Here is a 68,286-nt window from a genome sequence, read left to right on the forward strand (position 1 = left end):
GTGTTGGGCTGCTGATGTCACCAGGTTTTACTGTATTATATACAAATAAGTATATACAACCATGACCCGAACCAATCATGGGCAATGATAAAACTGTCACAGACCTACAATTCTGTCTAGCTGAGACACAGGGGAATGGGTGGGCAACAACAGAGAGTGGTCAGGGCAGGCCATCTCCGGAGTTAGTGTGAACTGAGGCTAGAATGAGATGGACCAGCCATGTGGGGATGGGGGTGAAGAATTTTCTAGGCTGAAGAGACAGCGTCTATAAAGGCCCTGAGGTTGGTCCAAGCCTTCTGTGTTTGAGGAATATTCAGGAGACCAGTACTTGAAATTCTAATATCTATATCCCATTTAATCTGTAAAATAACCATATGAGGAAGAAACTGCTTTTTTCTATTTTAAGGGCAAGCAAAAGGAGGCACTGAGATATGAATACAGGAATACTGACTCCATCGAGCATTGAACGGTCCAGGCTACTGTTGTGAAGGTTTAAACTCGGGGATCGTCAGACCTCAGCTTCCAATAAAAGGCCGGAAGAACAGTTTGGTTGGGAGTAGAGCCTTTTCCTTCCGAGTGCCCTGTGCCTTTAAGAGTCGCCCCCTCCCGCCACCGAAGCTCCAGTTTCCCTCCCGGGCACCCAGAGCATCACCCCGCCCCCAGCATCTGCGGAGCCGCACCCCGACCCTTCCTCCCCACCCGACTTTCCGGCTACGCTCTCAGCCCCCGCCCGCCCAGGGGTGGGTGAGGTCTACAGCCTGAGACAGGCACCTTCCAGCCTGGACACTGCCCACTTTGCCCCCAGCAAAATGCTACCCTACAGACCCTCACCCCGACCCCTCCCAGCTCCCGACTCCGTGGAGCGACGCTTCCGCGCCCCATCCCATCGCCGGGCCCACGTGCGCGCGGTGAAGGTGACCTCCCCCAGGGGCAGCACACGCCCCGCAGTGCCGGAGCTGGCTCACACGTGGTGAGATGGGAGCGCGCAGCCCCTCCCCGCCACGCGCCTCGAGCGTGCGCCTCGTACACGCCCCTTGGCCGGGCTCCGCCCCCGTGCCCGCGCACGCTTTTCCAGACTCGGGAGGGGCAATCGCGCCCCAGTCTGGCACCGGGCTGGCCGCGATGTGGGTGTGGGACCTGAGAATGGGGCACCCACGTATCTTGAAACCTCGCCTAAGAACTGTGAAAAGCGGGAAGTTCGCCCTACTCAGGACCCTCGGTTGGTAGGACCCTCGGTTGGTAGGCGAGGTGTCCCGGCCCCTTCGTGCGCTGAGCAGGGAAGAGAGAGCTGGGACCGCGAGCCTAGGATGAGTCCTAATCTGCAGATCTTTGGTGTTTCGTACCTGGAAAGTGGGCGGCATGTGCCCTTCCTTCTTTCTCAGGACTCGCGTGGTGCCTCAAAGGAGGAGAAAAATGTGAAGAGGTTTGGTTCATCGGACCCAAAACATTTGTTGAGCCCCTATGTGGCTGGATACTAGGCAAGGGTTACATCAATGACAAGATGAGGTTGTCGCCTTAAAGAGCTTTCCTGAGCCTACGTCTCCTCACCTGTTCTGGGACGGTTCAAAAAGACGCCCCCTAAAAAGGAGGGAGCCGAGGTCCTACCTGGCGGCAGGTGTCACTGAGTAAGCTAAAATTTCAAAGGCAACGCGGGGCGGGGACTGACTTTGGGAGCCAGATGGGAAGCCTGCTCGGCGTCCCCTCACCCTCCCGCTAGTCCCCAGCCTAAGAAAAGAAACCGACTTCATCCGACACCCCCAATCCCAGCCACCAGACCGCCCAGCCTGGCAGCTCGAGCCCCGCCCCGCTTCGGCAGCCAGCGATTGGGAGATGCAAATACCAGGTTCTCTGCCCAGCAACGGGTGACGCGCCGCCCGAGCGCGAGGCGTGGCCCGGCCGCAGCCCGAGCGGGCACCTCGGTGTTTACACGGGGCGGCCCCGCGCGCGCCGCAGCGGCCCGCAGACGGCGAGGGGGAGGGGTGGCGCGCGCGCCGGCGGGGCCGCGCGGGGAGAAAGACACTGGAAGGCGGCAGGGTGGGGAGCGGCGCGCGCGGGCCGCAGCCGAGCAGGAGGCTGCAAGGAGAGCCCGCCGGGGCCTGAGGGGTGCCGTTCCTCCGCCCCCCGCAAAACAATGTGTGGCGTGCTGCGGGGCACAACTTGCCGGAGGCGGCGGGGGCGCGCTGAGCCCGCCTGAGACCGCGCCGCTGACCTTCTCCCCCTCGCCGTCCGTTGGGCCGGAGCGCCCAGCTCCTCGCTCCCTAGCTCGCGGGGGCCGGGCTGAGCTGCGGGGCGGGGCCGCCCCTCCGTCGCTGCTGCCTCCTCCCCCACCCCCAGCCGCGGAGGATGCGGACGGCCCCCGGCGGCGTCTAGCGGCCCCGGGCCCAGGCGCGATGGTGCAGCAGCGGGGCGCGAGGGCCAAGCGGGACGGCGGGCCACCGCCCCCGGGGCCCGGGCCGGCCGAGGAGGGGGCGCGTGAGCCCGGCTGGTGCAAGACCCCGAGCGGCCACATTAAGAGACCGATGAACGCGTTCATGGTGTGGTCGCAGCACGAACGGCGGAAGATCATGGACCAGTGGCCCGACATGCACAACGCCGAGATCTCCAAGCGCCTGGGCCGCCGCTGGCAGCTGCTGCAGGACTCGGAGAAGATCCCGTTCGTGCGGGAGGCGGAGCGGCTGCGCCTCAAGCACATGGCGGACTACCCGGACTACAAGTACCGGCCGCGCAAAAAGAGCAAGGGGGCGCCCGCCAAGGCGCGGCCCCGCCCCCCCGGCGGCGGCGGCGGCGGTAGCAGGCTCAAGCCCGGGCCGCAACTGCCTGGCCGCGGGGGCCGCCGAGCGGCGGGAGGGCCTTTAGGGGGAGGCGCGGCGGCGCCCGAGGACGACGACGACGACGACGACGAGGAGCTGCTGGAAGTGCGCCTGGTGGAGACCCCCGGACGCGAGCTGTGGAGGATGGTCCCGGCGGGGCGGGCCGCCAGAGGACCAGCAGAGCGTGCCCAAGGGCCGTCGGGCGAGGGGGCGGCTGTCACCGCCGCCTCCCCAACTCCGTCGGAGGACGAGGAGCCGGAGGAAGAGGAGGAGGAGGCGGCGGCGGCCGAGGAAGGCGAAGAGGAGAAGGTGGCGTCGGGGGAGGAGCCGTTGGGCTTTCTGTCCAGAGGGCCCCCCGGCCCCGCGGGCCTGGACTGCAGCGCCCTGGACCGCGATCCGGACCTGCCGCCCCCCTCGGGCACGTCGCACTTCGAGTTCCCGGACTACTGCACCCCCGAGGTTACCGAGATGATCGCAGGGGACTGGCGCCCGTCTAGCATCGCCGACCTGGTTTTCACCTACTGAGCCCATCGTCAGCGGGGCGCGCACGCCCCCAAACCAGCTGTTTACATACAGGAATCAGGTATTGGGGCCCCTCGGAGGCCGAGGCTGGCACCCCATCTCCCGCACAGCCTCCCCCCTCCTAGACGTGCCCATCCCCCTTCAAATCCAGACAAGCCCTTCCCCCGCAGACACACCCCAAGACAGCCCAACCCCCACCCTTTCTCCGACATCCGAGCCTTTCCCCATCTTGCCCCCCTCCCGCGAGCCACCAGCAGCCAGCCCCCCCCCATACACCTCCCATCCTCTCCGAAAGACCTGTACCCCTCCCCCATTTTGCACACGCCCCTCCTCTTGGCCGGAGGACACGCCCCTGCCCTTGGCTCTAGACTCCCTCCGCCTGCTCCCAGCCCGCCTTCTGTCTCGTTTAGGGGGGCGCTGCAGCTGGGCGGCCCTGCGCCCTCCTCCCTTGCCCTTCCCTCCCGGGGAGGGGGAGGGGCACGCTCCTTTTCCCCCGGGAGCACTGGGACCCCCGCCCCCTTCTTGCGCATGCCTAATGCTTCTTGGGAGGAGGGGGCTGGTCCCTGCTGAACCACTAGCCTCGGTCAGCCGCTCCGGGAAGAAGGGGGGCGGATATAGAGCGATCCTGAGAAATCGTTTGATCCAGGAGCCACGGCTTCCGTTCAACCCGACGGGGCGTCACTGCCTTAAATGGGAGGAGCAGTCGGAAGGGGGAGAAAGACTAGCCAGCCCGGAAGGGTTGGTGTGGAGCTTGGAACTCCCAAGTGGCATAGCCCCTTTCCCCTTACGGGGTCGCCCAGCCCATATGCACCCCCGCAACCCCCCACCCCCCCACCGACTGCTTGACTGCCTCAACAGCCTGTCTTGGTTCCAAGAAGCCAACCTTTCTTTCCCCCACCTGGGAATTGGCGGGCAGGGTTTTTCTCTGGAAATCCTTCAGGAGAGAAAAAGAAAACTCAGAATCAAGACATGTAGTCGTTTGTGTGGGGACAGGGTCATTTTGTCCGCCCCACCCCCTCCCCAAGTGCCCTCATCACCTCAAGGCACACTCCCAGCCTGGACTCCCTCCTAAGCCCACCGCCTCTTCCTGTCATCCAGATCCCTTTGCCTGCAGTGACAGTATTCAGTGGGAGAAACAAACACGTCGGTAACTCAACTAGGGGGTTGAGACTGAGGCCTGATAGCAGATGAAGAGGCAAGAAGAGACCCCCCCCTTTTGAGCAGCTGGCTTGAGAGACCATGACCTGGGCCAGTGAGACTGGAGGGAGGTTCAGAGTAGTGGTGTGCTGCTGGCGCCCAGCGCTACTATGTCCAGTTTGGGGTGCCCTTGGGAAACGCTGCCCCTGATGCTGTTACCCTCTCCCTCCAACTCCCAGCTCAAGCTCCGCCCCTCCGGCCTCCCCATGCCCCCTTTACCCTCACTACCTGTATCTCACCGGCGTGTGTTCACCCTCCCAGGTGTGCACACACTCTCATTCACACACACAAATCTCAGGAACAAACGGTCCCAGAGTCCTCAGGGACCCCTGCCCAGGGTCTCTGCAGGGCTCTGCCCCACGCGTTCCCGTCGCTGACAAAGCCACCAGCTGCCTCCTTTAAGCTTGGTGCTCCGGCTCTGGGCCTTTTTGCGCGCGCTCTTTCTCTCTCTTTCTCTCTCTCTCTCTCTCTTTTTTTTTTTAAAGAAAAATAACAAAAAAAAAGACAATGAAAAATCCCAGAAAACGTCATGTGAGTGAAGAGATGTCACTGTCTGTGGTCTTGGAGAACTAGTCTCGTAGCTGAGGGGAGGGGTCCCTCTGATCTGGGGCACTGGCACCCACAGCAGGACTTACGCCAGGACTGAATAAAGTGTATTTGCCCCATCTCGCCCTGTGGTTCTACATGTCTTTGCCTTTTCAACCCTCCCCAAACAGTCTGACAGATTCAAGTCCCTGTGACTTAGCACCATGCAGGAAGAGCTCGAGGTTCCAGGCAAGGAGGCACCTGGCCCCTCTAGGCCTCTCTGCTCCCCCTGTCTCAGGACTCCTGGTCTTCATTAAGGATGGCAGACTTGTCCCTGCAGAGGCCAGGCAGGTGACATGAATGAATGAGAGTCAGGGCAGACACTGGCTTCATGACCCACTTCAAGGGGAGCAATTGCTCACCTCCTGCCAGTTGTGACCCTGTGGGAGTGCAGCCCACTGTGCCCAGGGGGCTAAATTTTTCAAGAGAAGATGTAAATCTGGATGTTTCTGTGAACATCTCGATTTCAAAATGAAAGCTGGTTCAAATATTTTTTTTAAATCCTTAGGGACCAAGTGAAACACGTGTGTAGGCACACCTGGTTTCAAGGGCATCAATTTGACCCTGACCTTAATGAAGATTAAGAATCAGGGTTGACCATGGCTGACTCATGTTGATGTTTGTTAGAAACCAACACAATACTGTAAAAGCAATTATCTTTGAATTAAAAATTAAAAAAAAAGAATCACGGTTGAGCCACAATGTCTGGGCCCAAAGCCTGATACCACTGCTGAGCACCTGTGTGCCCCTGAGCACATTAACTTTACCCTGACTCTTTTTTTCCATTTATGTGACATGGGGATGATAATAGCACCTGCTTCAGAGTAAAGTTTGAGGTGAGAGGCATTTAAAATGGTGCTCCATAAATTGTATTACTCCACTGTCCAGAGGAGGGGTATTAGGGCAGAGGTGCAGAAGCAACTTGTAAAGGGCCTTCAAACAGCCTGGGTCAGAGACAGGGCCCTAAATTTTGGTTTCTGTCTCCTAGTGAAGTGCTATTTTAGCGTGCTGCCTCTCCCAGCTTGAATCTGCAGATGGTGTTAGGCTGGTAGCTCGGGGTCTGGAGCTGTGGGGCTGGTCCTCACGCCTAGCATGTAACTGGCCCCTCGTGTAGATGTACTGAATGATTGAAGAAGAGCAGCAGAAGTCGCGATGATTCCAGCCCTTGAGATTCTTACCAGTGTGTTTTGGGAACTGAGACCAAGGCTTTTCAAAACTTTTGTCCCACTGACCCCTGTCCCCCTTATTCTTCCTCTACCAGATCCAGTGAATTCCTTAGGTTGGACAAAGTGTGTTTGCCCAGTAAGAACCAAGGCCAAGTGTTCAGACCTCATTTAGAGAGGGTGTTTGGGACTGGAATACCATAGATGTTTTAAAAGAGGACTAGAGCAGGTTTGGGAGGTCTGGGCATCTACAGAAGGGGTCTGGGAGTTATAGGCATTATAGTGAATGCTTCCTCATAGACTCTGTGATTGGAAACAAGATGGCCACAAACCAAAACAAAACCTTTAAGAAAGAAAAGGTGAGGAAGAGAACTGATTCACCCCAGGGCAGCCTGCATCTGGTGTCTGAATGTATGCAAGTATAAATCCCTGCCACTTAAGTTCCAACCTTCAGGTGGGACAGACACAGTATCTGCCCTGCCCTGCACCCCTGGGTACTCATCCTAGGGCCCCTTCAGGGTGGCTTGGGCTTGTCCACGCTGGCAGCACAGTTTGACCTCCTGTACCCAATCCTGCCTCCACCCTCTTCTTTTCACAGGTCTTTATCCCTAATAAATATCTTGCACCTGAAACTTGGTCTCAGTGTCTGCTTCTGGAAAACCCTGTCTGCAACAGAGGGTGGAAGGGACAGGACAAAGGGAATAGGGTCACTGGCCCAGCAACTGCAGCTGAGCTGGGCACCTTTGATGCCCACCCCATCAGGAGGAGTTCCAACTGTCTCCCCACCCTGGGGCTGCACACATTCCACTCTTTCCTGTCGGCGTCAATTAGAAACCCCAGCCTCAGCCTACAAGTCTCTCCAGAGTCCTCTGCTGGTGGTGTTCTCATTTGCAGTCCCTCCCCTGGCCTAGGCTGGAGAGAGAGAGACTAACGGTCTGTTTGCCCTTCACAATGCCCTGGGAGGGGGCAGGGCAGGGAGTGTATAAAACCCCAAGCCAGAGATGGTGCTAGAGCACTGCGGGCCTTGGGCCAGCCGCCTCCCCTTCGGAGGCCTTAGCCCTACCCCCACTCTCCCACCCTGCTGCTCCCAGGGCGATGCGGTGGAGAGGGAACTAGGAATAGAAGAGAGATCATTGTTTTTGTTCCTTCCATTTCAGAAGGAAATGGATTCTGACCTGTGAAAAGTGCAGGCAGGCCTGCTTATGTGGACTCTGGGGACACCTAGTGGCTGAAGGGAGTAGGACGCATTGGTGGGGGGGGGGGTTGGCAGGGTGTGTCCCACCCACTCCAATCCTCCATTCACGCTCTCTGATACATCTCTGGGTCAGGTTCCTGGCATAGGCTGTTTGAACCATTTGGTTCCAGGGCTTTAAAAACGCCTATAGGCTGATGTATTGACCATCTGTTCCTATGTAACAAAATGCAACAAAGTTAATGGCTTAAAACAACATGCATTTCTTATTTCATAATCTCCATGGGCCTGGAGTCCTTAGCTGGGTTCTCTGCTCAAGATCTCTCAAGGTTGCAGTCCAGCTGTTGGCTGAGCTGTGTTCTCTTCTGGAGCTCAGTGTCCTCTTCCAAAAATCACGTGGCAGTGGGCAGAACTCAGTTCCTTGTGGTTAAAGGACTGAGGCCCGTTTTCTTCCTGTCAGCTAGTGCCATTCTGGATTCCTAAAAGCCACTCACAGTTTCTTTCCTCACAGGCCCCCTCTCAGCGTGGTGGCTTATTTTGTCAAGGCCAGCAGGAGAATCTCTGCAGCTTCAAGTCCCTTGGCTCAAGGAAGACTTTCTTTTAAAGGGCTCACCCAAGGAAATGGCCCTTTTGACTCACTAAATTTCGACTAATTTAATCACATTTATTTGGATCACATTTATGAAATTCCTTCACTTTTGCCAATAATGTAACTTAATCAAAGTAATGCTGATTAGGACTGGTGCTGAAGCTCCAATCCTTTGGCCACCCGATGGGAAGAACCAACTCTTTGGAAAAGACCCTGATGCTGGGAGAGATTGAGGACAGGAGGAGAAGGGGACGACAGAGGACGAGATGGTTGGGTGGCATCACCGACTCAATGGACATGAGTTTTAGCAAACACCCCAAGATGGTGTAGGACAAGGAAGCCTGGTCTGCAGTCCATGGGGTCACAAAGAGTTGGACTGAACACCTGAACAGCAATCACAATAACAACATCTATCATGCCCCTTGGTCTCACCCACGCTGGGAGGAAGAGTTTGTGTTAGGCACACACAGAGGGGAGAGGGGAATCTTGGGAGCCATCTTAGAATTCTTTTTATCAGAACTGTAGAGTCTCAAGCCTATGTCTCCAGCCCAACACTGTTAGAGTCAGTACGTCTACCAGCTTTTTTGTCATCTCCCCTGGGATACCTAATTGGCATCTGAAACTTGGTATATGTAAAAATGAAGTCTAGTTTCCACAATCTGGCCAAGCCCGCTGCTCCACCCACATCTTCACAACATCTTATATAGCTAATAGGCCAGCAACCTACAGACCATGGGGTTGCACAGAGTCAGACACGACTGAGCAACTAAGCACAACAACCTCTGGGTCATCCTTGACTCTTCTTTTCTTCACAGCTTCCTTATCCCTATAGACCATTGGTTTTATCTTCACAGTGTGTCCTATATCCTATTACCTCTCACCTTGTCCAAGGCCACTCTCCTGGTCCTAACTCCCACCATTTCTTGCCTAGTATTCTGTACCAGCCATTTCACTGAACTTGCTTTGCCCTAATCACAAAGGCTTGTTATCCACAAAGCCATCAAAGAAATCTGTTTCAACTATAGATCGGACTATATACTGTCTCTGCTCAAAACTCTCCACTGGATCCCATCTCATTCAGACTAAAAGCCAAAGAAAATCCTCATCATGGCCTGTGAAACCCTGTGGGATCTCTGGCCTGTGGCCTACCCTGGGACTCATCTCCTGCCACTTTTCCCTTCTCCCACCACACTCCACACTGGCTTCCTTGCTGTTCCTCAAAACTGCCAAGCACACACCCACCAGAGGCCCTTTGCACATGCTGTTCACGCTGCTTGAAATGCTCTTCTCCCAGATATCCACTGGCTTACTCTCTCACTTCCTTTGGTCTCAGCTCCGATGTCACCAACTCAGAGTGGTCTTCCCTGACAGTTCCTATAAAGTATTACCCTCCCCCCAGTGCTAGCTCCTTACTTTGCTTCATTTTTCATAATAGCATTTATAGCTATCTGGCATTTATCACATACAGTTTTTATTTTGTATGTATCTCTCCAACTAGTGTGTAAACGTGATAAGGAAGGAATAGTTTCTGCATTGGGCTCCATGCCTTAGATCACTGAATCACTCGTTTGCTTACCCAAGCAACAAACATTTATTAACATCCTGCTTTGCCACACTCTGCTAGCAGCTGGGTGTACAAAGGTGAAAAAAACAGACGTGATCCATCCTCACTGAACCCTCAGGTCAGAGGCACAGAAAGACCAATAAACACAGGGATGGAAATGCATTGATGGAGATGGACAGTGGGGTTCAGGGGGACACATTAGAGGAGGGCCTTAATCCAGTCATGGAGCAGGGTGTGGTTAGGTCCCCTCTTTGAGGAGATGATGTGTAAGCTGTGACTGAGACCTCCGTGGGTTGTTGTGATTTTAGGACATGGCTACAAGTTCTTTGCCATCCCTCCCACGAATTTCCTTCCCCTTGAATCTGGACTGGTCTTTGTGATCCGCTTGTTACCGCTGGGATGCAGGAATGACACTATAGGTTTCCAAGCTTAGGTCACACTGAACTCCTGTAAGAAGTCCAACAACCCTGAGATTGTCACACGATGAAGAAGCCCCCAAACACACGGAGGGACCACGTGCAGTTGTGCCAGGTGATACAGACACTGTCGAGGCTCCAGAAACACGAACGAAGCAGACTTCAGATGGTTCCAGCCCCTAGTCACTCAAGTCTTCCCAGGCGAGGTTCATAGAGCAGAGAAAAATCACCCCCTCTTATTGTTGTTGTTTAGTTGCTAAGTTGTGCCCAACTTTTTTGTGACCCATGGACTTGAGCTTGCCAGGCTCCTCTGCCCACTGTATTTCCCAGGCAAGAATACTAGAATGGGTTTGCCATTTCCTTCTCCAGGGGAATCTTCTCGGCCCAGGGATCAAACCCGTGTCTCCTGCTTGGCAGGTGGATTCTTTACCCACTGTGTCACCTGGGAAGCCCCCATCCTTTCTTGCACTGTCTGAATTCCTGAACCACAGAGCCCATGAGCAAAATGAAACGGCAGCTATTAATATTTGTACTATTTAATTTTGGGGACAGTTTGTTATGCACCAATTAAAGTCAGAAGAGCAGGATGAGGCAGATGCAGGGCAAGGAAAAAGCTTACTAGACACCAGTGAGTTCAAGAGGGAAGACTTGGCAAGAGAGGCTGATATGGGACTTCCCTGATGGTTCAGTGGTGAAGAATCCACCTGCCAATGCAGGGGGATACGGGTTTGATATCTGATCTTGGAAGATCTCACATGCTGAGGGGCAACTAAGCCCATGCACCACAACTACTGAGCCTGTGCGCAGCAACTAAGGCCAAGCACCCTAGAGCCCACGTTCTGCAACAAGAGAAGCCACCACAATGAGAAGCCTGCACACCGCAACTAGAGAGCAATCTCTGCTCAAAACAACTAGCGAAAGCTCTGGCACAACAACAAAGACCCAGCACAGCTAAAAATAAATAATTTTTTTTTTTTTAAAGAGAGAGGCTGACATGGAAGGAAGTTGGTTGTGGCTAGAGGGAATGGTGGGGAGAAAGGAGATAGACTGGCAAGAGCATCAAGGGCCCTGAAGGCATTTAGACTTTATCCTGGGTCTCCAGATTGCATCCCAAGGATCTTCTGAACACACAAATCTGACCACTGTCTAAAACAGTCGTGACTACCTATCTCCTACAGGATAAAGTCTAGATTTCTTGGCCTGGACTTCAAGGCTGTTTGTGGTTGATGTCTTTACTGATTTATGGACTTTTTCAGCTACCAGCTCTATCCAGTGACAATGCCCTCCCATGCCATTTGTCTTTAGTTTTCTTGAGAAATTGGAGGGACTTTGGGCTAATCACCTTGCCATCTGAGGCCTTAGTTTCCCCATCTGTACAGTTAGGTGGTTGGACTAGACGTCTTTAGGAGAGTATCCAGCCTGGCATTCCAGGAACCTACGAAACCTGCATGTCTAACTTCTTCCAGGTTGCCTAGCAATGGATGCCAACCCTCTCCCCCATCCTCAGAGGTTTCTTAGCAACCCAGTTTCTCACCCTCGGTTGTTTTCAGGGTTTCCTGTTAACTAAATGAATCTCAAGTTCTGCCTTTTCTCCTCAAAAAAAAGAGTCTGAGACCAGGGAATCTCTTTGGAGACCTGGATACAAACTCAGAATGAAAAAAAGCCTTTTTGAGTCAGTGGAAGATTTGCTATGAGAAGTTACACAGCCCCCACATAATTTAACATTTCTCCTGCTGAGTGTCTCCTCTTGAATCTGGCCTCTGTGACCAACAGACTAGAGTCGAAGTGACACTGGGCCACTTTCTAGAATCTAGTCTTGAGGCACTTGCAACTTTCACCTCTTCTTTCCTGGAATTCTCATTTTGGGGATCCAGTCACCAGGCTGTGAGGAAGCTCGAGAAACTGTGGGAAGTTCTGCATGGAGAAGAACTGAGGCCCTTGGCCCTCAGCCCCAGCTGAGCTCCCACTTGAGAGCCTTTACCAACTACTTGCTGGCCATGTTAGCAAGCCATCTTGGAACTGGCTCTTCCCAGCCCCCAGTCAAGCCACCACAGCTGATGCTAAGTTGAGTAGGCTCAAACTTTCCCACTGAGGCCTGCCAGTTGCAGATTTGTGAGCAAAATAACGATCATTGCTGTTTTAAGTTACTAAGTTTTGAGTTGGTTTGTTATATTAATAACAACCAGACAAATGCTTTGGCCCAGAAGTGACACGCATAACTCTGTTTGTAGCTCACTGGCCAGAACAAATCCCATGGCTTTGTCTAACCTCAAGGGTGAAGCACGTGGAAATTTGGTGAGTAGAATATGTCTCTATCACAGTGATCCAATAAAACCTCTTTGATAAGATTACATATGAGCAGAGCTCTGAATAAAGCCAGAAACTAGCTATGCAGATAGCTAGAGAAAATAAAGAAAGAAAGACACAGAAGCAAACAGGTGCAAAGTCTCTGAAGCCTTGAGGTAGGAGTTTGCCCAGGGTGCTGGATTCATTCAAGGAAGAACAAGGAGGCCAGTGTGGCTGGAGCCCAGTGAGTGAGGCAATGGAAGAGATGAGATCAAAGATGGAAGTAAGGTTGGGGTTCAGTTCAGTTGCTCATCTGTGTCCAACTCTTTGCAACCCCATGAACTGCAGCATGCCAGGCTTCCCTGTCCATCACCAACTCCCAGACTCTACCCAAACCCATGTCCATTGAGTCGGTGATGCCATCCAACCATCTCATCCTCTGTCGTCCCCTTCTCCTGCCCTCAATCTTTCCCAGCTTCAGGGTCTTTTCCAATGAGTCAGTTCTTCACATCAGGTAGCCACAGTATTAGAGTTTCAGCTTCAACATCAGTCCTTCCAAAGAATATTCAGGACTGATTTCCTTTAGGATGGACTGGTTGGATCTCCTTGCAGGCCAAAGGACTCTCAAGAGTCTTCTCCAACACCACAGTTTAAAAGCATCAATTCTTCAGCACTCAGCTTTCTTTATAGTCCAACTCTCACATCCACACATGACTACTGGAAAAATTATAGCTTTGACTAGATGGACCTTTGTTGGCAAAGTAATGTCTCTGCTTTTTAATATGCTGTCTAGGTTGGTCATAGCTTTTCTTCCAAGGAGCAAGCATCTTTTAATTTCATGGCTGCAATCACCATCTGCAGTGATTTTGGAGCTCAAAAAAGGTTGGAGGGGCAATTAGAGGCCACAGTAAGGACTGGTTTGCAATATCTACTGCTGCATAAGCAAACTATTGCACAGCTTATACCTGAAAACAGCATTGTTTTGTTATCTTTCAAGATTCTGTGTGTTTTTGGAATTCAGTAGGATGGTTCTTCTGCTCATGTGTTGTCATCTGGGGGCTCAAGTAGGCTGGAACATCCAAAATGACTCACCCACATGATGCTGTCTAATACAGTAGTTGGTGCTAGCTGTAAGCTGGAAGTTTGGCTGGGGCTATCAAATGCAGCATCTACAGGTGGCTTCTTCTTGCAGCTTGGGTTTCTTCTGCATGGGACTGGGATCCAAGAGGGAGAATTTCACAAGTGAGTATTCCACAAGGGGATTGAAAAGGAAGCTGTTCCTCTTGAAAGCCAGGTCCAGAGCATTACCTTCATCCCATTTTATTGGTTAAAGTGGATGCCGGGCCAGCTCAGATGAGGAGGAACAAAGTGACAAAGAGTTTGTGGCCATCTTTAACCCACCAGTCTTTTCCTTTTACCCTGAGTAAGATGAGATGCTCTGGAGGGTTTTGAGCAGGGGAATGAGAGAATCTGACCCACAGTTTAAAGGATCATCATGGCTGCAATGCAGAGAAGAGCCCACTAGGGGTAGAGCAAGAGCACTGGGTGGATGGGGATGGGTGATGGGGGTCTGAGATAGCAGTAGTTGTGCCAGAGGTAAGGCCCTAGCAGCAAGATTTATACCACTGACACTTGGTTGTCCAATATGGTGGCCACTAACCACCTGTGGCTGTTTAAAATTAAATTTAGAGGGAATTCCCTGGCAATCCAGTGGTTAGGACTCTGTACTTCCACTGCAGGAGACCCTGGTTCCATCTGTGGTCAGGGAACCAAGTTTCACAGAGTGGCCTAAAAACAAAAAACAAATTAAATTAAGTTGTTGAGTAACTAAAATTATATAAAATTTGGAATTCACTTCCTTAGTTGCACTAGCCATATTTCATATACTTAATAGCCAAATATGGCCAGTTAGCTCTGGTATAGGCAGCACAGAGATAGAACATTTCTGTCTTTGCAGAAAACTTTACTGGATGGGGCTGACCTGGACCTTCTCATCTCTTATAAGTTTTCACATCTAAACTCTTTGACTACAGGGTCCCACATTCTGACTTGGACTCCCTTCCTTCCCATCCGCTTATTTTTGGACTGCACTGAGCTCTTCAGCCTGGAATACTTGCGTCTTCTCCAGGTCCATCTGCTCCCCTCCTAGGCTGCCTTCTTCATGAAGCCAGGATCTGTCATGAGGTCCATCACGGAATCTGCTCTCTCCCTTTCTCTCTGCGGCCCCCATCACCCTCTCCTTTGCCCCACCCATTCAAGGGAACCCTAACCCAGGAGCTGGGGTGCCAGCAGCCTTCTTTCCTCCCAGCTCTGACATTGCCAAAGAAAGTCACAGCCACGCAGACTGCTGTGTCCACAGATCACCTCAAACCATCAGAGCAAATTCAGATTCTGCCACATTGTGGCAGACTTTGGGCAAGAGACTTACCTTCCCACACCCAGGGTTTACCATCTACAAAATGGGAATTATCATATAGCTCCTATCTCATAAGGTTATTGAAAAGTAAAATTTCCTGGCACATAGTAAACGCTTAATACGTGGTATCCATCACCATCATTATCATCACTGAGTGTCCAAATCTTTCCTGCCATTTAAAAAAAATGGTAAAATATATACAACATGAAATGTATCATTAGCAACATTTGGTATATTCATAATGCTATACAATCATCACCACTATCTAGTTCTGGAATATCTTAATCACCCCAAAAGGAAACCCACCAAGCAGTCACTTCCCATTCCTCCCTTATCCTAGCCCCTAAGAACCATTCATCTGCTCTCTGTCTCTATGGATTTTCTGAGCCTGGGTATTTCATATAGATGGAATCAGAAAATATGTGGCCTTTGTGCCTGCTTTACCACCCTTTGAAATGGTGTTTCAAAGGGAGGGTACTAAAACCTTCCTCTCTCTGCAGTCAGATGCTCCACCCTGGAGCTATAAGCCCTCAGTTTCTTAATTGATAACACCTCTTGTTTTCCTAAAGAACATTCAATTTGTCACGTTTCTTGTCACTCAGCTTCCTTCCCTCCTCACCCGCAAACAATAAAAATGGTAGTAATGACCATAATATACTGAGTTCTTATTCTGTTCCAGGTGCTTTGCTAAGCGTTACCTATACACATTTCATTTTCACTCTTATAACCCTTTTGAGAGGTAATTGTTAATATCGTCTCGATTTTATCTCAGTTAGGGAAACTAAGGCTCAGAGCGTTGAAATCACGTAAGCAGAGAGTGGTAGAACTGGGGATTCAAGACTGGCTCTGTCTGACTCCAGAGTTCAACTCATGAACACCATGTCCCTCTTCTCAGTGGCCTTCATTCTCTCCTTCCCTGGGTCTCAGAAGACACTGACTCCTGCCTATTCTTCTGGCTCAATGCCAAACCGCCTACCTATACATGTGGTCTCTTCCCTTCCCACTGACTCCCCAATCCCATCCATCCACCCCCTCTCTCACATCATCTGGCATTTGCTCACTTGTCTGCTGCTTGAGCGGGGATGACTCACAGACCAAGCTCAGGTGGGATGGTGGTTACTGCAGGCTCTCCATATGATTCCGGCTTTCTCACAGCATGGTAGCCTCAGGGCAGCAGACTTCTTGCATGGAACCTCAGGTCTCCGAAAACTGGAGTTCCAGGGGAAGTGCCTGTCCTTTCATGCCCTGGCCACGGAATTCAGAGCATCACTTCCACCATATTCTGTTGGTTGAAGCAGTCATCGACTCACCCAAGATACAAAGAGAGGGTACCTATATCCCACCTCATTGTAGGAGAAGCACTAAGGAATTTGCAGCCATGTTTTAAAACTGCGGCAGGTTATTTCCAGTCTTTTTTTTTTTTTAAGTTTATTTAGTTAGTTAGTTGATTTTGGTTGCGCTGGGTCTTCATTGCTGCGCCAGGGCTTTCTCTAGTTGTGGTGAGTGGAGGCTTCTCTTGGTTGCGGTGCACAAACGTCTCATTGCAGTGGCTTCTTTTGTGGCAGAGAACAGGCTCTAGGCAACTGGGCTTCAGTAGCTGCAGCATGTAGGTTCAGTAGCTGCAGCTCACAGGCTCTAGAGCAGCGGCTGGGTAGTTCTGGTGCACAGGCTTAGTTGCTCTGTGGCACGTGGCATCTTTCTGGACCAGGGAGCGAACCTGTGTCCCCTGCACTGGCAGGTGGATTACTATCCACTGTACCACCAGGGAAGACCTGTTTCCAATCTTTTGCTATTCCGGCACTTCATTTTACCCCCAACATCTCTGAATCCATTCATTTCTGTGCAAGGAGACATCATCTCTAATGTGGAGTCTCCTTTGTTCTCCTTTGTACACAGAAGAGCTGTACAAAAAAGATCTTCATGACCCAGATAATCACGATGGTGTGATCACTCACCCAGAGCCAGACATCCTGGAATGTGAAGTCAAGCGGGCCTTAGAAAGCATCACTACGAACAAAGCTAGTGGAGGTGATGGAATTCCAGTTGAGCTATTTCAAATCTTGAAAAATGATGCTGTGAAAGTGCTGCACTCAATATGCCAGCAAATTTGGAAAACTCAGCAGTGGCCACAGGACTGGAAAAGGTCAGTTTTCATTCCAATCCCAAAGAAAGGCAAGTCCAAAGAATGCTCAAACTACTGCACAATTGCACTCATCTCACACACTAGTAAAGTAATGCTCAAAATCCTCCAAGCCAGGCTTCAGCAATACATGAATCGTGAACTTCCAGATGTTCAAGCTGGTTTTAGAAAAGGCAGAGGAACCAGAGATCAAATGGCCTACATCCACTGGATCATGGAAAAAGCAAGAGAGTTCCAGAAAAACATCTATTTCTGCTTTATTGATTATGCCAAAGCCTTTGACTGTGTGGATCATAATAAACTGTGGAAAATTCTGACAGAGATGGGAATACCAGACTACCTCTTGGGAAACCTATATGCAGGTCATGAAGCAACAGTTAGAACTGGACATGGAACAACAGACTGGTTCCAAATAGGAAAAGGAGTACATCAAGGTTGTATATTGTCACCCTGCTTATTTAATTTATATGCAGAGTACATCATGAGAAACGCTGGGCTGGAAGAAGCACAAGCTGGAATCAAGATTGCCGGGAGAAATATCAATAACCTCAGATATGCAGATGACACCACCCTTATGGCAGAAAGTGAAGAGGAACTAAACAGCCTCTTAATGAAAGCGAAAGAGGAGAGTGAAAAAGTTGGCTTAAAGCTCAACATTCAGAAAACGAAGATCATGGCATCCGGTTCCATCACTTCATGGGAAATAGATGGGGAAACAGTGGAAACAGTGTCAGACTTTATTTTTGGGGGCTCCAAAATCACTGCAGATGGTGATCGCAGCCATGAAATTAAGACGCTTACCCCTTGGAAGGATAGCTATGACCAACCTAGATAGCATATTAAAAAGCAGAGATATTACTTTGCCAACAAAGGTCCGTCTAGTCAAGGCTATGGTTTTTCCAGTGGTCATGTATGGATGTGAGAGTTGGACTGTGAAGAAGGCTGAGCGCTGAAGAATTGACGCTTTTGAACAGTGGTGTTGGAGAAGACTCTTGAGAGTCCCTTGGACTGCAAGGAGATCCAACCAGTCCATCCTAAACGAGATCAGTACTGAATATTCATTGGAAAGACTTATGCTGACACTGAAACTCCAATACTTTGGCCACCTCATGCAAAGACTCACTGGAAAAGACCATGATGCTGGGAAGGATTGGGGGCAGGAGGAGAAGGGGATGACAGAGGATGAGATGGCTGGATGGCATCACTGACTCGATGGACGTGAGTCTGAGTGAACTCCGGGGGTTGGTGATGGACAGAGAGGCCTGGCGTGCTGCGATTCATGGGGTCCCAAAAAGTCGGACACGACTGAGCGACTGAACTGACTAACTGACTGACTTGTTCCCATGCTTGAGTTTTCTATCCTGTTCTTCCAAGGGATTGCCAGCAGATCTTTTCAGAGTGCAGATCAGAGCACATCCCTTGCCTCTTTACAACCTTTCCATGGCTCCCTACTACTCTTGGGTTGAAAGCCAAATTCCTTACCTTGGCTTGTGAGGCCTTGAAGGATCTCAGGTCTGCCTGTCTCTCCAGCTTCATCTCCTGTCACAGGGGAAGCCTTCAGTCTTGACTTCCAGGAATTCCTCTTCCTCTCTCTCTCTCACACACACATACGCAATTAAAAGTGTGTAAGCAGTGCATACAAAGCACTTAGAGAAGCCCTTTGCACTCCCGGAGCATCGTATATTTGCTACTATTAGTCTGTGTTCAATACGTGTCTACTGAGCTCCCAGTTCAATGCCAAGTGCCATGTGAGGCTCAGGGACACAACAGTGAGTGAAGAGGAAGTGTCTTCACTTTGCAGAGCTCATGCATCCCTGTGTCTCCCACTTCCAACCCAAGGAAAGACAGCCTGGACACTCAGGGCATGAAAGCACATGTGTGCAACGGTGCCTGAAGAAGCCTGGAGAGGCGTGGTGACTGCCAAGACCATACAGTAAATGTGGGACAAAGCCCAGGCTGTGGGTGGACACGTGACAAGGAATGAGGCTGCCTGGCAAGGGCTGGCTCTCCAGGGAGATGGGCGGGGAGACACACACTCCCCAGGACGGAGCTAGGGGTATGCTGGGAGAGAGAGCAAGGGAGGATCCTTCCAGAAGAGAAAGGACTTGTCTCCCCCAACACCTCCTCTCCCACACCAGCTCCCTTCTCAGGCTAAGTGGCGCCCATCCTCAGCAAGGGGTAGGGACTCACAGAGGGAGAGAATGGACAAAAGATGGGGGACTCGGTGAGAGGGTGAGGACTTTAGTCAGACAAGGGGATTCTGATGCAAGCAGGAGGGCACTTCTTAGTAGGAACCCAGGGGGAGAGAGATGGGACTCAACCATGGGTGGGGGCTGGGAGAGAGAGCAGGGAGTCTGTGAAGAGGATGGGGCTGTGGCCAGGAGAGGAGCGAGTGAGGGGTCCCTGAGGGAGATGGAGGCCCAGAGGGAACCGAGGATGCAGTGAGGAAATGTTGGTGTTCAGTTGCTCAGTGGTGTCCAACTCTTTGCAACCCATGGACTGCAGCGTGCCAGGCTTCCCTGTACTTGAGTTTGCTCAAACTCATGTCCATTGAGCTGGTGATACCATCCAACCACCTCATCCTCTCTTGTCCCCTTCTCCTGCCTTCAATCTTTCCAGCATCAGGGTCTTTTCTAGAGTCAGCTCTTCACATCAGGTGGCCAAAGTATTGGAGCTCCAGCTTCAGCATTAGTCCTTCCAATGAATATTCAGGGTTGATTTCCTTTTCTCCAAGTGAGGAAACGAAGGTTCAGCAGAGTCAAGGGTCTTCAGTCAGAGGGCTGAGAGATTGATGGAGCAGTCAGGGGAGGAGTTTGAGGGACTGCCTGAGGGAGTCGGGTCCAGGGAGGTGGTGGGGTCCCCGCGAGGGGTCTGGGGTCTCAGAGGGAGAAGGGACTTCTTGGAAGGGGAGAGGGGCTCACAGCCCTGCAGGGGTCCGCAATCTGCAGAGCCAGCCCTCGGGGCAGGCTGGCACCCCCGCCACCCCCGTGTCACCCCCCGCCCCCCGACTGCGGCGCAGGCGCCAACACAACTCGCTTCTGCTCTGCTTGTGCTCGCGCTCAGCAGAGACCGCGGACCAAGAGGTGAGCTCAGCCCCGCTCCACGCGCGGCCCGACCCCCGCCCCTCCTCCTCTCAAGAACCGGAGAGCCCCCCCATCCCTGCCGCACCCCCAGTTTGGCCGTGTCCCTCCTCGGGCAGAACGGCGGTGCCCCAGCCCTGGTGTGGCTCGGGCTTTGGGAGGTAGGGTCCCAGGGAAGGAGCAGGGGTCAGAGGTCTCACCAGCCACCCCGCACCAGCCCCCACGCTCCGAGACCCTTCAGGGTCGATAGGCTGGGCGGAGGCCTCCAGGACAAGACCCTACCCACCTCTCTGCGGAAAACTCATCCCCACCCCTCTCTGCCTCAGTTTCCCTCTAGGGAAAAGGATGCGCTTAGTCTCGACCAGGGAACCTGTGGTCGGGTCTGAAACAGTGTGAGTTAGGGGGCGGGGGGAGCTGGCCTGCTTTCCTGGGCCTCGGACCACCCCCTCCCCGGCACCTTCTGGCCAGAGAGACATTGGATGCTGGAGTGAGAGGGTCTGGGGGTCTGGGAAGGAGAACTGAGACGCCATTAAGGCGAGAGACTCCATCCATCTTCTGGCCCTTGCGCCTGTCATCGCTCACCTCCTGGCCGCAGCCTCCATCCCCCGAACCCAGGAGCCCCCTCCTCTTCCCAGAGCTCCTCCCGCTTCCTGCCTAAGGACAGCTCCCTGGCGGTTCCTATGGCAACCTAGGTCCGGGGTCCTCAGCATCCTCTCCCTCCCTTCCCCACACCGCCTGTCCGCCTCCTGGCAACCCTAAAAGGAGAGGGAGGGGCCAGGTCGACGAGCGCGGGGGCAGCGTCAAGGTCACCTTCCTGCTCCGACGCCAGTGGGATCAGGTGATCGTGTGTGTTTGGAGAAAAGGGACATTGAGATGCACGGGAGGAGCTAACCCAGGCGTACGAACCCCGCGTCCCTCCCTGCCCCCTCCCCTAGGACCATCCATCAGTGGTTGTTGCCTCCTCCTCCGAGCGGGCCCCGCTCTGGCCAACCCTGCTGTAGAGTCCCGCCTCCGCCCGCCCCCCCCCCCGCCCCCCCGCCCCCCCCGCCCCCGCCCCCGCCCGCCCCCGCCCCCGCGCCTCGGAGGCCGCCGGCTCTATTCACCGACTTGGGTCTGTCTGCTTTCTCCGTCTTTCGCTTTTGGTCTTGCCCTTTCCGCATTGTCTGTCAATTGCGGGAGAGAGGGCAGGGCGATGTCTTTTACTCTTTTTCCGTTCCCCTCATGCGCTTTGGGTGAGAGTTGTGGAGAGCTGCGATTTATGGACGCGTTTTTAAGCCGCCCCTCTGTGCCGGTGTGGATCCATAGGATTACCTCCAATACGCGCTGTGTGTGTGTGTCTGTGTGTATGGGTTTGTGTGGTGTGTCTCTTTGTGCTGCGTGCCTCTACATGGTCTACGTGTGGCTGTCTGTATGTCTCTGTGGTGTTTGTGTGTTTGTGTTGGGGTGTGTGTGTGTGTGCATCTATCTGTGTATGTCTCTGGTGTGTGTGTGTTTGTGTATGTGTGTTACTGTGGTATCTGTTTGTGTGCTGGTGAGTCTCTCAACACAAGGATTTGAGGGCCACAGTTTAGAAATGAGAGGGGGCTAGAAATTTGTCTTACCCTTCAGTGCAAGCACATTACTTCATTTTGTCTGAAGGTGTTCAGAGGGCCTTTGAGCCGTCATGGGGTGGAGGGGAGCCCAGTCCCTCCTAGCATCTCACAGCCCCTTTGCTTTTAGTCCTAAGGATGCGTGGATACACAAATACCCTCCATTCCCTAGGCCTCAGTGTCTCCACTTGTGAGAAGCAAGGTCCTTAGAAAGGTGTCTATAGAAATCTGATCTGGAACCTCAGCCCTGTAGCCTGAGGACCTCTGATTGTCACCTTCTGTGGAGTCAAGATGTCTTGGGACTTAGAGATTTTTGCCTTCTGAAAGGGCAGCCCTGGGGAGGGATTTTTGAGGACCTTGCAGTTCGGGGAGCTCCATCCTGTGGGACAAGTGGCAGCCATGGCAGTTAACCCCCAGAGTACCTTGAAAGGCGAGGAAATTAAGGGGGCAGACATTTGGAGAGGAAATGGAGATGAGGAGCTCTTACTCTAGACATGGGACTCGAGACGTTCAGGATGAAACAACAAAGACATCACAGTGATAATCACAGAAGCTATCATTTCTTGGCACTGGACACAATAACTGTATGAAGCAGGTATATGCTCAGCTCTGTTTTACAGCTGAGGAAACTGAGACTCAGAGAGGTGAAAACACTTGTTGGACGTCACACAGCTAGGACGTGGTGGATCCTGGATTCCAAACTAGCCAGTCAGGCTCCAGAACCCACAGTCCCAGCCTGGGCTACCTCCAGAGTTAACATGTACATTTATTGCCACCAACAAATTGCCGGGCTATGGGCTAAACATGCACGGCCTTGGCTCATTCTCAGTATACTCAGGGGAAGACAGGCCAGAATTCCCGAAGGGCAGGCTCTGCTGAGTGTGAGGTGCCTAAAATGTGTGGAGAGGTAAAAGGAGCATGAAAATTCAGGGGTCCTTGGAGAGTCTCCATGGGCAGCCCTCGCTGACCCCTCCCTCTGTCCACTGCACCTGGCCCACCCCACAGGGACCCAGGATGCCGAGCTGTGACCGTCCCTGCAGCTGCAGCCGAGGCCCTAACGTGGAAGATGGCAAATGGTATGGGGTCCGCTCCTATCTACACCTCTTCTATGAGGACTGTGCAGGTACCACCCTCAGCGATGACCCTGAGGGGCCTCCCGTACTGTGCCCTCACCAGTCTTGGCCCACACTGTGCTGGAAGGTAAGATGGGAAGAGGAGCAACTCGTGATGTCCTGTGGTTTCAGGGAGGAGGTGGGACCAGCGAATGAAAAGGAAAGGGCCTGTGTAGCAAGTTAGAGTCTTGCATGTTCAGGCAACAGGAAAGCCAACTCAAATGAGTTTCAAGAATAAAGGGGAAATGTTACTTATTTTATAGAAGAGACCAGAGGTTGGGTGTCTTCAGGCAAAGTTCAATCCAGCAGTTCAAACCATCACACTGAAGACTCAAGGTTTCCTTCAGCCTCCCCGTGATGCCCTTGCAGTCCCTTAGCATCAGGTGGCCCCAACGTGTTCTCCAAATGGCTGCTTCCATGATGACCCTCAGTCTCTTATTCCACACCATCTGAAGGAAATCAGAATTTCCTCCTGTATTTCCTTCAGAAAAGAAACAATGCTTTTCACTTGCAGAAGTACTGGCAAGTTTTGCATCAGTTCTGATTGGGTCACTTGCCAAGCCCTGAGCTAATGACTATGGCCAGAGTGATGGTATGTGCTGACTGGTAGGAAGAAGGATTCACCTCATTCAGATCTTCCTGTGGCTTCCCAGTGATATGTTGAGGGACTGTTGCCAGGGGAGAGGAAGACATGGGAGAAACAAACAGTCGATGTCCTTAGCAGCCACGGAGAGGGGTCAGTTAGGGAGCACCGTGTGGGTAAAGGTATGGAGGTGGCAGTGAAGCAGGTATTTACAGTGCTTTTTGATAAATACTGTACCAAGTTTGAGACAAAGGGTCCCTCCTCTCTGCTTTCAAAAGGCTTCACTCTAGTGGGAAGGCGAGATACCAACCTGCACAGTGAATGCACAACCTTGGGCCCAGTGTACATAGGATGCCAGGACAGAAAATGCCCTCAGTGCCTGGGGTGATCAGGGAAGACTTCCAGGAGAAAGTATATATTTTAAGTTTTTGAGCACCTCCTTATTGCCAAGCAGTGTGCTAGGTTTTGGGGGACACAGAATTTAAGACGATGTGGCCCCTGTCTTTGAGGAACTCCTAGTTATGGTTATTTAGTCATTCTGCAAACATTCCCTCAGCTACTGCTCTGTATGAGCACCATGTTAGGCACAGAAGCCCCCTCGGGAGCCCAGATGGACTGTCTCTGATGTCATGGCTTTCTCCGCTCTCAGTCTGGTATAGCAGGCAGACACCATATACATAATAACCAAAGTACATGTCCAAGAGTGCACCAAGGTGAGTGCACTGAACAAATGGGTACAGAGTTTGCATGAGTACAGAGCAGGGCACTTGACCCTGTCCAGGGGTATACTAGAAGAGGTGAGGTCTGAGATGCCTGTGATCTGAGGGATGTGTAGACGTTAACCCAACAGAGGGATAGAGGTAGAGGGTAGATGGGACAGAGGGATAAGATGGGACCCAAAGGATGACGGAGGAGGAATCAAGACTGGCAGAAGAAATCCACCGCTGGGTGGGGGCTTCAAAGGAAATTAGTCCGGAGTCCTCAAGATTCCAAATAGAACATGACAGTTTGTGCCTCTTGTCAGATCCTAGTAGGTGTGTCTATGACCCCGTCTCTTAAGGGGTTACCTTAAAGTCCAGTTGGGATCTAAGGTGATCCCTTGGCCTGGGGCCCCAGCTGACTCTGACTACCTCCCAATCTGTCTGCCTCCCTCCAGATCAGCTTATCCTCTGGTGCCCTGCTTCTGCTGCTGGGTATGGCGGCCCTGATCACTGGCTACGCAGTGCCCCCCAAGTTGGAGGGCATCGGAGAGGGTGAGTTCCTGGTGTTGGATCAGCGGGCAGCCGACTACAACCAGGCCCTGGTCACCTGCCGCCTGGCAGGCACAGTGCTCTGTGGGGCAGCTGGGACCCTGCTGGCCATCTGCCTGATCTGGGCCATGACTGGTTGGCTGGGCCAGGACACCAAGGCGGAACCCTTGGACACTGAAGCCGACAGCCACATGGAGGTCTTCGGGGATGAGCTGGAGCAGCAGCTGTCCCCCATCTTCCGTGATGCCAGTGGCCAGTCTTGGTTTCCGCAACCCACCAGCCACTTTGGGCAATCCTCTGTGCAGACCATCCAGCCCAAGCGGGACTTTTGAGTTGCCCATGCAGCCAGAGGAGGAGCCAGACCTGGGGTCTAGAGGCTTCCTCCTCCCCACCACAGCCCACCTTCCCACCATATCCCTAACTTATCCCTTTCAGTGGGGTCCCTTCCATTGAAGCCCCTAGAAGGCCCAACCCCAAGTCAGAAAGTCTGGACCTCACATCTCTGTGTCCCTCCCCAAGGGTGGGGCCCTAACTCATCCAAGATGCCAGCCTTCCCTGAGTCCCCACAAAACTGCCCACCCATCCCTCCTCTACAAGGCCATTCAGAAACAGAAAACATCTCCCTCACCCTATCCACACTCTTTCCTCTATATGACCTTGGGCAAGTCCCTTACCCTTTCAGACCATCGATTCCTGCCTCTGTACTATGAACGATGTGGACCAGATTCTAGAGTTCCATGACTTTCTTTTTCTCCCCAGGATATAAGTATCACCTGCCATAGGCAAAGATGGGGGAGGGGTAGTAGGGTCCTTCTTACCCAATGACCCCTCCCTCTGTCAGCTGCACCAGGATGCCTTGGGATGAGTCAAAGATTCTCACTAGGACCAGAATGGTGTGAAAACATTGACCCCCTACAGTATGCTTTCTATGCATTTTGCTGCCAGAGCCCCTGAGTCCACCCCATCCTGAGCTAGTCCCAGTTTACAGATAAGGTGGTTGAGAGAGGCTGGCAGTCCGCCTGCCTGAGTTTGCAGGAACTTGGACCCACGTCTCTAGACTCTAGATCTTGTTGTACGGCTAGAGCAGGATGCCACACCTTCCTGGCCTGCAGGGGACCCCCCAGGGGTGGCACAGGTTTGACCCAGAGAGACTTGCTGTGGTTGTTCAGTCACTCAGCCGTGTCCAACTCTGCAACTCCAGGGACTGCAGCACACCAGGCTTCCCTGTCCTTCATCATCTCCCAGAGCTGGCTCAAACTTGTATCCATTGAGTCAGTGATGCCATCCAACCTCTCATCCTCGTCCCCTTCTCCTGCCGTCAATCTTTCCCAACATCAGGGTCTAATCTCCCAGAGAGACTGGCTGATGCCTAATGGTCCCAAGTGGCTCAGAAGATACTTTGGACATGCTTTTAAATGGCCTCTAAGAGCTAGAAGACAGGAGAACTGGAATGTCTTTGCCCCTCAGAGCCCACCCACCTAGAAACCATCCTCCACAGGTCTTGACCTCACACTGCAACAAATGTGCCTTCTGAAGGCACTGGTCCATCTCCCCAGCCAGATGCAGCATCTCTGTTCCCAACCACTAGAGGGAGCTCCAGGACAGCTGGAGAAAGAGGCCCAAGGCTCATGCCTCTACCATCCCCCCTCGGTCTCACGGAGTCGGGGTATGGGAGGGTAGGGGGATTTGGGGCAGGCCATCCTGGGAGGGTCCTCAGTCCTCCTCCAGCAGGCAGGCTCTACTGCTTCTCCCCATCTTTCACCCTTCCGCCCCTCCCCCTGCCTTTCAATAAACAGCTGACATGGATACTGACTTTGCTTCTCTTCTCCCTGACCACCAGGGGCTGGGAAGGGAGGAAGGAGACTTTTATGACACCTACTGTGTGCTGGGCAATTAGGTCCATTATTTCTCATGTGCTCCTCACAATAATCTCTTGAGAAAGTGGATGATTATCATCATTTTACAGGTGAGATGGGAAATTTCTCAGCCAACTTGACAAATTTCTGTCCTCATCTCTCAGAAGGATGGGAGGAGAGGGTTCTGAGAGCCAGAGCTGGAGCTAAAAGTGGGATCTTTTCCAGGAAAATAAATACAGTTAGCCTTCTTTGGCACTCACTGGAGGCCAGGCCCTGTTCTCAGGGTCTTCCAGACAGGAGCCCACTGAACCTTCACGACAACCTATGAGGTGCGTCCTAAGTCACTGCAGTCGTGTCCGACTCTGCGACTCGATGGACTGTACCCCGCCAGGCTCCTCTGTCATGGGATTCTCCTGGCAAGAATACTGGAGTGGGTTGCCATGCCTTCCTCCAGGGGATCCTCCCAACCCAGAGATCGAAACTATATCTCTCCCGTCTCCTGCATTGGCCAATGGGCTTTTTACCACTAGCACCTATGAGGTGGGTCCCAAGCTGCAGGCTTGGATTTCCACATGAATTCACCTACATGGCGAATCTCAACTCTGCTACGCCAAACCAATCTCCTTGCCATCCCTCCCACTCCAGACCTGCCCTCCTATGCCGCCCACACCTGAGGAGAGTGGCGGCTCCAGCCATAACCTTGGAGTCATCTTGACTCCTCATAGCCTGAATCCAAGCCACCAGCTAGTCCTGTCAACTCACCCTTGGAGATGCATCGGTACCTTAGTGCTCCCCATCGTCCGCAAGGCCAGTTCCCTGGATGGAGCCACAGGGAACTCTCATCTGGATTATTGCACCTGCCTCTCTGTGGTCTCCCAGCTTCCTGCTTCTGTGTGCCCATACATATGTGCAAGTATGCAACACGCACAGAGTTTGATCTTTACAGGGCACTCACACACATCCTGGATGACAGGCTAGGCAGTGTGCCTTCTCTGCTTGGAATCCTCTCGTGGCCTCCCCTTCATTTGGAGTAAAAGCCAAAATCTTCCCTGTGGCCTGCAAGGCCTGATGCGATTTGCTGATACTCTTCTTGCATCGTCTTCTCCTGCAGCCTCAGCTCCCACCATCCTGTGGGGCTTCAGCTCCCACGTGCTGTCCCCCTCCAGCCAGACCAGCCTCCTGGTTGTTCTTCCAACATCAAGCCCAGCATCTGGCTAAGCCCTTTGCCTAGCTCTTCTTCCCTGCTGGCGTGCTCTTTCTCAGTTTAGCACTCGGTCAGTCCCTTTACCTCCTTCAAGTCTCTATGCAAATGTCACCTTCTCAGTGAGCCTTTAAAAGGTGACCATGCCCCCATTCCCTGTTCCCTGTGTACTTTGGGTGTTTGCTTTCCTATAACATTTATCATTTTTCAAATACCAGATAATTTTACTTACGTGTTCTAGCATCGTTTGTTACCTGTCTACCCTTGCCATGATATGAGATCCACAAGGGCAAGGATCTTTGCTTTGTTTACAGACATATCCCAAGTGCCTACAACAGTGCCTGCCACCTAGTAGATACTCAACAGAAAAGTGTTGAATAGATCCACCCTAATTTTATGAATGAGGACTCTGAGGCTTAGAGACATTAAGCCACTTCTCCAAGGCCACCAAGTAGAGGCAGAGCTAGACTCAAATGCAGGCAACCGGCCTGAGGCCACAGCTTGGGCCCCTGCACTGTGTTGCCTTTTGGTGTGAAGGCTCAGACTTGGGGGCACAACATCAAGTGCTCGCAAGTATATCCAGATGTTTGTTGCTAGGTGGAAATGTGAACAGTGTTCAGAGATTTTTTTTTCCAGAGAAGTTGGGAATCCAAGATTTTATATGAGGTGGCATTCATTTTAAACATCTGCTTCAGAATCTGAGCGCTGCAGGTGACAGATTCCTGGGGCAGCCTCAGACTCTGAGCTGCCATGTGTGACCACTGACCTTCTGGGTTTGCTCTCACAGCTGATTAGGACCAGGGATAGAATTTCACGCGGACAAGATTGTCCAGAAAACGGAGCCACTCCACGCCAACACAGAATATCTATGTCATGTAATCTTTTGTTTCCAGCTGCCACATGGGCAGCCAGCACTTGTCTGTAACCCCAGTAAGTCTCAGGCCTCCCCATAGCCTCATCCCTACAGAGCATCCCATTTCGGGGGAGAATCCAATAACCAGAATTCATTTCCAATAATGCCAACTCTCTCTGGAATCCCTGAAGAATGTTGAAAGAGGTTCACTCTCATACTTTGCTAATGGGGTGTGTTCTGGGTGAAATAGTGTTTCCCCAAAGTTCATATCCGCCTGGAATCTGTGAATGTGACCTTATTTGAACTTAAGGTCTTTGCAGCTATAATAAAGTCAGAATGAGGCCATATTGGATTAGGATGGGCCCAAATTCAATAACATGTGTCCTAAAAAGAAGAGGTAAACTTGGATGTGATGCAGACAGAGGGAAGACAGCCACGTGAAGATGGAAACAGAGTGTGCACTGATGTATCTACAAGCCACGGAACACCTCGGTTTGTTTGTGACAGCCAGAAGCTGGGAGAGGCAAGGAAAGATTCTTTCCTAGAGACTTCAGAGGGGAGCAAGGCTTGCTGACACCTTGACATCAGACTTTTCGCCTCCAGAGCTAGGCAACAATAAATTTTTATTTTAATTTATGGTACTTTTATGCAGCAACCCCAGGAAATTAATGTGGGGTATGAACTGGTGCAGCCTACAAGAGAGGCAGCTTAGCAACATCCAAATAGAAAGTACATTGACCCCTACCTCTTGAGCAGGTAAATCTGAAAGTTCAATTCTACATGTTGGAACTGCAACATTGTAACAGAGAACATTTGGAAATAACCCACCCATGTTTATTGACAGGGACTAGTTCATAAACCATGGTAGCCTTACATATGGGACTCTACATAAAAGAATGAGAAAGCGCTTCATGAACTGATCTGAACTGATCTCCAGGTTAAACTGTTAGGAGAAAAGGCGCCAGGTGCAACACTATCACCACCTCTAAGCCTCTTGCATAAAAAGAAGAACAGGTATGGACATTGCTGGTATATGTGTAAAATCTCTCTTGACTTCGGTTGCCTTTGGGGAGGGCACTGGGGACTGGGTGGCTGGGTGGCTGGATCGGGGTCGGAGGGACCCTAGTACCACATGCTCTTTCATCCATTTTGAATTTTGAACGGTGTGAATATTACATTTAAAAAAATAATTAATCTTAACATTTTAAAAATAATATAACTGAATACACTTAATAAGGGAGAAGGTACAGATCTTTCTTGCAGAAGAATTTTTAATTAATAAATGCAGAAGGATTGAGAGAAATAGGGAAATCACCCTGAGCACACTGCAGGAATCATTGCTGTGGGTGAAACGCACCTATGAATGCTAACATGAGCGGGTGAAACTTGAAAGCTAAACAGTAGATCTCATAGTCTCAAAGTATCTCCTCTCCAAATATTTATTAACTTCCGTAGGTGGGGTGGTAGTGGTAGTTAACATGTGTCCACAGGTCCTTTGATGTTCCACACCCACGACCTCCACCCCGTCCGGCAGTGAAGCTTAGTTCTCCTCCCGCTAGAGTGTGAGCCAGACTCGGCAACTTGTTTTCTGAATGTGGAAAGAGAAAAATGGTGACCTCACAGTGGAGACGTCTGCCAGGCACTACCTTAAGCAAATGATCAACGTTCGTGTCTCCAATAACAAGTTTAGTTGGTTTTATATGGTACCAAGTCCAGCCTTGCTCTGCTTGCCTCACGGCAGGTCAGTAAGTCAGGGGACGGTGTTGAGGTAGGGAATAAAGCCTTTACAAGGAAAGCAGACAAATGGAGAAGATGGCAGACTAATATCTCAAAATAACGCTCTTATCAGAGTCTGAATGCCAGTTTCTTTTATAGAGCAGAGAGGGGTGTTGTAGCCACGCATTCCAGGAAACAAACTCACTCAGAAGGACAGTGCAGATAGTGGAGTGCCGTTTATTACACCGGGGGGCCCAAGGCAGAGTCACCTCTTAGCCAAGGACCCTGACCAGCATTTGTGAAAATCTTTTATACCCCATGTGTACGTGTCTGAACCCACCACTCCAAATTCCTTGAGACTTACATAAACCAAGGAAAATACAATCCCAATAACCCCATCATTCACGTGCTATGTGCTCATGTGCTCAAATAGTCAAAGAATTCACCAACAATCAATAAACCCGAGGTTACACTCTGACAGATACAGAAAAATTTATGGCCTGTCTGGAGGAAGGGGTGATTAGTGTATGTTTTCTCTTAGGCGATGAGTAACCTAGATACCATCTTCAAGGTTCCCCTGTCTGGAGGGGGTCTTATCCTTCTGTTGTTGTTTTCATAGGCACTAAACAGAGAGTTCAGAGTCCATTGGAAAGGTGGCCAAGCATGATAAGCATGAACAGGCCTAAGATGGAGTCCAGGCCCTATGAATTCCTTCTTCAGGGGGAGGAGGTGAGGAAGTCCATAAGTCTTGCAAGTATCTCCTGGAATGGCCAGTCCTGGGAGGGGATGTGTTAATTTCTTCTCTCTGGTAGCCATTCACAGGTGGACAGGGTCAGAATGTTTTCCTGAACAAAGGCACTTTGGCTTAACCTTTAGGCAGAGGGTTAGGGTTCCCCAAAGCAGGCCATTGTATATATACAGTATACTTTTAGTGAACAAAAGCAACACAGGTTAAACAAAGTAAGAGAAACAGATCCAACATATAGTTAGATTTTTGTTCTTTCCTGTAACATATGGACCCCTGAAATGATGCAATGAGAAGCATACTTCACCTGTGTTGGGTTCTTCTCCAAATCCAGAACTTCAGCCTAATTATGGGAAAACCCCAATTGAAGGACATTCTACAAAACATGTGACAAGCGCTCCTCAAAACTGTAAAGGTCACAAAAACAAGGAAAGGCCAAGAAACTGTGAATTTGCAGGAGAGCAAAGAGACATGCTGAAGAGTATGTAGAAGCTCTCCCTACTGAGTTTGCAAGTCTTCTGTAAATCTAAAGTTATTTCAAAAAAAAACTTTAAAAAATAATATAATTGTTCTGGTTAAGATGGAGTAACAGGAATCAGGTTCACCCTTCCCACTGGTTGAACCAAGGAATCCGCCAGGAAAACCAGTGCATGGCAGGAGACCTACAGTCACCCCACTGACCTCCCTGAGAGAGTTTCAAAGCCATGGCATAGATTTCTATTCTCTGTCTCAATATGAACAAGTAGACAATCAGTAAGGATATGGAAGACTTGAACACTATCAACCACCTTGACCTGATTGGCATTTGTAGGGGGTGCCACCCAACAACACTACAATACTCAAGGTTTTGGGCCTCAGTGGCTCCTGGAAAGTGGCTCCAAGGAGCCCATGCTGCTGCTGGTAAGTTGCTTCAGTCGTGTCCGACTTTGTGCGACCCCATAGACGGCAGCCCACCAGGTTCCCCCGTCCCTGGGATTCTCCAGGCAAGAAGACTGGAGTGGGTTGCCATTGCCTTCTCCAACGCATGAAAGTGAAAAGTGAAAGTGAAGTCAGTCAGTCGTGCCCGACTCTTAGCGACCCCATGGACTGTAGCCTACCAGGCTCCTCCGTCCATGGGATTTTCCAGGCAAGAGTACTGGAGTGGGGTGCCAGCGCCTTCTCCATGGGGACACTAAATTAGACTTACAGCTTATAGCTGCCTCAAGGGTGCCCTCTAGTGTTCCTGAAAGGTGATGGCGACTCAGCAGTTTGACAGCTTCCTTGCACCTGAGGGAAGCTGTTTCCACCAGCCTCAGTTCAGTTCAGTAGCTCAGTCGTTGTCCGTTGTCCGACTCTTTGCGACTCCATGGACTGCAGCATGCCAAGCCTCCCTGTCCATCATCAATTCCCGGAGTTTACTCAAACTCAGGTCTATTGAGTCAGTGATGCCAACCAACCATCTCATCCTCTGTCGTGTCCCCTTCTCCTCCCGCCTTCCCCTTCTCCTCCCGCCTTCCCCGTCTCCTCCCACCTTCAATCTTTCCCAGCATCAGTGTCTTTTCCAGTGACTCAGTTCTTCGCTTCAGGTGGCCAAAGTATTGGAGTTTCAGCTTCAACATCAGCCCTTCCAATGAATATTCAGGTCTGATTTCCTTTAGGATGGACTGGTTGGATCTGCTTGCAGTCCAAGGGACTCTCAAGAGTCTTCTCCAACACCACAGCCCAAAAGCATCAATTCTTCAGCACTCAGCTTTCTTCACAGTCCAACTCTCACATCCATATATGATGACTGGAAAACCCATAGCCTTGACTAGACGGACCTTTGTTGGTAAAGTAATGTCTCTGCTTTTTAATATGCTGTCTAGGTTGGTCATAATTTTTCTTCCAAGGAATAAGTGTTTTTTAATTTCATGGCTTCAGTCATCATCTACAGTGATTTTGGAGCCCCCCAAAATAAAGTCTGTCACTGTTTCCACTGTTTCCCCATCTATTTGCCATGAAGCGATGGGACCAGATGCCATGATCTTTGTTTTCTGAATGTTGAGCTTTAAGCCAACTTTTTCACTCTCCTCTTTCACTTTCATCAAGAGACTCTTTAGCTTTTCTTCTCTTTCTGCCATCAGGGTGGTGTCATATGCATATCTGAGGTTATTGATATTTCTCTTGGAAATCTTGATTCCAGCTTGTGCTTCATCCAGCCCAGTGTTTCTTATGATGTACTCTGCATCTAAGTTAAATAAGCAGGGTGACAATATACAGCCTTGACGTACTCCTTTCCCTAGTTGGAACCAGTCTGTTGTTCCATATCCAGTTGTAACTGTTGCTTCCTGACCTGCATACAGATTTCTCAAGAGGCAGGTCAGGTGGTTTGGTATTCCCATCTCTTCCCACCAGCCTACATGCCCTCTTATCTCTGAGGTGGGAAGACCTGGGAGAGGCAGGGAGGCTAATGGGCAGCGTCCAAAGCCCAAACACCAAACACATCATTACCCAGAGGCTGTCCCTCCCTCCTGCGGGCTTGCACCTCCTCCCTTATTCCTTCTGGGGTGGTGGGGGGTATGTGTGTGTTTATTTCTCAAGTCCAGATTCAAGGGAGCTCCTCCACTTCACCCCTTACTGGATCAAAGAAGGGGTGACCTGGAGATACCGTCTGCCTCTGGGGGCGCTGTGCCAGGGCAGGGAGCTGAGATGCCCTAGGGTGTGAGAGAGAAACAAAGGATATTCACATGGGTGGGGAGGTATTAGCAGAGGTGGGGTGAGAGCCTGCTGACGAGTCCAGGAGCCAGGAATTCAGCAACATTCATGCCCCAAACTCTTCATCCCAAATGAGAGCGGGCTGAGAGTGAGGCAGTCTACTGGGGTTCAAGTCTCTATGTGAGCCTGGGCATTTCTTAACCTCTCAGTTTCTTTGTCTCTGAAATAGGAACAACAAGGATACCAATCCCTTGAGATTGTTTGAAGACTTGAGGAGTTTTCAGCCATGCATGACACCCAGAAATGCCTAATATTAAATAAATGCCAGTTATTGTCGAGGAAGAACAGAAATCTGTGGTTCAGAATTAGCTGGCAACGCACAGGTTCTAATTGGAGATAACTCAGGCAAGGTCCTGCCCTCCAGGGCCTCACAATTTAGAAGACAGGACAACCCTGTAGGCAGACAGCAGAGCCACTGCTGTCACTGAAGGACGGGGCAATGTGGCATCACAGAGGACAGACTTGGGGAGACTCAGGGAGGAGCACACACCGCGCTTGTCTGCAGCGGGCTCTGTGCTCACCACTCTCATTACCTAACTCTTCCAGCCCTCAGACATCCATAAGGTGGTTGCCATGATTTCCAACTCCCAAAAAAGAAAACTGGCTCAGAGAGTTGAAGCATCCTGCCCAAGTTCACACAGATGAGATCGGAACCCAAACAGCCCAGCTCTAGAATGTTCCATAACACTGGCATCCATAACTGTAGAAATAACCCAATCAGCACAGATTCTACCAGCTTATTGGCCTGATAAGGGATAGGTTTGTACTCAGAATCCCTCACAGGTCCACACAGACAAAGAGAAACATATATGTCTACCCAAATAAACACCAATTCCTGCCGTGACAGATGCTGAGAAAATCCTCTGGAAAACCACCCCAGGGGTGGTGTGCACTGATAGAAAAAATAACTTCACAGACACATATATCCATATGCATATTGACGGGACCATACACAAGCCTTCCAATAAGCATGTTACATGAGTGGGTGTACACCGATATATATTCACGTGTACTCCAGTGGGGGTATAAGTTATTGTGATGACATTCTGTAGACATACCAACACAGTGTGTATTTGCACTTACGTTACTATTGATTTTTTTCTTTTTTTTTTTTTTGGCTGCCACATGTATTGAGCATTTACAGTGTGTAAGTAAGTAAAGATAAGGCTCAGAGAAGTGAAATGTCCTGCCCAGGGTCACACGGCTACTAAATAGATGATATTGAAACTCCGGTCCTGTGATATTAGGAAGTGGAGTCTCTCTCTTCTATTGTGCAGATGTGTTCATGAGTGAACACTCTGCATGACTGTGTTCATGCTTCCCACACTGCCATCCTCTATGACCTTGAACACATCGCGTGTTTTTCCCGGCCACATCCTCACGTGTCCGTTCACAGGTGTGCTCCGTGGGTGTGTGCGTTGAAGGGACCATTGACTCTGGTTCCGCTCCAAGTCTCAGCTTGGGTTGGCATCAACTGAGGGCTGCAAACTTCCTGTCTCAGCCTCACCAAGCCCCAGAGCACATGATTCAAAGCCAGGCCCTGGGCATCAGGCCATCAGGAGCCTGCTGATGGAATAACTCACAAGGTTTCATAAGTATCTGGCCCAGGACATATGATCAGGGCAGGGACAAGGAGGGAGGAAACCAGGCTGTCCGCTGGGTGTGCATCCGAGGAGTGTCCAGGACCGGATTTGGCAGAAGAGCTGCCAGGACCTGGAATCAAAAGGGCACTTTGAGGATGCAGGCTGTGTGAGGGAGGGAGAGAGAAGCGCAGCCCCATCCTGGAGGCCCTGAGTGAATGGTGAGTGAAGGAAGGGGTAATACGTTAATGATGGAAAGAGGAAGGGAGTGAATTTATCTTCTCCACAAGCCTTGAGCATCTCCCCTGGGCTGGCCCGGGGCTGGGCCTGGGGATGCTCGGTGAACAGGATGGACACAGTCCTGCCTTGCCAAGCTGAGAGCTCCAGGGAGACCAGTCAGGCTGGAGGCCTGGGAGGACCTTTGACCCACAGAGTGGCTCAGCCAGTGTGAGCAATCCTCAGCATGCTACAATGTGTGTGTGTGTGTGTGTGTGTGTGTGCACATGCGCTCACAGCCTGGTATCTGCCAATGCCTGTGAACACCAGTGCAGCCTCCTCCTTCCTCTTCCAGCCCCCACCTGCCCCTGCCCTGCCCTACATCGAAGCTGCTCCTTCCTATCAGCCCACATGCTGGAACCCAGGGCTAAAGACCTCCCAGCAGAGAGGCCCCCGGTGCTCTCAATGCCCACCTCTCCACCAGGAGCCCCAAGAGTTATGAGGAACACATGCAACCCAAAGTCACCTTCCTAGTCCTGTGTGCAAGGGGTGTGCCCAGGCATGTGCCCCACATCCCAAGCACTGGAAACATTCTAGGGAGGCCCAAACCGGTGTGTAAATGGCACTGTGGCCACTGAGTCCCCACTCTGGGCGCAGGCACTGTGCTAAGTGCTTTGGAGATTCCCTGACCAGCCGGGTAAGCTTAGGCATGTCCTTCAGCTTCTAATCTAAAAACTGGATTGATAATAACCACTTCCAATCTTGCTGTTTGAATAACTCAAAGCATCATGATCTCAATACATGATAATTATTTTTCCTCAGTCCTTGTCTTCCCAGCTATATCACCTATTCCTCAACAGCATCCACTGGGTCTCATATCTCTGTTTCTCCCAAGACATAGCATCACACGGGACTCACTGTAAGCACTGCTGAGCAAAGTTGCTTATTTTTCATATATAATCATAATCAATTTTGAGCTTTTATTATATGTCAGGCATGTGCCGAGCACTTTGCATTCATTCATTTAACAGTTATTAATTGGATATGTAGAAGGTGCCCAGCTGTGTTCTAGACACGGAGAGGCAGCACCCCTGCCCTCAGGGTTTCTTCCTTCCAGTTGGGGCAGGAGGGACAGACAACAGCAATTTAATTCACAGAGATCATTTCAAACCTTGACAAGTACTATGAATAAAATAAGATGGAGTTATGGTTTAGAAAGGGCTTCCCAGGTTGCTCAGTGGTAAAGAAACTGCCTGCCAATGCAAGAGACACAGCAGATGGCGGGTCCAATCCCAGGGTTGGGAAGATACCCTGGAGAAGGAAACAGCAATCCACTCCAGTATTTTTGCTTGAGAAATCCCATGGACAGAGAAGCCTGGTGGACTACAGTCCATGGGGTCACAGAGTCAGACACAACTGAGCATGCATGCATGCATGGCTTAGAACAGACCTCAGGGACTGGGGTGGGGCATGGTGCTTCCAGAGTCGTCAAGGAGGGCCTCTCTGAGGAAGTGATATTTGACCTGCAACCTGGAGGAGGAGGATCCTAAAGAAGTTCCAGACAGATGGAACAGCCAAAGCAAAGGCCCTGGGGCAGGAAAAAGTTGGTTTGTTCAAGGAGTAGAGAAAAGGACATATGGTTGGAGTGGAAGGAATGAGGTAGGAGGAGAAGGAGATGACTCAGCAAGCCAAGCAGGGGTCTGAAACTGCTCCTGGGAACTGTGCAGATTCCTGGCTGATTCCAATCGGCTAGGCAGGGCGCTGATTGGAGGCTGAGTAGGGATTCCAGCCCAGGTCTGTCCATGCTGCCTCAGAGACACATCCATATGACTCACACCAACGTATGCACATCAGCACACACTCACTCTGCACTCTGACCCACAATGAGGCGTGTGGGCTTGACCATCGCTAAGTACCCAAATACAGAGTGACTAGCTGAGACAGCCTGAGATTCTAGTGTTTTCCCTATCTTTTTTTTTTTTTTTTTTTTTGCTGCACTGGGTCTTTACTGAAGTTCTCATACTTAGTTGCCCCGAGGCATCTGAGATCCTGGTTCTCTGCCCAGGGATCGAACCCCTGTCCCCTGCATTGCAAGGCAAATTCTTAACCACTGGACCACCAGGGAAATCCTTCCCTGATGTCTTAAGGGACCAGGCAGGAGGGCTGGATGTTACCTTCACCCAGCCTTCCAAAAGCTCTGGGCCAAGGAAAGGTTAAATGGCAGGAAGAGGGGAAGGGCTTCCTGAGGAAGGGGTGTGGGAGATTTGGGGTGACCTATAGGGGTGCAGAGATGAGAGAAGATGATAGAGACAACCCATCTGGGAGGAGGAGGAGGAGAACCAGGATCAGAGGGAGCAGAGGGAGTTGAGCGTTTTCAGAAGCACAGCCCCTGACAGGCTGACCTCTGGGCCTCCTTGCACCTCCCTGGGGTCACTTCCCAAGATGGGTCACTCACTGCCCACTACGGAGACAGCCAGGGCAGGAGAAAATTTGAGGACTTCCTCTTCCACTTCTGCTTCATAGGCAGCTATAAAGTGTGAAAAGATTCACCTGTCAGAGCGAGAGAAACATACAAATCTGCATGAAGTCACTTTCATTTTTTTTTAATCAGATAGATAAAGATCAAAAATTTTGATAACACCCTGTGCTGCCCAAGTTGCGGGGAAATAAGCTCTCACATGCTTAGCATCAGGAGGTAGATTGGCATAATCTTAATGGAGTATCATCCAGAAATTTGCACCAGGAGTGCAAATGGACAAATTTTTTGAAAAAATAATTTTATTTATTTATATTGGGCTTTTTTCTAGCTGTGGCAGGTGGGGGCTGCTCTCTAGTTGTGGTATATTGGCTTCTCATTGTGATGGCTTCTCTTATTGCCTAGCATGGGCTTTAGGGCTCTATGGTTTGTACTAGATGACAGGCAGACAAAGCCCTAGCTCTGAAATTCTGTGTCCTCCTGCTAGACCAAGCACCTAGAGAGCAGACACCGTGTCTTTTTGCTCTTTAATTTGGTCAGTCGCTTAAACTGAGTAGCTACCACCGCCAGACTCTGGGTTCTTCATTTCTTTCCCTCCACCCCACATTCCAGTGCCTGGCATGGGAGTTGGTGCACTGTAGGGATTCAGGACAAACTTCTCGCAAGCTTTGGTAGTTGCGGGTCCTGAGCTCTAGAGCACAGGCTCAATAGTTGTGGCGCATGGCCTTAGTTGCTCCTCGGCATGTGGGATCTTCCAGGATCAGAGATCGAACCTATGTCTCCTGCATTGGCAGGTGGATTCTTTACCAGTGAGCCTCCAGGGAAGCCCTGCACAAACTTTTGATTTAGCTTCTGGGAAATTACCTCTGCCTTTCTCTCTACCCCCACATGGATGAACATCACAGCATTGTTTGTAACAGTGAAAGACTGGAAATAATGACATGTTCAATCACAAGGGATGGTTGCAATAAACCAGTACATCCCCACAAGGAAATATTACAAAGCTGGGAAAAAAAATCAGGGAATGCTTTTCTGAACTGATGTGGAATAATCCACAAGACAAACTCTTAGATAAATAGGAAGAAAAAAGCAACCTGAAGGACTGTACGTATGAGCCCATTTGCATAAAAAGGGGGAAATAGTCATAACTTATGTCCTAAAGGAAACACATGAGATTGATTGCCTCCAAAAAGAGGAATGAAGGGGCTGGAGACAGAAATGAGAGGGAGATTTTTAACCCCCTGTACCTTCTGAGTACCTGAAGATCTATGGATGGAGGTTCATGACGTTGTACAAGAGACAAGGATCAAGACAATCCCCAAGAAAAAGAAATGCAAAAAAGCAAAATGGCTGTCTGAGGAAGCCTTAAAAATGGCTGTGAAAAGAAGAGAAGCAAAAGGCAAAGGAGAAAAGGAAAGATATACCTGTTTGAATGCAGAGTCCAAAGAATAACAAGGAGAGATAAGAAAACCTTCCTCGGTGATCAGTGGAAAGAAATAGAGGAAAACAATAAAATGGGAAAGACTAGAGATCTCTTCAAGAAAACTAGAGATACCAGGGGAACATTTCATGCAAAGATGGGCAAAATAAAGGACAGAAATGGTATGGACCTAACAGAAGCAGAAGATATTAAGAAGAGGTGGCAAGAATACACAGAAGAACTGTACAAAAAAGAGCTTCACAACCCAGATAATCATGATGGTGTGATCACTCACCTAGAGCCAGACATCCTGGAATGTGAAGTCAAGTGGGCCTTAGGAAGCATCACTACGAACAAAGCTAGTGGAGGTGATGGAATTCCAGTTGAGCTATTTCAAATCCTAAAGGATGATGCTGTGAAAGTGCTGCACTCAATATGTCAGCAAATTTGGAAAACTCGGCAGTGGCCACAGGACTGGAAAAGGTCAGTTTTCATTCCAATCCCAAAGAAAGGCAATGCCAAAGAATGCTCAAACTACCACATAATTGCACTCATCTCACACACTAGTAAAGTAATGCTTAAAATTCTCCAAGCCAGGCTTCAACAGTACGTGAACTGTGAACTTTCAGATGTTCAAGCTGGATTTAGAAAAGACAGAGGAACCAGAGACCAAGTTGCCAACATCTGTTGGATCATTGAAAAAGCCAGAGAGTTCCAGAAAAACATCCATTTCTGCTTTATTGACTATGCCAAAGCCTTTGACTGTGTGAATCACAACAGACTGTGGAAAATTCTGAAAGAGATGGGAATACCAGACCTCCTGACCTACCTCTTGAGAAATCTGAATGCAGGTCAGGAAGCAAGAGTTAGAACTGGACATGGAACAACAGACTGGTTCCAAATCAGGAAAGGAGTACGTCAAGGTTGTATATTGTCACCCTGCTTATTTAACTTAGATGCAGAGTACCTCATAAGAAAAGGTGGGCTGTGTGATGCACAAGCTGGAATCAAGATTGCCAGGAGAAATATCAATAACCTCGGATATGTATATGACACCACCGTTATGGCAGAAAGCAAAGAAGAACCAAAGAGTCTCTTGATGAAAGTGAAAGAGAAGAGTGAAAAAGTTGGCTTAAAGCTCAACATTCAGAAAACTAAGATCATGACATCTGGTCCCATCACTTCATGGAAAATAGATGGGGAAACATTGGAAACAGTGGCTGACTTTATTTTTGGGGATTCCAAAATCATTGCAGATGGTGACTGCAGCCATGAAATTAAAAGATGCTTACTCCTTAGAGACTTCCCTGGTGGCTCAGACAGTAAAGCGTCTGCCTACAATGCGGGAGACCTGGGTTCAATCCCTGGGTTGGGAAGATCTCCTGGAGAAGGAAATGGCAACCCATTCCAGTATTCTTGCCTGGAAAATCCCATGGATGGAGGAGCCTGGTAGGCTACAGTTCATGGGGTTGCAAAGAGTCGGACACAACTGAGTGACTTAACTTTCAACTTTTACTCTTTAGAAGAAAAATTATAACCAACCTAGACAGCTTATTAAAAGGCAGAGACGTTACTTTGCCAACAAAGGTCCATCTAGTCAAAGCTATGGTTTTTCCAGTAGTCATGTATGGATGTGAGAGTTGGACTATAAAGGATGCTGAGCGCCGAAGAATTGATGCTTTTGGGCTGTGGTGATGGAGAAGACTCTTGAGAGTCCCTTGGACTGCAAGCAGATCCAACCAGTCCATCCTAAAGGAAATCAGTCTTGAATATTCATTGGAAGGACTGATGCTGACACTGAAACTCCAATACTTTGGCCACCTGATTCAAAGAACTGACTCATTGGAAAAGACCTTGATGCTAGGAAAGATTGAAGGCGGGAGGAGAGGGGGACAACAGAGGATGAGATGGTTGGATGGCATCACTGACTCAATGGACATGAGTTTGAGTAGACTCCGGGAACTGGTGATGGACAAGGAGGCCTAGCGTGCTGTGGTTCATGAGGTGGCAAAGAGTCAGACATGACTGAACTGAACCTTTTGAATTTTGCACCAAAACATAAATAAAAATATTTTCAAATCTGCCCTCTTGAAAATATTGTATTCTCACACATTTCCTGCTCCCAGTTAAGTTCTGTCCCCCTGGACAGAACATCCCGGGAGAGAAAAAATACCTGTCTGCCAGGACAGGTGACCCAGGTGTGAAGCCTGGTTCTTTTGTTGGCCCTTCAGATGACCTCAGGCAAGACATGTTCCTCTCTGGTTTGTACTAGATGACATGCATACAATGCCCCAGCTCTGACATCCTGTGTCCTCTTGCTAGACCAAGGACCTGGAAAGCAGACACCCTGTTTTCTCGCTCTTTTATTCATTCAATTCACTTAAAGTGAGTAGCCACCATCACCAGATTCTGGGTTCTCCATTTCTTTCCCTCCACTCAGCATTGCAGTGCCTGGCATGGGAGTTGGTCTCCTGTAGAGGTTCAGGACAAACTTCTTAGCTTACGAATGAGAAATGGATGTTTGGGCAGATGTGTGGTGAATAGTGGATGGACAGGTTGATGGTAAATGATGGTTGAATGGATTTATCAATAAACAGTAAATGGATCAATCTTTAAGACAACAGGCTTCCCTTGACTACTCAACCTTCCCCACAGCTACCATTCATTTTTGTACTCCATTTTGTAGCAGAAGTCTTTGAAAAGGTTGTTTGTACTCATTGTCTCTGATTCTTAGTCTCTCTTAAATCCATTCTGATCATACTTCTACCTTCCCATTCCATCTTCATTGAAACTGCTCATGTCAGAGTCACTAAGTTGCTAAATTCAATGCTCAATTACAACCTTCATTTTCTTGATTGATCAATAACTTTTGGGACATTTGAACATTCCCTGCTCCTTGAGACACCCTCTCCCTTCCCTTGGCATCCAGATTTCTGCATTCTCCTGGCTGTCAGAAGTACACTCCTCAAGAGTCACTCCTTTGCTTCTCCCAGCCCTTCCTGTTGGACTGGTCAAGACCCAGTCTCTGCTGCTCTCATCCAGTCTCATGCCCATGACTCCAGATCTAAACCTTCAGCGTAGATCTCTTGCTTGAACTCGAGTGTATACATCCAACTGCCTACCTGATGGCTCCTCCACAATGTCTAAGAGACATCTCAAATTCAGCACAACCCAAGATGAACCTCTGGTTTCCCTCGGCCAAACACTGTGCTCTCCTTGTCTGATGGCAGCTCCATACTTGCAGTGTTGAGGCCGAGGAAGCTTGGAGGCATCCTTGACAACCCTCTCCCTTCACGCTCCACATGCAAAATATCAACAAGCCTGTTGGTCCTACCTTTAAAATATACCCAGAGTCAAATCCATCTTATCACCTGCATGACCACTGCCTTGCTCTGAACCACCAGCATTCCTCCACAGAATTACTGCAATATCTGCTCCTCTCTCCCCAGAGTCTGTTCAAAGGCTTCCAAAGCTCCAGAGGGTGTGAACCCCCATTCACCTCTCTGACTCCCTCTATTATCTCCTTCCTTCACTTGTACCACTCCAGCCCCACCAGCCAGGTCTCCCCTTGGAGCTTTTCATAGCCTGTCCTCCTGCCTAAACAATGTGCCCTCCAGTCCCATGCCATCTACTGGACCACCTTCCCCACTGCCTGCCCCCACCCTGTCCTGATTCTCCTCTAATCTTTTTTACTTTTTTCCCCTAGCACCTATCATCCTCTAACATGCCCTATACTTTAAGTATTTCTTGTGTTAATTATTTATTGCATATTTTCTTCCTACTGGGATATAAGCTCTTTTTTGTTATTACATCATCTGTTACATCAGATGTATACATGTTATTTTCCCTGCGTTATTCCCAGCCTTTAGAACAATGACTGGCAAATAGTAAGTACTCAATATGTATTTCTTGAATTAATATGTAAATGGTTTGATTGATGCTGGAAAGATATATAGGTGGTGGTTAGTTGGATGGATGAGGGCTGAATGGCAGGTAGGTGGAAAAATAAAGCTACGGTAGGAGAAAATTGAATGGATGAGCAATGGGGAATGGATTACAGGTGATAAGTAAATGGATGGATGAATGATGAATAAATAGGTGGAGGGATTTAATTCATTCAGCTACTATTCACTGAGTACTTACCTTGTGCCAGGCACTATACCAGGTACTGGAGATATACTGGTGAGCCGAATTAGCAGGTGCCTGCCCTAAGGGAGCTTACAGCTTAGCAGGGGAGACAGATACATGCATAAATAATATATAATAATTATATATAATTAAACTGTACAAAAAAGATCTTCATGACCCAGATAATCACGATGGTGTGATCACTCTTCTAGAGCCAGACATCCTGGAATGTGAAGTCAAGTGGGCCTTAGAAAGCATCACTATGAACAAATTTAGTGGAGGTGATGGAATTCCAGTTGAGCTGTTTCAAATCCTGAAAGATGATGCTGTGAAAGTGCTGCACTCAATATGCCAGCAAATTTGGAAAACTCAGCAGTGGCCACAGGACTGGAAAAGGTCAGTTTTCATTCCAATTCCAAAGAAAGGCAATGCCAAGGAATGCTCAAACTACTGCATAATTGCACTCATCTCACACACTAGTAAAGTAATGCTCAAAATTCTCCAAGCCAGGCTTCAGCAATACGTGAACCGTGAACTTCCTGATGTTCAAGCTGGTTTTAGAAAAGGCAGTGGAACCAGAGATCAAATTGCCAACATCTGCTGGATCATGGAAAAAGCCAGAGAGTTCCAGAAAAACATCTATTTCTGCTTTATCGACTATGCCAAAGCCTTTGACTGTGTGGATCACAATAAACTGTGGAAAATTCTGAAAGAGATGGGAATACCAGACCACCTGACCTGCCTCTTGAGAAATCTGTATGCAGGTCAGGAAGCAACAGTTAGAAATGGACATAGAACAACAGACTGGTTCCAAATAGGAAAAGGAGTATGTCAAGTCTGTATATTGTCACCTTGCTTATTTAACTTCTATGCAGAGTACATCATGAGAAACACTGGACTGGAAGAAACACAAGCTGGAATCAAGATTGCCGGGAGAAATATCAATAACCTCTGATATGCAGATGATACCACCCTTATGGCAGAAAGTGAAGAGGAACTAAAAAGCCTCTTAATGAAAGTGAAAGAGGAGAGTGAAAAAGTTGGCTTAAAGCTCAACATTCAGAAAACTAAGATCATGGCATCCGGTCCCATCACTTCATGGCAAATAGATGGGGAAACAGTGGAAACAGTGGAAACAGTGTCAGACTTTATTTTTTTTGGGCTCCAAAATCACTGCAGATGGTGATTGCAGCCATGAAATTAAAAGACGCTTACTCCTTGGAAGAAAAATTATGACCAACCTAGATAGCATATTCAAAAGCAGAGACATTACTTTGCCGACTAAGGTCCGTCTAGTCAAGGCTATGGTTTTTCCTGTGGTCATGTATGGATGTGAGAGTTGGACTGTGAAGAAGGCTGAGCACGGAAGAATTGATGCTTTTGAACTGTGGTGTTGGAGAAGACTCTTGAGAGTCCCTTGGACTGCAAGGAGATCCAACCAGTCCATTCTGAAGGAGATCAGCCCTGGGATTTCTTTGGAAGGAATGATGCTAAAGCTGAAACTCCAGTACTTTGGCCACCTCATGTGAAGAGTTGACTCACTGGAAAAGACTCTGATGCTGGGAGGGATTGGGGGCAGGAGGAGAAGGGGACGACAGAGGATGAGATGGCTGGATGGCATCACTGACTCGATGGACGTGAGTCTCAGTGAACTCTGGGAGTTGGTGATGGACAGGGAGGCCTGGCGTGCTGTGATTCATGGGGTCGCAAAGAGTCAGACACGACTGAGTGACTGAAATGAACTGAAACACATGTATAATTTCGAATTGTAACATGTGCTATGAAGGGAAAAAACAGGGTGCTCTGAGAGAGAAAAACATGGATGCCGCTGTTGTTGAGTCGTGTCAGACTCTTTGCGACCCCATGAACTGTAGCAGGCCAGGCTTCCCTGTCCTTCACTATCTCCCTTTCCTTGAAAAGTGGCAATAAATGGGAAGATGGAGGTAGATAGGACTTGGGCTGAGCTGCTTAATCGTAATGGTCTCAGCTAGCCACATACACCACCTGTTTCCAGACACAGGGCCCCCCTCGCTGCCACCCGTATCTCTAACCTCAGGGACATCATCCTTTCTCTCCCTGCACTGACTCAGCACCTGCCTCAGTCCCAGGCCCCGTCCCCTGCACCGCTCCCCTCCCACCCACCCCCGCCCCGCAGTGGCCCTGCCTGACTCTCTGTTCAGCCCCCACCCTGCTGAGTCACAGTCCTGGGGTAATCAGAGGACAGCTCCATGGGGCCCCAGCTCAACCCAGCCCCTTGGCCATCCTCATCCTAGGAAGGCATAAGATGCTCAGAAAGGAGGCCAGCAGATGCCAACCTCTCGATGCTTGTGCCTGAGTGCAGTTCCTGATTCTCTGGGCCTGAAATAAAAGTTGGGGCTTAGCTGAGACTGGGGTCAAGGGTAATGGATTAGAGCTAAGTCTGTCTGCAGGACTGTAGCTCTGTCAGGAGCTGGCGTTGGAGTTTAGGTCAGGGGTCAAGATGGGAGAAAGTGGGTGCCCCATCTACTTTCAGCACCCAGCCTGGGACCAGAGTCAGGATCTAGCCATGGCTGGGGACAGTGATCAGAGCTTAGGCCACATCTGAAGGTTTAGGTCAAGATTTAGTCAGAGTCCACAGTCAGGGAATAAGGCTTGGTCTATGACTAGGGCTCAATCCAGGGCACCGGACTAGTCTCCTCTTTCTCCAGGGAGGGGCTGAATGGGTGGGTTGGCCTGGACTGGTTGAGAAGCATCTTCTAGTCCAAGGTTCCAAGCCTCTGCCACCCGCGGACAGATGAACGGCCCGAGCCACAACCCTCCCCTCCATCTCTGGCCCGGGCGAGGTCATGCCCCAGGGTCCAAGCCTGGCTCAGTGTCCCCAACAATACCTAACCATCCCCACTGTTACCCCAGGATATGGGGTAGGGGTAACGTGGGGTGGGGGTAGGGCTGTGGGACAGGGTTCTGGGCCTGACCCAGGAGGGTGCCTTGCGCAAGGCTCTCTGATGCAACAGGCTGCTGGCTGAACACCTCAGCACCCTCCACCCCACACTCTGCAAGCTTTTCTCAGAAAGGGAAGGCCAGGCAGTGGCCTGGATTGAACACTCATAATCCCTTTCCTTCCCTGACCCTGGTGGCTTCAGGACAGGGAGGAGGCAGGTCAGAAGGAAGGCAGGGCAGGGATCAGATGAGTCAGCAACTCAACGGGGCAGGACTCCAGGAGAGTGAGGGGGCGGAGCCGGGGCTTCCTCCGCCCCCAGGGGTTAGGTAAAGGTGGGAGTGGGGATCCCCGGAAGTCCGGACAGCGCCACTTCAACACACACAAAACCGTAATTATGTGGCTGAACCCTGAGCCAAACAAGGTCACCAACTGTCCCAGGCAAGGTCAGAACCAGAAACGAGCTTTTCTCCTGGGTTCCCGGCTCCACCCACTTTCACTTGAAGAGGGCGTGGGACTTCCCCCAGAACTTTCGCTCTCTCTTTTTGAGACTCCTGAATTGGTGGACTGACGTGAGCTTTTTGTTGTTCAGTTGCTCAATCGTGTTCTACTCTTTGCGACCCCATGGACTGTGGCAGGCCAGGCTTCCTGCCCTTCACCATCTCTCGGAGCTTGCTCAAATTCATGTCCATGGAATTGGAGATGTCATCCAACCATCTCGTCCTCTGTCATCCCCTTCTCCTCCTGCTTTCAATCTTTCCCAGCATCAGGGTCTTTTCTAATGAGTCAGCTATTCCCATCAGCCAAAGTATTGGAGCTTCAGCTTCAGCATCAGTCCTTCCAATGAATATTCAGGACTGATTTCCTTTAGGATTGACTGGTTTGATCTCCTTGCAGTCTAAGGGACTCTCAAGAGTCTTCTCCAACACCGCAATTCAAAAGCATTAATTCCTCGACCCTCAGCCTTCTTTATGGTCCAACATGACTACTGGAAAAAACAGAGCTTTTCCAAAGACCTGAGCTTTGGAGCCATACAAATCTGGGTTCAACAGTCCCGCTTTACTGTGTGAACCTGGGCGGGTTACTTCCTCTCTCTGATACTTGGTTTCTCACTTATAATATGGGCATAAATTTACTTTTAACTCACAGGGTTGTAGTCAGGATTCCATGAGAAAGTAGATGGAAGGCACAGCTCAAGCATGCCACAGGGGGATGCTCAGCTCTCAAGGGTTGTCTGTTTGGGAGCAGAGTTAGCAGCCTGGGCTCCATGGAAATAATATTAATCACATATCATCAAGTGCTTACCATGTGCCAGGAACTCTTCTAAGCTCTTTACCTGAATGAACTCACTCATATAACTCTCCATTTAATCCAATAATAGCTCTCCATAATGGTATGCAGTCCAGTAACCCTACCAGGAGGAATCTATCTTCAGTTCGATTTATAGATGAGGGCTCTGGGTCTCGGAGTAGTTAAGTGACTTGCTCAGTGTCATCCAACTGGGACCGGCCAAGGAGGCTGTGCATCCAAAGACTGTCTGGCTCCAAATCCCAGTGCCTAGCCCCTCCCTTAGGCCAGTGATGTCACCTTTCTGAGCCCCGGTTTCCTCACCTGCCTCCAGGGATGAAAATAGCAAGCTGGTGGAGAAGTTTGTGGAGGCAGAGATGATGTAAGGGAGGCACCCACACGGGGCCATGCTGGATCCATGGGCATGAGAATCACATTTCTCGTGAAGAAAACCCAGGCCTGTGGGGTAGAGGTGGATCACCCAGCACAGCCATTGTCACCACAGGGCCCCCACTAGGCTGGTGCTGTGCCCAAGCGCTGGTTTTCCTGCCTTTCCTGGCGCCCAGCCTGAGCCAGATCCTGATGCTGAGGGATTTCTGCTGAGCCCCTGGGAAACCCTAGAGAAGGGGGAGGTGCTCAGTCTCCTAAAAAATGCTCCCCAAGAGGAGCCCAGGCACCGAGTTGTAACTCTTGAATAATCCACAATTTCTCCCAGATTGATTGGCCCAAATCCACTTACCCATCTGTATTATATAGTCTCATAGTGTTGTTCTTTCAGTCAGGTCATTTAAAAAACAAACAAACAAACCCGTAGGTAAAGTTATGTAAAAGGGAAAATTTCAATCACTGACCTCAACTGGAAAACTGCTATCATTTGCCATAAAGAGGAAGTAACTGTATAATTAAATATGAGGAAAGCAAAACAAAATTCTTAAATCCCAGCCAAATCTCATTTCTTGTTCAAGGTTCTGAACTGAGCTCTGCTCTCCCTTCCTTGCCAGTGAGGTGTTAAAAAGACAGATGCTGTTAAATGAGACTTTCTTCCCCAGTAGTTGCAAGAACTAGAAGAAAATCAGAAGGAAATACATGTATCACAATATGATTCAATGTTATTTAATAGAGTCTTGAGACCCTAAAACCTCCTGGCATCGTATGCGTGTAACATATTGGGGAAAACCCTGACCTAATACAACTCTCTTCCTATTTTACACATGAGAAAATTAAGGCTCCCAAGAAGGAGAGGAGGTGACTTGCCCACCATCTCACAAGGCAAATGACTTCAGCCAGACCTGGAAGGCAACCAGAACTCTTCCTAAGCCATCATTTCACTTTTGTGGGAAAAACCTAAAGAGGAACGTTTGAAGGACACCAATGGTGGAATTTCAGGCTTGGAGCAGAAACCAGGGACGTCTGGGTGCAGAGGAAGGAAGCAGGAGTGGCTGCTATGACAGCCATTCACGATCCCTTCTCCCTTCCTCCCTCGAGTTCCTCCTGGAGGCGCCGAGCATCCTCAGAACTACAGCAAACAGAAATGCAGCCTGCTTGGCTCAGGCATCTAGGTAGAGGGATGTTCTGAGCCTGGAGAGAAGGAAATTCATGAAAGCCAAACTCTCTTTTCAGAAAAGTGCACATATTTTGCATTTAATTTGAGGAGGGAGTGTTGGTTACCATTTATTTTCTCACTTTTTAACAGATGCTTATATCAGATTTATATTCCAGGCACTTCACAAACACTGTCATTTAATCCTCACAATAAACCAATATTCATGTGTTAGTCATTCAGTTGTATCCGGCTCTTTGTGACCCCATGGACTGTAGCCCCGCCAGATTTCTCTGTCCATGGAATTCTGCAGGCAGGAATACTGGAGCGGGTTGCCATTCCCTTCTTCAGGGGATCTTCCCCACCCAGGGGTTGAACTCAGGTCTCCTGCATTGCCATCTGAACCACCAGGGAAGCCTGACAAAATAATGAAGTAAGTACTATTATTATCTCCATTTTACAGATGAGGAAACTAAGACACAGAGAGTTTAAGTAGCTTACCCCAAGTCTCCCTACTCAGGAGTGGTGAGATTTGAACCCAGAAAATGTGGTTTGACTATGAACATAAGGATGCTTCAGTGCATTTAATCCTCAGGACTACAATGCAAAGAAGGTATAATTAATTTCATGTTATAGATGCAGAAACTGAGGCTCAAGATTGTTTGGCATCTTTGTTGTAGACTCAACAGGCTCTTCACATTTTGCTATACTCCTTGGATTCTGAGCCAAGGATTCTTAGTCTCAGTATGACAGCATTTGCTGCAGGTAACTATTGACCATTTAATGGGACTAGGGTGACTGACAGGCTTCCTAGGTGGCTCCATGGTAAAGAATCCACCTACCAGTGCAGGACCCACAGGAGATGTAGGCTCAGTCCCTGGGTCAGGAAGATCCCCTGGAGGGGGAAATGGCAACCCCCTCCAGTATTCTTGCCGGGAAAATTCCACGGACAGAGGAACCTGGAGGGCTACAGTCCATGGGGTCGCAAAGAGTCAGACACGACTTAGTGACTGAGCATGCACACAGGCACAGGGTGACAGAGGAACTGAACTTTTCATTTTTTAAATTTTAATTTTAAAACAAGTGAAACAGTTTCTCCATTAAACACAACTTAACTGTTTTGATACTTTAACTTACTATAACCACTGACAATTTTACTTTAGTCACTGACAGTTAGCTTCCATGTTGATTTGTATCCAAACTAAGTGTAAAATATATGCCAGATTTTAAATGTTTATTTATTTTTGGGTGTGCTGGGTCTTTGTTGCTGTTCGCCGGCTTCCTCTGGTCTCGGCGAGCGTGGGGCTCCTCTTCATCGCAGAGCGCCGACTTCTCACTGCTATGGTTTCTCTTGCTGCGGAGCACTGGCTCTAGGCTTGCAGGGTCAGTAGTTGTGATGCATGGGCTTAGTTGCTCCTCGGCATGTGGAATCTTCCCACATCAGGGATCGAACCCATGTCCCTTGCATTGGCAGGTGGATTCTTTACCACTGAGCCGTCAGGGAAGTCCTATACCAGATTTTGAAGACGTTACTATGAAAAAAAATTTAGGTTATCTCGTTAACAATTTTTTACCATCTGTTGAAATGATCATAAGCTATCTATCTATCTCTATATATATACATACACAAATAGGATCAAATAGACTATATTATGCATAACTGAAAATTTGAAACTACATATTTGGTTCACACTGTGTTCTATTGAAAAGTCCTGGTCTAGAGAATTGGGATTTGATACCCCTAACTGTAGGTCCCCAGACCTGGGGTCCATGCTCAAGGTACAATTCCAGTGACCATACCACAAGAGTTAGAGGAGGCTGTCAGGTTGCAAAGATTGTGAAATGTCCCTGGACACTGTGGGGACTGGAGTCAGTTGCCCCAGATTCAAATCTCAGATCTGCCTCTTATAATAAGCTGGGTGGTCTTGACTCATCTATAGACTAGAAGTGACATTGCCCATTTTACAGTTCTGTAAGTGCCCCAGGGCCATTGCACATACTTTTTCCTCTGTCTCTTCTCACATGCTTCCACTCCCTATCTTTTTTAAGATCTTAGTTTAAATATCACCTTCCTGATAAGTCTTATTAAAAAATAGCCACCTCTCAGTCTTATCTGATAGAGAATAAATCTATGCTATTTATTTAAGAAAACACATGATGCATAATCTATTTTAAATGATTCTGATTTATTGATTTTATTTTCCTGAGAGATGTCTGTCTCCTCCACTGATTTATAAGATCAGTGAGGGCAGGGATGAGTCGGTCTTGTCATTGCTGATTCCCAGCACTTGGATCAGGGTCTGACACAGCATGAAACAAAAGTTACGACTGTATAAGCAAACCCAGCCACAGTTTGGTTTCAGAGAGGTGCTGGGAAAACAATATGCCAATCTTTCCTTGCCCTCTAGAGCTGCGGGTGTGTCCATAGGAGTCTAGGTCCTGGTGTAGAAAATGAGTTCATTCATTCCTCCCAGGTTTGGGAGTCTCCAGGGTTAAATGGAGAAGGCAATGGCAACCCACTCCAGTACTCTTGCCTGGAAAATCCCATGGAGGGAGGAGCCTGGTGGGCTGCAGTCCATGGGGTCGCTAAGAGTCGGGCACGACTGAGTGACTTCACTTTCACTTTTCACTCTCATGCATTGGAGAAGGAAATGGCAACCCACTCCAGTGTTCTTGCCTGGAGAATCCCAGGGATGGGGGAGCCTGGTGGGCTGCCATCTATGGGGTCACACAGAGTCGGACATGACTGAAACGACTTAGCAGCAGCAGCAGGGTTAAATGAGACCTGAGAACAGCCTCCTGCTGTGCCCTGAAGACTCTGAGACACAGGTGAGCTGGTCCCTGGAGGTCTGCAACCAGGGAAACAAAGGTGACTCCACTTGCCTCCCATTAACCTCTGCCTGCAGGAGTTATTATTATTATTTTTTTTTACATTGGTGAATTCAAACATCATGGCCTTAAGGAGACTGGACTCTCTGGGGCTGCAGAGGGATGCTTCACCAAACAGCAAGTGGCACCGGGGCTTCCCAGCCTGGGGTGCAAGTCCTATTATAGGTACCATTCCTCTCTAAGCCTCTACTGTCTCCCACTCTGTTTACTGAGCTTCTACCATTCGGTGGTAAAGAATCTGCCTGTGATGCAGGACACACAGGTTTGATCCCTGGGTCGGGAAGATCCCCTGGAGAAGAAACTGGCAACCCATTCCAGTATTCTTGGCCGGGGAAATCCCATGGACAGAGGAGCCTGGAGGGCTACAGTCCTTGGGACAGCAAGAGTCAGACACGACTTAGCGACTGATCAGCAGCAGCAGTACTGCGTGCCACAGAGTTCAAAGCATTTGACACGTGTTAACTTATTTAATCCATTTCCTGACGTAGCACAGTGGGTTTGGCAGAGTTAGAGTCTGGGCACACTTACGCAGACTGGTTCCAGGGTTTTGTTGTTGTTGTTCAGTTGCTCAGTTGTTCATCCGACTCTTTACGACCCCATGGACGGCAGTATGCCAGGCTTCCCTGTCCTTCACCATCTCCCGGAGTTTGCTCAAACTCATGTCCATTGAATTGGTGATGCCATCCAACCACCTCATTCTCGTCCCCTTCTCCTCCTGTCTTCAGTCTTTCCCACAAGGGTCTTTTCCAACAAGTTGGCTCTTCACACCAGGTGGCCAAAGTATTGGAGCTTCAGCATCTGACCTTCCAATGAATATTCAGGGTTGATTTCCTTTAGGAGGGACTGGTTTGATCTCTTTGCAGTCCAAGGGACTCTCAAGAGTCTTCTCCAACACCACAGTTTGAAAACATCAGATTCCAGGGTACTTCCTCTTAACTTCCAGGCTACAGTGCCTGCATCAAGTGAGTGCTGTGAAGCCCACTGGACCCCAGGCATCTCCAGGGCACCACAATGGTTCTGTTGAGCCGGGAGTCAGCCCCTAAGTCTGTGGTCTTTGCAAAGCTCCTGGGTTGTTTTCTCATAGCTGGGCCTCAGGCTGCCCCTTACTAGAATGGGGAGAATGGAGCTTCCTGCTGGCCCAGGGTTCTCCTAAACATTCAATAAAGCACTGGTGGGAAAGTGCTTTATTACCAGGGGAGTACCCAGGGAACTGTTAGGGTTTGCTTTTTTTCTCCTCCACCCATCCTGAGAAAGGGTGTTCTTCCTTCCATTTAACAGATGGGAAAACTGAGACTCAGAAAAGCAAAATGCTTTTTCCAAGGTGATAGGGAGAGCCAGCCTCTGGCATCGCTTTCAATCTTCGACCGCTGAGCGAGAGGGGTCGGGGATGGAGGCAAAACACCCCTAGAGGGCCAAGGGGAGGGGTTCCGGGACAGCTAGCTGTTTGCGGAGGGGCGGGGCGCGCTTGGAGGTGACAGGCGGTGGGGGCGGGGCTCGGGGTGGGGGGGAGGGATGGTGCAATCCCCAGCCTGAGGGCATCAGGCGGTGGCTGATTAACTCAGGTTTACATCACCCGGGCCGGAGCTGGAGCCCTGCTCTCCGCGCTCCCGAGACACTCGCAGCGGAAGCGGCGGCGGCTCCGCACACGTCCGGCTGCTGGGGACCGAGGCCAGAGCCGCACCCGGAGCCAAGCTCGGCAGCGGCGGAGCAGCACGGGCCACCGAGGGGTGCCAGGCGACCCTGAGCTCTTTCTGCGCCAGGACCCCGCCGCGTGCTAGGGCAAGGTACTCGGTGGGGGCGGGAGGGGCGGGCAGGCGGGGCAGCTGAAGTTGCCGCGAGTGACACACACACACACAGACACACACAACTTTTAAGGAAGCCCGCCGTCCGGGGAGCGACGCTGGCTGAGTGTTCCCGCTGGGTCCAGGTGACGCGGCTCCGCAGGGCGCAGGGTCGCCAAGTGTGGCCGATCTGGCTGCGGGACGGTGGATCCCCGCGGGGCGAGGAGGCGTGTCCCGGGGAGGAGGGTGTGCGCGGTCCGAGTCTGTCTGAGTGTGGGGCGGGCAGGAGAGGTGTGTGGTTGGGTGCGGGGAGGTCCGTGGTTGGGTGCGGGGAGGTCTGTGGGGTCCCTGGGTGTCGGGTGGTCCCGAGTACCTGTGAGATGTGTTCGTGAGGATGTGCCGGAGTCCGCGTGGGCCGGTGGGTTCCGGGTGGGGCCGTGTGTCCGAGGACCATGCGGAGGCCTGGGCACTGGGCGGCAGGTACTGGTCGTGCCGGGACGCACTGGGGTGCCTGTGGGCGGGGCGGGGCGGGGCGGGGCGGGGTCAAGGGCGGCCTGGACGCTGTGCGAGCGCACAGATGTGCGGGGTCTGATGACCACCGGTTCGCCAGCTGCGATGCGCGCGTATTCTGTTTCTGCCAATGGTGTGTGTTGTGCCTGTTGATTCTGGGGTGTGCGGGCAAGGCCGCTTATCTCAGCGCCAGGGCCCAGCCTCCTTCCCTTTGCCGGACCCCTCCCAGTCCTTTAGCAGCCCCTCGGTTTCCGCTTAACCTTCTGCGGGGGGTCGCGGGCGGGGACCTAGCGCTCCGCCGCCCCGCCGCTTCCGCTCCCAAGGGAGGAGCCCAGCTGCTGAGGGTGGGGCGAGTCCGCCCACTGCCTTCTCGGTGGGAACTTGGGGTGAGGGTGGGGGGTACAGACTAAGCGTGTGGCCTTGTTGGTATCCGTCCTACAGTCTTGAGTATAGTTGGGAGAGCTCTCGGTGCGTGTGCTTGCACCCTTGCCGGTGGAGGGCCAGGTGTGTGTCCCGTGTGCCATGGCGGGCCGGTTTGGACGAATGTGCCTGGGAGGGGCACGTGTACACCTGTCTGCCCTGGGTTATGTGAATATGTGTGTTTGGTGTGACCCACCCTCTTCCCCTGGGAGGGTCAGGGACCAGCAAGAGGTAGAAACTAGGGGCTGCCTGCATCCTACTGCAGAGATTCTAATCTTGCCCTGTGGCCTGCAAATTCCTGTATTCATCTATAAACTCAGTTACCCCATCTGTCCAGTGGAGCTCATCCCGAGCAGGACCAGACTCTGAGCCCTAGATAAGGCCAGAGCAGCCTGGGGTACAGATGTAGCCATGGGAAAGTCACTCCAGGGAGTCTCGCTTTGCAGGACACAAAACATCTACACACCTAGGGATCATCTTGCTTTACTCTTGGAAGAACCAGTGCAGTAAAGAGTGTTATCCTAGCCTCATCCATGGGGAAGTTTCTGAGACTCCCAAAGGTAGCACTTCAGCATCTTCAGCTGTGAATAATAATAGTAATGAGCCAATGGTAGTGACCATTTCCTGAATTAACAGTGCCTGGCAATGACAAGTGGAGAAGGCAATGGCACCCCACTCCAGTACTCTTGCCTGGAAAATCCCATGGACAGAGGTGCCTGGTAGGCTGCAGTCCATGGGGTCACTAAGAGTCCTACACGACTGAACGGCTTCACTTTCACTTTCACCCTGCAACAGGGCCATGTTAATTTATTTGTATTTTCATTTCATCATCACAAAATCTTATGGGCTTTGCATCCTGTTTCCACTTTACAGATGAGGCACAGAAAGTCTGAAAAACTTGCCTAGGGCTATCCAGCCAGGAAGGGTCAGAGACAGGATGAGATCTAGGGAATATCTGATGACAGCCACCCCCTACTGCATTCTCACCAAAACGGGATTATGCCTTTTTGTTCAAGATGGTGGCTCCCTCCCTCCCAAGGCAGCCCATGCATTTGGGAGCAGCAAGACTGGAGAGGTGGGCATCAGCCTGAGAACTGTCTCTGAGGGATGTTCCCTCTAATCCTACCTGGGACTGTTGGGAAGGTCTTTACTTGGCTACAGTCCATTGTCCTCTAACACCTCATGCCTGAGCTCCTTGTTCCTCCCCTGGAGCCTGGATGGGTGGGCAGATGGGTCCTGGAGAGAACCTTTCTGCCCTAACATGCCATTGCCCTCTCCTCTTCGCACGGCACTGGCACACAGTGACATAGCTGTGTGGGGGCGGGGTGGGGGGAGGTGCTTCCTGTGCACTTGAGTAAGTGAATCCTGGGGCTTCCGGCCACCTCGCCTCCCTGCCTCATTCTCACCTGATGGTAAAACTGAGCTGGCTGGTGGACTAACTCCACACGTAGATCCTGTGATTCTGGTAGCTCTTTGGCCATTGGTTGATCGCAGACAAAGTTCACATTTGAGAAAAGAAATAAACTCCATCTGTTTTGAAGTACCGAAGAACTAAATAAATGTAGAATCTTTATTTTAAAATACTGAAATTGAACATTCCCTTGCCTCCCTACTAAATCCCTTCCACTCCTGGAGTCTCCCAGAAGGCCAGAAGCTGCTGTGGCCAATTTAGCCTGGGTTCTTCTAGACCTTTTCCTGTGCATTTACACACCTGTGTATACAAATAGGGCTTCTCTGATGGCTCAAATGGTAAAGAACCTGCGTGCAATGCAGGAAACCCAGATTCAACCCTGGGTTAGGAAGATCCACTGGAGAAGGGAACGGCTAGCCACTCCAGTATTATTGCCTGGAGAATTCCAGGGACAGAGGAGCCTGGAGGGCTACAGTCCATGGGGTCACAGAGAGTCAGACACGACTGAGCTACCAACACTTTCACACATATCATATTACACACTTGTGGGGTTTTTAAATAAATGAGATCATTTCATGTATTTTTTTCAGCAGCTAGCTCTGTTCACTTGACAATACGTTTAGTCATTCCAGAAACATCCATTCATATGTACATTCAGTATATACATCATTCATGCATCATCCTTCATCATCCATTCTCCTCCTCTCCCTCCTCCCATTCCTCCCTCCCTTTCAGAGGTAATAACTGCCTGTGCTACAGCACTCAACAGATACAGTACAAAGTCTTTCTTTCTCTTCTCACCAATCATCAAGTCCATCTCTCCTCTGTACTTTTTCTTTTCACTTAACAGTTCACTCTGGAGATTTTTCCAATTAGCACATAAAGGATTTCCTCAGTCTGTTAAATGGCTACAACTATATAATATATTTAACCAGTCCTAACAATGGACGTTTAATTGATTCTATCATATGGGCTGTAGGAATAACTTTGTACTTGCACCACTGCATCAGTATGTAGAGAGTTCTTGAGCATTTTTTAGAGCTGTATAGTATTCCACTATGTGGCTGTATCATGATGACTTGACCAACCTCCAACTGCTCGACATGTGGGAGAGTTTCCTTCTTTTTGCTGTTAGACACAAGACACTGATGAGCAGCCTTTCACGTATTTAATTTTTTGGTGAGCATTTTATTTGGAAGATAAATTCTCAAAAGTGGGACACCGAGTCAAGGGTATATGCTTTTGTTTATTTAACGCACACTGCCAAGTCACCCTTCATAAAGGCTGTGCCAGTGTAACCTCCCACCAGCAGAGGAAGAGAGGAGCCACCGAGTAGTCTGACTTCAGTGCCTTTCTCCCCTTCTTTCTAGATGCGAGCAAGCCCTCTGGCTGTTCCAGCAAATGCCCCCTCCAGAAAGAAGCGGTTGGAGCTGGATGATGACCTAGACACTGAGTGTCCCAGCCGGAAACAAGCTCGAAGTGGGCCCCAGCCCAGGCTACCCTCGTGCCCGCTGACCCTGAATTCACCACCAGCTCCTGTTCATGCTCCCAACGTGACTACTCCCTCCAGGCTTGGACCCTATGTTCTCCTGGAGCCCGAGGAGGGGAGCCGGACCTATCACGCCTTGCACTGCCCCACAGGCACGGAGTACATCTGCAAGGTACATGTCCCAGAGGCCATCTCCATGAGCATCACAGGGGCTGGGAAAAGGCTTTGGCTCCAAAGAATTGCCAGGGCTGAGGGCCCCTTATATTAATTTAGTTCTGTGTTTACTGGGGAAGCACGCAGTGAATACCCAGCTCTCTGGGGAAGCAGCCAGTGAATACCCAGGCCAAGCTGAAACCAGAAAGGTAAACCAGATGGTCCCAGCCCTGGGGGAATACAGAGCTTAGGCTGTATAGTGCGATAAATGTTGTTGGGGTGAGGCTTAGGGGCCAGAAGTGCAAAGAGAAACCTCTAGTATATTAGAAAGCAGAGTCAGAAAAGGCTGAGGAGGAGTCAGCCAAGGAGAAGTGGGAAAAGAGGGCTGCAGGAAGGGGAAATAGCTGTCAGAGGCCAAGAGGAGTGAACATGGCCCTTCAGAGCATGAAAAGGACTTCATTACGGCTAGAGCGGGAAAGGGATGCAGACAGGGCTGACAGACGAGAGCTGGCAGCCGAGGATTGTGAAAGCATTACAAAGAAGCCCCGTGAGGCTGTGGGGAGCCACTGAAGGTATTTGCACCAGGGAAGGATGAGATATGGTAGACATTAGAACTCCTGGGACCATGGAGGTCATTGGGCCTACTCGTGACCATTTTATAGATGGAAAAACTGAGGTCAAGAGAGAAGGACCGTGTATAAAGCCACATGGCATCAGACGTGGATCCTAGGGCAAGATCCAGGGTTCCTGACAGAAATCAGGGTTCTTGACAGATTTCAGGCAATAGGCAGAGCCTCGTGACCCCTACAGGACACTGCCAGGTCTCAGCCCACAAGGACAGAGATGAGAAAGCATTTGTTGCTGTTGTTTTAGTTGCTAAGTCATGTCCGATTCTTTTGCAACCCCATGGACTGTAGCCTGCCAGTCTCCTCTGTCCGTGGGATTTCCCAGGAAAGAATACTGGAGTGGGTTGCCATTTCCTTCTCCAGGGTATCTTCCCAACCCAGGGATCAAACCTGCATTTCCTGCACTGGCAGGCAGATTCCTTACCACTGAGCCACCAGGGAAGGCCCTGAGAAAGCATAATCGTAGGTATTTCCTGTGCACGAGGTACTCTATTGATCGTGCAGTCTGCATCCTCTCTAATATTCACACAGTCTATGAGGTAGTTACTATTATAGGGCCCATTCTACAGAGAGAGGACAGGTTCTGAGGCTCAGAAAGCTGTGGTTACTCGAAAGTGAAAGTGTTAGTCAGTCAGTGGTGTCTGACTTTTTCGACCTCTTGGACTCTAACTCACCAGGCTCCTCTGTCCATGGAATTCTCCAGGCAAGAATACTGGAGCGGGTAGCCACTCCCTCCTACAGGGGGCCTTCCCAACCCAGGGATCAAACCTAGGTCTCCTGCATTGCAGGCAGGTTCTTTACTGTCTGAGCTACCAAGGAAGCCCTGGGGTTACTTGCCACCTCACAAAGCCAGGAGGTGTCAGAGCTGAAATTGGGCCAAGGCAGGTTCAACCCAGAGCCTTGGACCTCATGCTAGGACAGGTAGTTCAGATACAAACAGGGCAGGTTTGCTCCGGTGGGCAGAGGTAAGGAGGATAGGGGAGACCCAGGTACACAGGGAGGGGTGGAAGGGAGCTGGGACTCCTTGGGAAGGCACAGAGAGGCAGGGGAACTGACGCCTCCATCCAGTTGGCGGGGGGATGAGGGGAAGCAGCAGCAGTGGCTCCAGTTCCTGCTCATGGGGGTGCAGTGGGCGGGGCCACATCTGGACATCAGACACCAGCTTTACCTGGGCTCTGGCCGCTTGATGCAGGTTCCTAGGTCTACCCCAGGTGTTCTAGGGAACCCATGAACTCTGGGTCCCCTTCCTGTAGCATCACAGGTTTTTTCTGGTCCATACTGAAAGGAATGACCATGGCAAGCTGGAGTCAGAAGCTTTCACATGACCCCAGATATTCAGGAACATTTAGGGCAATCTACTGGGAGTGCCTGCCCCTACACCCAGCGTGAACTGTGGGAGCTGACCTTCTGTTTCCACATTGCCTAGGCTTTTCTGGTCGGCATGTAGAACGATCAACATTCTGTCTTTCTAGGCTATCGCCTTATTCATTAATTCAACAAACCCTCAGTGAGCACTTGTATACTCCGTGCATCATGCAATATGCACCACATATGGCTAAAAAGTGGGCCAAGCTGTGCCGCCACAGTTCATGCTGCAGATGAATGAGTAACATATGTATCAGGTGATCTTAACTGCTATGGAGAAAAACTAAGAGCTAGGAGAAAGGGGAGAGGGAAGGGGAGAAGGTGCAGGTGATCTTAGGTGGGGAGTCCACCTTGGAGGAGGTGACTTGAATAGTGTCTTGAACTGAGGGAGCCAGCCCTGTGGGTATCTAGAGGAGAATGCTCAGATAGCAGGAAAAGCAAGTGTAAATGCTCAGAGGCAGGGATGCGCTTGCCCTGATTTTTAAAAAGTCTCCGTCTGTGAATTGTCTACTCAAAGCCACCCCAATTGCTTTAAGACATGTACTTACATCTTTTCATGGATTAAATGTGTATATGCTTTATTTATTTTTATTAGCTATATGTCCTAGACAAAATGACAAGCAAAGGGTTTAAAGGCAGATAAACCAAAGTGCATAGACTGCTCTGCCAGTGATTAGCCATGTGGCTTCCAAGTCACCATCCTCTGAACATCCTTTCAGGACTAAACGGCTTCCATCTAATGTCCATAAGCCCCTAGCATCTTTCCCCAGAACCTCACCACGCTCACCACAGGCCCCACCTTCCTTCACATTCCAGCCACACTGAGCTTTGGCTGGGTTTCTGGAGCAGCTCAGTTTCTTTCCTACTTCAGGGCCTTTGCACTGCCTGTGCCTCCCACCTGGAAAGCTTACTCCTTGGGCATCTCAGTCACTCAGGTCACTTCCCCAGAGTCCCTTCTGGACTATACTTTCTAAAATAGGGGTCTCCTGCCAAAATACTCTTGATTCCAGCATTCCTTTGCAATGCTCATCAGAATTTGTAAGTATTTAGTTTTTTGGCCTGTTTAACTGTCTCCTGTATTGGACTGTGGGCACCAGGAGGGCAGGGACCATGGCTGTCAGTCAAGTTATAGTCTCAGTGGCAGGCACAGGTGAGCATTCAATGCCTGCTTGTGGGATGAAGGAAAGGGTGGGTGGGAAGTGAATGCTAGAGAATGGTAGCCATGATGGATGATGACGACATAACGTTACTTCTGTATTGTCTACTCTTCCAGATTCCTCTTGTTTTAGTTACTTTTGTTCTGGTTACCTGATATCTTTTTGAATTATCTCAAGTTTAAGAGCACATGAGCTTGTAGCTAAGAGCACAGATGATGGAGAACAGGGATTTAAATCCCAGCTCTGCTCCTTGCTGGTCACGCAGCCCTCAGCTTGGTCAGTATTGAGTGGCCCACAGTAGTGCCTAAGGGATCGGCTGTGATCTGCTGCAAGGCCGGCCCCTACTGCCTGCCCCCTGGAGTCCCCGCCCATGCTCACACCACGCTCTGCCCACAGGTGTACCCGGCCTGCGAGAGCCTGGCGGTGCTGGAGCCCTACTGGAGGCTGCTCCATCACGGCCACGTGGCCCGGCCGGCGGAGGTCCTGGCCGGCACACAGCACCTCTACGCCTTCTTCCCGCGGCCGCACGGGGACATGCACAGCCTGGTGCGCCGCCGGCGTCGCCTCCCGGAGCCCGAGGCCGCCGCGCTCTTCCGCCAGATGGCCGCCGCCCTGGCGCACTGCCACCAGCACGGGCTGGTCCTCCGCGACCTCAAGCTACGGCGCTTCGTCTTCACCGACCGGGAGAGGTGAGTGTGGCGGCCGAGGAGGCCCCTCGGTTTGGCCTTGACTGATGTTCTGGTCACACTTAGATTGAGGTGATGCATTTTTTGGCAAGAACACCACAGAAGCCATGGGGCCTTCTCAGCCGGTTCTATCAGGAGAGTCAGGCTGCTGAGGGGAACTACTGTGATGTTACCCTTGGTCTTTGGTTCCAGTGGCTTCTGCCAAGTTGTCTACTGGAAGGCTCCTAATTTACCCTCTGTGTACCTTGGGTAATTCTTTGTCATTGTTATTAAAAACCTGGAGGGTTTTTAAGGCTTTATGTGTGAATATCCTGTTTCTGCTCACACTTTTGCCCACTAATTTCACCTGCCATCCATTCTATAGCAGTTATGCTTATGATATTTGCCTAAGGGTGGTTTTCTTTTCTTTTTAAAAATTTTACTATTTGTCTGGCTGCACCGAGTCTTAGTTGCAACATGTGTGATCTAGTTCCCTGATCAGGGATTGAACTCTGGGCCCCCTGCATTGGGAGCATGGAGTCTTGGCCACTAGACCACCAGGGAAGTCCGTGAAGGTGGTTTTTCCTTTTAAAGATGGTATTTCCTTTTCCATTTTATACTAAAATGACCATGCTTTGAGTAACAATTAGAATGTAAGTTTTATAATGATTTTTAAGCTAATATGCAGCTTTTCAAATAATTTCAAGCTTAAGGTGAGTACAACACCTCCAGACCTCCCAGAAGTGAGAAAAGTGCTTTCTTCCCTTTTCAAGGCAAAAGTTTGAGAAGCACCATCAGTAAATGATAGATAATGGAATCATCCTGGGGCCAAATTCTGGCTCTACTTCTTTAACCTGCAGTTTTGCCTTGAGCAATAGCTTCATCTGCCTGAGCCTTGACTTCTTTATCTGTAAAATGGGCCAATAATGCTATCATCTCTGCTCACCCTCAGTGCAGTGATTGACAGGACTGGTCAGCATTTTCAGACCAGCACCCAGGAAGTAGTGCCACAGGAATAAGATTAGTAGCGATGGCAATGCTATGCTTACTATTAAAGTAATCTAGAGCACTCTGTGGGAGTTATTTAAAGCAGAAGTTGCTAAGGTTGGTCCACACACACTTTTTTTTTCTTTGCATCCCATACCTGTTCATTTGTGGGGTTTTTTGTTTTGTTTTTTGCTTGTTTCCTTTTCTTTCTTTCTTTCTTTCTTTTTAGTTGAAGGATAATTACAGTGGTGTTGGTTTCTGCCATACATCAATATGGGTCATGTTTGTTTGTGTTTTTAATTGAAATTGGTTGCCAACTTTTTAAAACCTGTTTTTTTTTCTTTAAAATATGATTTCTGGGTCCTTTTGTGGAAAAGGGGTTCCATGGAGGCACCCTGGGAACCATATGAGCAGCTTATAGCACTGGCTCTGGGCAGGAGAGAGCCAAGGTTCAGTCTCAGTCCTGCTCCTTTCGCTGCAAAATGGCATCTTCCTCACAGGCTGTATGAGGGTGAAATGATGTGTGATAGATACAACCTTAGCTCAGGGTGAGGTACGCTGTGGACACTCCCAAATATTAACTGTAGGTTTGTGCTGAGACAGTTAGCACAGTCCCCACTTCCTGTTTCTCATTTTGTTTCCTGCCTAGACCCCAAGTTTGCATCTGGCTTCAGAGAGTTTTAATGCCCTCAGCCCTTCAGCACAGCCCCACTTCCCCAGCCCCCAAGTCAAGGTTCAGGCAAGTGAAGCCATCACTCAAGGCCAAATTGCAAGTTAACAAGTAGAACCTGAATTTGACCCCAGAGACATTTGGAAAAATGTGTTCCTCTCAGAGTCCTAGTTCAGATTTAATTGCTGTGTGACCTTGAGAAATGAATAAACCTCTCTGAGCCTAGACTTCCTCATCTGTAAAATGAGATCAGCCAACCAGCCTCACAGGACTGACTCATGTCTGACATGCCAGCTGGTACTGGGGAAATGTGTGCCACTCAGGTGGAAATGTGGGGTGGTAGAAGGAGGGGTGTCCCACTAGCTGACTCCCTGTCTCTCTGCCCGTGTAGGACGAAACTGGTGCTGGAGAACCTGGAAGATGCCTGTGTGCTGACTGGGCCTGACGACTCCCTGTGGGACAAGCACGCATGCCCAGCCTATGTAGGCCCCGAGATCCTCAGTTCCCGGGCATCCTACTCAGGCAAGGCGGCAGATGTCTGGAGCCTGGGTGTGGCACTCTTTACCATGCTGGCCGGCCGCTACCCCTTCCAGGACTCAGAGCCTGCCCTGCTCTTTGGCAAGATCCGCCGTGGCGCCTTTGCCCTGCCTGAGGGCCTCTCGGCCCCCGCCCGCTGCCTGGTCCGCTGTCTCCTCCGAAGGGAGCCAACTGAGCGGCTCACGGCCTCGGGTATCCTGCTGCACCCTTGGCTACGGGAGAATGCCATCCCTGCAGCCCCACCTCGGTCCCACCACTGTGAGGCTGACCAGGTGGTCCCTGAAGGGCCGGGGCTGGAGGAAGCAGAGGAGGAGGGAGAAAGAGATATGGGTCTCTATGGCTGATGTCACCTAATTGGACTCTCAGCTGCAGACAGCGGGTTGAGTCTGGGGCATCTCTAAGATCTCTTCTGCTTCTTTGAGCTGAGCCAAACCTTAAGTGCCTTCTGGGAGGGAGAGAGAAGGAGGTGTGTGCAGAGCATGCTGGACACACACACCTGTGCAGATGAGCTCGTGCCCCACCGAGTCCTCTTCAGGAGCTCCCTGTGCCAAGCCCTGTTCCGGATGCTGGGAACACAGCAGTGAATGACAGAGACAAAGTCCTGCTCAGAGCTGACAATACTTTCCATGCCCATGAGTCAGTGTCTACACTGAGCACCCACAGTGCAGGGGTTGGCATCCACTCGTGCTGATGCCCAGGCACCTCTGACGTGGGACAGACCCTGTCACAAACAACCCAGCTGCCTTTGTATCTCGTGCCTTTTCAGAGGAATGGAAGCATCCCTGTGCCAAAGGCTCCAGGCCTCTCCCCCGTGATTCAGGACCCTAGAGCCCAGACCAGGCTGGGAATTGTCCTCCCAGCAGCTCTGTCCTCTTGGCCAAGGGCTTCTCCATCCAGGCTTGAGTGAAGGATTTGGGCTGGAAGATCAGGAGTGCAAACTGTGAGGCTGGTCCTCATCTTACTGAAAGAGTAATTTGGAGTGAGGGTCCAGGCCTGTCCACCTCTGTGGACCAAGCACCAAGGTCAGGCAGGTTCTGTCCCCTGGCCTTCTGGGAAGTCTCAGGTTCAGGACCCCACTTTAACACTATGGGTTTATATGCCATGAGTGTGTATTTTTTATCTTGTGCCTCATAAAGAAATTATGAAATGCTGTCATCTCTCTTGGATATTTCATCCATCTTCTCCTCTCCATTTCTTATGAGTTTTCCGTGCATCTGAAACCAGCTTCAGGGTGAAAGGTCAGAGGCCTTGTGTGTCAATCTCAGCTGAGAGGTTTGTGAGAATAGAAGACCCAGTGGGTCTTCTCTCATTCACTCTGTTCTTTCTGGATGTTCTGATGTCTCAGGGTACTGTTTGACTGCAAGTCACTGAAATCTTGAGTCAAAGTGGAAAGAAAGAAGGAGACGAACCAGGAAGTCAGCAGGCAGGGAGGGGATGGGCTTCAGAGCTCATTTATTCATCTGGTACAGTCGGTAAATAATCTGCCTGCAGTATAGGAGAACTGGGTTCAATCCCTGGGTCAAGAAGATTCCCTGGAGAAGGAAATGGCAATCTACTCCAGTACTCTTGCCTGGAAAATCCCATGGAAAGAGGAGCCTGGTGGGCTATAGGCCCTGGGGTCACAAGAGTCGGATACAACTTGATGACTAAACCACCACGGAGCTGTTAGAAAGGAGCCTGGCTCCCCATGTTCATTCTGTCTTGGCTCTGTTGTCCCAGGTAACTGCTGGCACAATGGCTACAACCATCTGTGGGGTCACCTAAGACAGACCCAAGACCAGAGGAAGGGGGAGGGTGGTACCTGAGAACTCTTTACTCTGGAGTCAGGCTGCCTGGAATTCAATCCTGGCTCCAACACTCACTAGCTGTTTGACCCTTGATAAGTTTCTTAACCACTCCATACTGCAGAGACTTCATCTGTAAAATGAAAGACAATAGTACCTAACCCAAGAAAGTTGAATGGGTTATTTTATTTAAAGCACTTAGAATTAACAGTGCCTGGCAATGGCAAGTGGAGAAGGCAATGGCACCCCACTCCAGTACTCTTGCCTGGAAAATCCCATGGACGGAGGTGCCTGGTAGGCTGCAGTCCATGGGGTCTCGAAGAGTCAGACACGACTGAGTGGCTTCATTTTCATTTTCCACTTTCATGCATTAGAGAAGGAAATGGCAGCCCACTCCAGTGTTCTTGCCTGGAGAATCCCAGGGATGGGGGAGCCTGGTGGGCTGCCATCTCTGGGATCGCACAGAGTCGGACACGACTGAAGCAACTTAGCAGCAGGCATAACAGGCCCTCAATCGGAGTTAGGTATTTCTCTCTATAGCTTTTCTATGGGATGAGGAAAGCTTTCCTAGGAGCATTCTGAACAGATTTGCCCACATTCCTCATTGGCCAGACCTGGGCCATGTGCCTTCTCCTGATCAATCACCAGCAAGGGTAATGCAGTTATGCTAATTATCGTGTCAATTCTCCAGCAGTTTCCCTGGGGCTCATGCTACATATAGGGAGTTGGGATGGTGGGGGAAAGATGCCTGCAAAAAAACAAATTCTGAGAGGGAGGAGGAATGGGAAAAAGTGCAGAGGAAGAGAACTGCGGAAGCTCCCTCAATAGCTTGCTAACTGCAGACAGGTGAGGGAGGCTATCCTCGATTGCCCAGCCATCAGTTGACCCTCCAACTGACTGAATATGCAGAGTTCAGTTAGGTTGACCCAGACCAGAAAATTTCCCCAACTGACCCACAGGATCATGGGCTAAAAAAAAATGATGATTGTTTTAAGCCATTGAGTTTTAGTGTTTTGTTACACAGCAAATGCTGATATAGACAGGGACAAGTCAGCCTCCTCTCTGTGCACCCAGCATCACCCAGAAGAGGGCCCAGCTGTATCTAGGGTCTCATGGAGCTGCCTCCAACATTTACCCTTCCATCCAGCTTCCAAAAGACCCTGCCCCAGCTGATGGCTGGGCAATCTAGGATAGCCTCCCTCACTTGTCTGCAGTTAGCAAGTTGTGCCCAAGTAGCAAGGGCAAGAGGGGACAGTTTATATAAAACGGGGGCTGCCAAGTGGCAGGTTTTATCTATATTACACAGAGACTCATCACCATCTCACAACAACCCTATGAAGCAAATCCTTTTGTCATGTCACTGACAAGAAAAATGAGGTTCAGTGAGAGCAGAAGATTCATCCAAGACCACACAACAGAGAAAAACTCACCTGGTTTTTGCCTTGAAGCAGATTTTGCCAAGTCTACTCTAAGGCAGCTGTATGAGAACTATCACATAAAAATGTAAATCCTCTCTCACCAAGCAATGCACATAGCCACACCCCTGGCTGCAACTAGTAGGGACTTTCATGTTCTGTTTGTATTCTTTGGATGATCACTGTGTAAGAGATTTACAATATCAAAGGTAATGCGTATGTGTTACTGGGAGGGAGGAACTGTTAGACATTTAATTGGGGATTTTCTCTGCAACTGGGAGCTAAACACAAAAGATCACACCGTGACCTGCCCAATTATTCATTCAACTAGCAATTCAACAACTATTCCTAATGCCAGTTGTAGGGTAGGCCCCAAAGAGATGGATGCAACATGGTCATGCCCTCATGGACTTCAGTCCAACAGAGAAGACAGATGTTAAACAGGTAACCACACAGGTAACCACACAAATGAAGAAATCAATTCTATCTGTGGTATGTTCTTTGTGGCAAAGACAGGAATCACCACTGTATCCCGTGCTCCCATACATGCCCTGTCTTCCCTTTCAGCCAACGGGACAAGTTCTGACCAATAATGTGTGTGTAGAAGTGACATAAGGGTGGTCACTTCTGGGCTGAATCAATTGAGAGCTGGTAGGCCTCCATACCAGTCTTTCCCTTCCACCTTAGGCCTCATGTTCCCTTAGCTATAAGATAGAGGAGATCCAACCAGTCTATCCTAAAGGAAATCAGTCCTGAATATTCACTGAAAGGACTGAAGCTGAAACTCCAATACTTTGGCCACCTGATACAAAGAACTGACTCATTTGAAAAGACCCTGATGCTGGGAAAGATTGAAGGTGGGAGGAGAAGGGGATGACAGAGGATGAGATGGTTGGATGGCATCACCGACTCAATGGACATGAGTTTGAGTAAACTCTGGGACAGAGAGGGCTGGCGTGCTGCAGTCCATGCAGTCACAGAAAGTCGGACACGACTGAATGACTGAACTGAACTGAACCAAGAGGAGGACTACCAGATTCACACTGGATTTTACTGAGCAAGAAATGAAACTTCCTGTGTTAAGTCTACAATTTGGAGTTTGTCTATTGGGCAGTTAGTGTTAATTACCAAGAATAAGGAAAACTTGCTACAAGAGAAGGAAGGAGAATTCTCTTCCCCAGTAACTAGGCTGTATCAGTCTTTGCTGCTTTACAACTCCCCAAACGTCATGGTTTGTGATTGTCTGGGTCAACAATCAATGTGAT

At 50.0% G+C, this 68,286-nt stretch overlaps 3 protein-coding genes across 4 annotated transcripts; all 3 read left to right on the forward strand.

Annotated features, from left to right (window-relative positions):
• The first annotated feature begins 989 nt into the window (after positions 1-989).
• Positions 990-6,909, forward strand: SOX12 (SRY-box transcription factor 12). Its single transcript, XM_040247623.1, has one exon. The coding sequence runs from the start codon at positions 2,391-2,393 to the stop codon at positions 3,333-3,335; it is 945 nt and encodes a 314-aa protein (XP_040103557.1). The 5' UTR covers positions 990-2,390; the 3' UTR covers positions 3,336-6,909.
• Positions 6,910-19,920: 13,011 nt separating this feature from the next.
• NRSN2 (neurensin 2) lies at positions 19,921-26,307 on the forward strand. 2 transcript variants are annotated; one of them, XM_040247624.1, is made up of 3 exons: positions 19,921-19,963; positions 22,555-22,749; positions 24,401-26,307. In XM_040247624.1, exons 2-3 carry the CDS (start codon positions 22,564-22,566, stop codon positions 24,824-24,826), a joined length of 612 nt encoding a protein of 203 aa, XP_040103558.1. In that variant the 5' UTR covers positions 19,921-19,963; positions 22,555-22,563; the 3' UTR covers positions 24,827-26,307. The 2 variants fall into 2 exon arrangements, with proteins under 2 accessions (XP_040103558.1, XP_040103559.1); XM_040247625.1 differs by lacking the exon at positions 19,921-19,963 and adding an exon at positions 21,189-21,289 and having other exon boundaries at positions 24,401-26,300.
• A 27,259-nt stretch (positions 26,308-53,566) lies between these two features.
• On the forward strand, positions 53,567-64,977 carry TRIB3 (tribbles pseudokinase 3). Its single transcript, XM_040247626.1, has 4 exons — positions 53,567-53,835; positions 57,544-57,834; positions 61,360-61,652; positions 63,677-64,977. The coding sequence occupies exons 2-4, from the start codon at positions 57,544-57,546 to the stop codon at positions 64,164-64,166; spliced, it is 1,074 nt and encodes a 357-aa protein (XP_040103560.1). The 5' UTR covers positions 53,567-53,835; the 3' UTR covers positions 64,167-64,977.
• Positions 64,978-68,286: the final 3,309 nt, after the last annotated feature.

This window comes from Oryx dammah, unplaced genomic scaffold (genome assembly GCF_014754425.2).
Source record: "Oryx dammah isolate SB20612 unplaced genomic scaffold, SCBI_Odam_1.1 HiC_scaffold_10, whole genome shotgun sequence".
Taxonomy (NCBI): Eukaryota; Metazoa; Chordata; class Mammalia; order Artiodactyla; family Bovidae; genus Oryx; species Oryx dammah.

Coding starts and splice junctions, on each gene's coding strand:
- SOX12 (XM_040247623.1), top strand. CDS start 2,391: ATGGTGCAGCAGCGGGGCGCGAGGGCCAAGCGGGACGGCGGGCCACCG.
- TRIB3 (XM_040247626.1), top strand. CDS start 57,544: ATGCGAGCAAGCCCTCTGGCTGTTCCAGCAAATGCCCCCTCCAGAAAG. Junction 57,835..61,359: donor GCACGGAGTACATCTGCAAG/GTACATGTCCCA, acceptor CTCTGCCCACAG/GTGTACCCGGCCTGCGAGAG. Junction 61,653..63,676: donor GTCTTCACCGACCGGGAGAG/GTGAGTGTGGCG, acceptor CTGCCCGTGTAG/GACGAAACTGGTGCTGGAGA.
- NRSN2 (XM_040247624.1), top strand. CDS start 22,564: ATGCCGAGCTGTGACCGTCCCTGCAGCTGCAGCCGAGGCCCTAACGTG. Junction 22,750..24,400: donor GGCCCACACTGTGCTGGAAG/GTAAGATGGGAA, acceptor GCCTCCCTCCAG/ATCAGCTTATCCTCTGGTGC.